The following is a 72,089-nucleotide window of genomic DNA, read 5'->3' as shown; positions in this document are numbered from 1 at the left end:
TGTTACTTTTATCTGCTTTCTAACTACCCAGAATGGTTACAAGGTTTACACATGCATATTTCCTGTAGATAAGCATTTTTTGTTCTTGCCAGACAGACTCCACAATTACAGACTTCCTGATCTACTTTCAAGTGCTCCATGGCACAGGACCGGGTTACTTACGGGACCGCCTACTGCCGCCTACAGCCTCCCATCGGCCTGTGCGCTCCCATAGGGAGGGCCTCCTCAGGGTGCCGTCAGTCAAACAATGCCAACTGGCGGCCCCCAGGGAGAGGGCCTTCTCTGTGGGGGCTCCAGCCCTATGGAATGAGTTGCCTCCGGAGTTGCGTCAACTCCCCGACCTCCAGTCCTTTAAATGCGAGCTCAAGACTTTCTTATTCCACCATGTGGGGCTAGCTTGATGGAGTTTTAAGGGTTTTTTAGAATTGTTTTATTTTAGTTTTAAATCTTAATTGGCCATTTTATAATTACATTTTTAATATGTTTTTAATTTGTCTACGTGTTTGTTGTTTTTACTTGGCTGTGCACCGCCCTGAGTCCTTCGGGAGAAGGGCGGTATAAAAATCTAATAAATAAAATAAATAAAGTATGTATCATGACCTGGCTTCATTTTAGCATATAGCTCATCAGATCTCTGGGGGGAAAATATGTTCCCAGAAAAAATGAATGGGATTGCTGTGAGAGACTTAGCAGGTACTGAGAGTAGAGGAACATTGGTGTGGCCTCATTTAGTAAAAAAGGCATCCTCAGACCTCTTGCAAGTTTGTTTGGGTGGACTGAGATGGTTGCATTGGTCAAAGCCAAAGTATAGGCTCAGGGAAAGGGATAGGTAGGAATTATCCTTAACTTGCTGTGTAACCCAGTAGTTGGAATAAATTTTCCACTTACAGAAAGTTGGACTCAGAGAAAAGGATTCAAGGAGGATAAGATTGTGTGAATAGCTAAAAGGGCCCTATGTAATGCGAAGATGAGGATGGGACAGAAGCAGGAAGAAACCTGGAATTTTTTTCTAGCCTTCCTAATTTAATAGGAACGGTGAGATGTCCTAGGAAGGAGAAAGCCTTTTTTTTTTAAGTATCAAGAGGTGGTAAATGATAGCACGATATGGCCTTAAAAATATAAAATGATAAAGTAGATAAATGAGTTGAATCCTTTAGATTAGAATAACAGAGTTGGAAGGGACTGTTGGAGATGAATTCAGCCAACAAGCATAGGTCGATGGAAACAAAGAGCGCTCCATGGCTTAGGGCCCGGGTACTTACGGGACCGCCTGCTGTTACCTTATGCCTCCCACCGACCTGTACGCTCACACAGAGAGGGTCTTCTCAGGGTGCCGTCCGCCAAACAATGTCGGCTGGCGGCCCCCAGGAGTAGGGCCTTCTCTGTTGGAGCTCCTACGCTTTGGAACGAACTTCCCCCTGGTTTACGCCAAGTGCCTGATCTTTGGACTTTTCGCCGTGAGCTGAAAACGCACTTATTTATTCAAGCGGGACTGGCTTAAAAGTTTTTATTAAATTTTTAATTGGGGTTATTTATGAATTTTAGGGTTTTAAATTGTTTTAAATTTCGGCCATCTTTGTAATATGCTCGGTTTTAGTTTTGTTTTACTGTGTATATTGTGGGTTTTTATTATCTGGCTGTACACCGCCCTGAGTCCTTTGGGAGAAGGGCGGTATAAAAATCTAATAAAATAAATAAATAATAATAATAAAATTAAAAGAAAAGAATAAAATCAATTTTGCAAAATAGGGTGATATCCCAGCAGAGACCTCAACAAGGAGTTTGAACCAGGAAGCCACACCTGAAATTTCAAAAGCATCACATTTTATAGTTCCCTATCACGACGCCCCTCCCATGCCCCTCCTACATCGGACCCACTAGTGACCGATCCCCACTAATCCGGTGATGCCTTCAGAGACAATATTGTCTCTTTTTTTAATTACATGTTTTTCAACACCTCCCTATTACTACTGTTAAATTCGGGCAATAACGAGGCAGGAGACCAGGATAGTGACAACAGCTCTTTACTAAATGGTGACCCAGCAACCAGTGCCTGGGAAAACCTCTCTTTATATACAGTTTAGCCGGTGGCTTCAACCAATCAGCAACGTGCTTTTTCCCGCTCAGTTTTCCCTCCAAAACTGTTAAAGATACATTACACTCCTTCCCTCCCAGAAAACACTTAACCCCTATTTACATGAAATTAACATCTTATTTTTCTACGTAATCACGCAAGTAGACTGGGCGTCTCCTGACTCTTTCGGACCTGCGCAATTCACTTTCTGGGAGTGAGTCGAGCTGGCCGGAGGGACTGTTTATTCCTCTCAGCTCCTCCTCTAGGCCATCCGGCCCTGGATTATTTGCAGACTCGTCCCTGTTGTCCTCCGGAGGAGCCTGTGGGTGTCGCTGGACCTCCTGGAAACCAGATAAGTCCTGCGTTTGTCCCAGGTTTGAGTCAGCTGTGGATTCATACGTTGGGTAGTCAGGGCCTGTCTTACCTGTTTCTGATGTGTCGGCTATGCGTTTTCTAATCTGGTCTATGTGGCGCTTCCATACCCGGCCGTCCTCTATCTCTACGAGGTATGATTTTGGCCCTGTGATTTCTAGGATTTTTCCTGTTACCCAGGTCGGACCCTCGCTGTAGTTGTGTGCCCACACTAGGTCGCCTACTGCCATCCCTCTTGTCTTCCCGTGTACCCCTTTATAACCGTCTGGTGTATAGTTTGGGTTCAAACGGTCTAGTGGGCACCTGAGCTTCCGACCCATTAATAGCTCTGCCGGGCTTCTGCCTGTTGTGACACAGGGAGTTCTGTGTTGGACGGCTAGGAAGGTATCGATTTTTGTTTGCCAGTCGCCTGGCTTGATTCTGGACAACGCTTCCTTTACGCTCCGGACCGAACGTTCTGCAAGGCCGTTCGTCGTAGGGTGGAAAGGCGCCGAGAGGACATGCCGGATGCCCTCCTCTGCCAAGTACCCCTCAAACTGGGTTGCCGTGAATTGCGGGCCATTGTCCGAGACTAACGTGTCGGGCAACCCGTGGGTTACGAATAGGTGCCGTAGGACTGAAATTACGGCCTCGGCTGTCATGGATCTCATGAGAATGATTTCCAGCCATTTGGAGTAGGCATCGACTACTACCAAGAAGGTTTGGCCGTGGAAGGGGCCGGCAAAGTCAATATGGATCCTCGACCAGGGACCCTGGGGTTTCTCCCATTCCCGGATTGGGGCCGTTGGGGGTAATGGTCTGGACTCCTGGCAGGCCTGGCATTTGCCAACTTTTTCAGCAATTTCCGTGTCCATTAATGGCCACCACACATAGCTCCTTGCTAAGCCCTTCATTCTCACGATCCCTGGATGACCCTCATGCAGGAGCTCCAATACCTTTTCCCTTAACTTTACCGGGATTACCACTCTATCCCCCCATAGCAGGCACCCCCCTTGAGCTGAGAGTTCCCCCCGTTTCTTTACAAATTCTTTAAAACGCTCGCCCGGCGCAGCGGGCCAACCTCTTTGTACCCAACCCATTACAGTCCTTATCGTAATGTCCTTGTATGAAGCCCGAGCCACTTCCTTGGATGTGACTGGGCCAGAGTCCAAAGAGTCAATTAGTAGGACGGGTGTCCCCGGAGTGGGGTCTTCGATAGTCTCTGGTAACGGGCATCTGCTCAGGGCGTTTGCATGCCCTAATTCCTTTCCTGGCCGGTGTAGTAATTTGTAGGAATACGCCGCTAGGAAGATAGTCCATCGGGTCAGTCTAGGCGAGAGTGCCACGGGGGTTGGGCGGTCGCCTGCCAACAGGCCTAGCAGGGGTCTGTGGTCCGTGATGATTTCGAAATCACGACCAAATACGTATTCATGGAATTTCTTTACCCCGGAGACTATAGCCAAGGCTTCCTTATCAAGCTGGCTATAATTCCTTTCAGCTGCTGACATGGTTCGGGAGTAATATGCAATAGGGGCTTCTGTGCCATTTGGCAACCGGTGGCTGAGCACAGCCCCCACCCCGTAGGGAGATGCATCGCAGCTTAGCACTAGTGGCAACGTGCCATTGTGCTGAATAAGGAGGCTATCGCTAGATAGGAGATTCTTTACCCCTTCGAATGCCCTAGCTTCTGCCTTTCCCCAAGACCATGCAGCTGTCTTTGCTAGTAGTTTGTGAAGCGGTTCGGCTATCGTCGCCTTATTTTTTAAAAATACCGCGTAGAAGTTGACCAGACCTAAGAATGCCTGTAACTCCGTTTTGTTTTTTGGGACTGGGGCCTTCCTGATGGCCCGTACCTTGCTTTCAGTGGGGTGAATCCCTTCCCTGTCTATACGGTAGCCTAGGAATTCGACCGATTCAACCCCGATCTGGCATTTGTTCAGTTTAACTCTTAGACCGGCAGACCGGAAAATGCCCAGAACTTTCCGCAGCCTTACCCCCAATTCCTCCAGGTTCTCAGCGGATACCAATACATCGTCGAAGTATGGTACCACCCCTGGTAGTCCTTGCAACAGCCGCTCCATTAGGTTCTGAAATAACCCAGGAGCCACACTAACCCCAAACTGTAACTGGGTGCACTTAAAAGCCCCTCTGTGAGTCACAATTGTCTGCGCTTCGGCTGTGCTGCTATCTACGGGTAGCTGTTGATAGGCTTGGGCCAAGTCTAGCTTGGCAAAAACTTGCCCTTGCCCCAATGAGTGCAGTAAGTGCTGTACCACCGGGACGGGGTAAGCACTCTTTTGCAATGCTTTGTTAAGCGTTGCCTTGTAGTCAGCACAAATCCGGACTGATCCGTCCGGTTTGACTGGGGTGACTATAGGGGTCTCCCACTTAGCATGGTCAACTGGCACTAGAATTCCCTGGTTAACTAGTTTGTCCAGTTCCCTGTCAATTTTGGGCTTTAGGGCGAACGGGACCCTCCTAGCCTTTAGACGAATTGGGGCAACTTGGGGGTCTAAGTTAAACGAGATAGGGGTCCCCGTGTACTTGCCCAGGCAGTCTTTGAAAACGTCCTCAAACTCCTTCATGAGTGTGTCCTTGAGGTCGACTTCGTTTCTGAAGATTCCAGTCACTCCCATGCCCAATGCTCTGAACCAGTCCAGTCCCAGTAAGCTTGGCAGGGTCCCATCGACGATGGTGATGGGCAGAGTTTTCTTGTGTTGTCCATACTCGACGTGGACGGACGTTACCCCTCGAACAGGGATGCGATTTCCTTGGTAGTCTTGTACCCTTAATTTCTGTGGTTGCAGCTTGCGCTTTGCGATGGCGGGTACGGCTCTCACGAGAGTGTCCCAGGACATGATCGTGATCGATGAGCCGGTGTCCACCTCCAATCGGCATGGCACCCCCTCAATCTTTGCTTTGGTAAAGATTTTCTTCTCTAGGCGTGTTGATGCGTGACCCACTCTCACGACAGTCTGATTCAACTTCGCACCTTTTTTGAACTGACCAATCACGGGCCGCTTCGCCGTTCCCGCGCTCTGATTGGTCGGTTTGAATTTTTGGCGGGAAGGTTGGGGTGCTTGACAGGCTTGTGCTAGGTGCCCCTCGACACCGCCGACAAATGGCATCTTTGAATTTGCATTGTTGTCGTTGGTGTTGCCCTCCACAACTCGTGCAGTCGCTCCGGTCTTCTTTCTCCGGCCTCCCGGTGTGGAAAACCCCTTCATCTTCCTCACCGTCCGACTCGGCCTGGACCTCTTCGTTGTGGACCGGGGCCGACTTCGCACCAGCCGTTGGCGCGATTGACTTCTGTAGGGTTTCCGCCGCTTGGGTAGACATCTCGTGCGCCCTGGCTTCGTCCAAGGCGTTTGCCAACGTTAGGTTGCTTTTAGACAGCAGCCGCCGTCGCAAACGGATGTCCCTGACCCCTCGAATGAGTTGCTCCAGCAGTGCCTCATCTAAGTCTCGGTACTCGCAGTGCTTTGAGGCTTTTCTCAGGGCTGCCATGTATACGCTGATGGGCTCGCCCTCTTGCTGCCTGCGCTCCCCGAACTCGTACCTTTGCACATACTTAGACGGCATGGGTGCATAATGGCCTTTCAATAAGTTCTGCAGCGTCTGCCACGGCACCGATTGTACCGGCGTTGGCTCCGCCAACGATTCGGCGGTGTCGAAGACCTCTGGACCGCAGTGGCTCAGGAAATACGCTCGCTTCCTGTTGTCTGAGACTCCTTGAAGTTCGTTCGCTTCGAGGAAACACTCGAAACGAGCCATGTATGACCCCCATTTCTCCTTAGCTGGGTCAAATGGCGCTGGCGGTGTGTAGCCGGACATCGCTGCTTTCCGCCTCTTGTTTGCTGGGTTCGCGTCTTCCTGGTGAGTTCAGCTCTTTTCCTGGCGCCTCTTAGCCTCGAGATCCCACCCTCGTCGCCAGATTCGGGCAATAACGAGGCAGGAGACCAGGATAGTGACAACAGCTCTTTACTATATGGTGACCCAGCAGCAAGTGCTGGGAAAACCCTCTCTTTATATACAGTTTAGCCGGTGGCTTCAACCAATCAGCAACGTGCTTTTTTCCCGCTCAGTTTTCCCTCCAAAACTGTTAAAGATACATTACAACTTTAATCTAGATTGCAGAAAATATGACTTCTGTAACAGAATCATCAGTGCTTGGAACACTTTACCTGACTCTGTGGTCTCTTCCCATAATCCCAAAAGCTTTAACCAAAAACTTTCTAATATTGACCTCACCCCATTCCTAAGAGGACCATAAGGGGCGTGCATAAGCGCACAAACGTGCCTACCATTCCTGTCCTATTGTTTTTCTTTTTCTTCTTCTTATATATATATGCTTATACCTCCTAATATTTACTCATATATATGTTTATATACTATATAATCTTTTTGTATGATACTTATATATATTGTTGTGACAAAATAAAATAAATAAAAATAAATAAAAGGATTCTGGCCATAGAAGGCCATGATTTACAACTAGGTTGGCATGCCTTCATAGGGGGGAGGAACAAAACACATATCTTATTTTCAAAGACATCAAATTGGAGACACTTTCTTACTAGTATGGGGAAAAATAAAGAAGAACCACTACAATAAAATACCAGTCTGGCTATCAACTATGGAAACTCTAATATACCAGAATGTGTTCGACTCAGACAAAATAGCAAGATAGCAAAATAGATGAGCAAGGAAAATTAAAAACGAATCAAGAATTTAAAAAAACCGGGAAATTGAAATAGATAGGTGGCCGTATCTGCAAATCCAAGGGAGATATAAAAATGACATAGAAAATTATGGTTTCTATAGGAAACAACAAGAGCTGGATAAAATACTACAGGGGTCAAAGGAAAAAAAGATTTTAAAAAAATTATAATTATTTATTGAGATTTAAAATGGAGGAAGATATTATAAATTGACAATGTCGGCGGCATACAAAGAAAATTTATATAAAATGATTTATCGCTGGCATTTGCCCCAAGCGAGATTAGCAAAAATGTTCCCAAATAGACCAGACAATTGACAGAAGCAAGGAACATACTATCACATGTGGTGGACATGCCCAGAAGCTAAGAAATATTGGATAAAGATAAGAAACTGGCTACAGGAAATTACCAAACAACAAATACATCTAAAACAGGAGTTATTTATATTAGGTATATTAATTGGCAATTGGCAATTGGCAATTTTTTTTTTTTTAATTGGCCAAGTGTGATTGGACACACAAGGAATTTGTCTTGGTGCATATGCTCTCAGTGTACATAAAAGAAAAGATACGTTCATCAAGGTATAGGAAATTAATAATATTATATTATATATATATTTAGAAAACAAAAATTTATATATAATTATATATATTTATATTATAATATATATAATATATATTTATATATATAATATATATATATATATAATATATATATATATATGTTATATATTTTGTTTTCTGAGGTTTTCACGGGTGTTTGTATGTAGGTCTTTGGTTGTTCGGGTTTTCTCCCGTGTAAAATTGGAAGTGTCTTGGCGACGTTTCGACGAAGTCTCATTCGTCATCTTCAGGCTTCAGCTTCGTGCTTCTGGGAGCAATGTGTGATCGCAGCTGTTTCTTCCTTTTAACTGCTAGTGGGGGTTTGAACTGATTGGGTGGGAGCTTGGCTGTGCTCTGATTGGATGGGGGGTTTTTTGTGCTCTGATTGGCTGGGGGTGTGTCCTGTGTTGGTGGGGGCTTGTTTGTGCTCAGTTTAATCTGTGTTGCAGGTGGATTTGAGCTGGTGAGCTGCATAGCTGTTGTTTGGCTTTGTGGTCGTGCTACATCTTCATAGTGGGTGTCAGTCTGCTGCATGTATGGATTGGAGGGGTTTGAAATGGCTAATGTTGCAGCTGTGGTCTGGCTTCTGGTCCTTGGCCGTGCTTCATGATCAGTGTGGGTTTGGGTCTGCTTTCTGGGTGGATGTGCGGTGGTGACATCCTGTGTGGACCTCGTGAGTGTGGGTCTGGTGTCATTCCTCGTGTTAGGGACTCATTTGTCAATAAGGGCGGGTTTCCAAATGGCTGGTAGGCGGGAGGTGTCATCTCGTTTGTTCATGCTGTGTGGGCGTTTTTCTATCTCAATGGCTTCTCTGATTATTCTGTTGTTAAAGTGTTCAGTTTTGGCGATAGTGCTGGTCTTTTTAAAGTCAATATCATGTCCTGTGACTTTAAAGTGTTGGACCAGGGAAGAAGTTGGTTCCTCTTTTTTGAATGAGTTCTTGTGTTCTTCAATGCGTGCACTTATTCTTCTGTTGGTTTGTCCAATGTATGTGGTGGGGCAGGCGGTGCATGGGATTTCATATACTCCTTGATTTTCTAACTCAATTTTGTCTTTGGGGTTTCTTAGGATGGTGGATATTTTGTTTGTGCAGAATGCTGTCTTGATGTTGTGTTTGTGGAGGATCTTGCTGATTCTGTCTGTGGTGCCTTTTATATATGGGAGGAGGGCTGTGCCGTTTTCTTGTTCTCTGTCTTGGATTTTAGTGGGGGTTCTTTTGGATAAGCTTGTTAATCTTATTTGTTTGGAATCCATTGGATGTTAGTACGTTAGTGAGAGTGTCTAGTTCGGGTTTTAGGTGTTGTTCATCAGCTAAGCATTTTGTTCTAGAGATGAGTGTCTTGGCTACGGAGTTGATCTGTGCTGGGTGGTGGTGTGAGAGTGCGTGCAGATAGCGGTTTGTGTGTGTTTTCTTCTGGTAGATGGTGTGTCCTAGGGAGCCATTGGGTTTTCTGTAGACTAAGACATCCAGGAAGGGAAGTTGGTTATTAACTTCTGTTTCCATGGTGAACTGTATTTTGGGGTGTAGGCTATTGAGGTGTGTGAGGAAGTTGTCAAGTTTTTCTTTCCCGTGTGGCCAGATTATGAAGGTGTCGTCTACATATCTGAGCCAGAGTTTGGGTTTGTGATCAGATTTTTCTAGAGCTTGGGTTTCAAAGTGTTCCATGTAGAGATTGGCAATGACAGGTGAGAGGGGTGATCCCATGGGTGCTCCTTCTACTTGTTTGTATTTTTGTCCATTATAGATGAAGTATGTGTTGGATAGGCAGTGGTTGGTCAGATCTAGGATGTGCTTGGGGGGGTTATAGCTGTCAAGGCTTCTTTGATTGGCACTTGGGTGAAGAGGGATATGACATCAAAGCTCACGAGTAGGTCGCTGGGCTGTAAGTTTTGTTTCTTTATGATCTCTATGAACTGGAATGAGTTTTTTACGTGTGAGGTGATGGATTCTGCATAGGGCTGTAGTTGTTTGGCGAGAAATTTGGCTAGGTTTTGTAGAGGTGAGCCTATGGAGCTGACTATGGGTCTGAGTGGGGTTCCTTCTTTGTGTATCTTGGGGAGGCCATAGAGCTTAGGGCATCTGGATGATTTCTCTCTGGGAATGATTCTTTGTTGGATTTCTTCGCTGATGGGGGAGGCTTTTATTTTGGTTCTAGTGGTTTTTTCTAGGTAGGTGGTGGGGTCTGTCTTTAGGGGCTTGTATGCAGGGTCTTGGAGTAGGTTGGTTAATTTGGTTTGGTAGTCAGATGTGTTCATAACCACCGTGGCGTTGCCCTTGTCTGCTGGTAGGATTATTATGCTGGTATCTTTTTTCAGGTTAAGTAGTGCTGTCTGTTCCTCTTTGGGTAAGTTGCTTTTGGATGGCTTGCTGGTGCAGAGGATGTTGGAGATCTCGAGTCTGATTTTGTTAGCGTCATCGGGGTTGATTTTGGTCAGGCTGGTTTCAACTCCGCATATAATGGTTTCGGTGGGGATGTATTTGGGAGTGACTGCAAAGTTGAATCCTTTGGAAAGGACATCGGTTTCAGCTTTGGTGAGGATCCTATCTGAGATGTTATGCACTGTTTGTTTCATGTGTTGCTGTGAGGGTGGAGGGGTTTGTTTTTGGCGTTCTTGTAGTCTTCGGAGTTTGTTGGTGTGCGTGTCTGTTTTGAGGGTGGTCTGTGTTTCGGCTCTCCAGACGGCAAGTTGTTTGGATTTGTCCCAAAGTGCAGGGTGCATCTTGTTGCTGAGTTTGAGGTGAAGTGTGAGGAGATCTTTGTTGATTTGATCTAGGAGGAATCTTTTTGTGTGAAGTTCATTTCTGATTAAGGCCAATTCTGTTCTTTTTAGGATGCGTTTGGTGGCTGCAGAGTTGGAGTGGAATTTCAATTGGAAGCATTTGGGGATTAAATTTTGATCGCGGCAGTTTCGTAGGAATGCGAGGTCACATAAAATGGAAGCTCTTTGGACTTCTAGTTTTTCATAGGTCCTGGTCAGATGGTGGATTTCCTCCCCGTAGAGGTGCAATATTTGTTTTCTGAGGTTTTCAGGGTGTTTGTATGTAGGTCTTTGGTTGTTCGGGTTTTCTCCCGTGTAAAATTGGAAGTGTCTTGGCGACGTTTCGACGAAGTCTCATTCGTCATCTTCAGGCTTCAGCTTCGTGCTTCTGGGAGCAATGTGTGATCGCAGCTGTTTCTTCCTTTTAACTGCTAGTGGGGGTTTGAACTGATTGGGTGGGAGCTTGGCTGTGCTCTGATTGGATGGGGGGTTTTTTGTGCTCTGATTGGCTGGGGTGTGTCCTGTGTTGGTGGGGGCTTGTTTGTGCTCAGTTTAATCTGTGTTGCAGGGGGATTTGAGCTGGTGAGCTGCATAGCTGTTGTTTGGCTTTGTGGTGGTGCTACATCTTCATAGTGGGTGTCAGTCTGCTGCATGTATGGATTGGAGGGGTTTGAAATGGCTAATGTTGCAGCTGTGGTCTGGCTTCTGGTCCTTGGCCGTGCTTCATGATCAGTGTGGGTTTGGGTCTGCTTTCTGGGTGGATGTGCGGTGGTGACATCCTGTGTGGACCTCGTGAGTGTGGGTCTGGTGTCATTCCTCGTGTTAGGGACTCATTTGTCAATAAGGGCGGGTTTCCAAATGGCTGGTAGGCGGGAGGTGTCATCTCATTTGTTCATGCTGTGTGGGCGTTTTTCTATCTCAATGGCTTCTCTGATTATTCTGTTGTTAAAGTGTTCAGTTTTGGCGATAGTTCTGGTCTTTTTAAAGTCAATATCATGTCCTGTGACTTTAAAGTGTTGGACCAGGGAATATATAATATAATAATATTAATAAAAATTAATAGGAAATTATAATAAAAAAGTCCAATACGTAATGCTACATATAATAACAGCAGCAAGAATTATTTATGCGCAAAATTGGAAAAATGAAAGTATACCTTCTGATGGACACAAACCTGTGGGATTTTGTAGGGGCCTACTAATGTTGACATCTGGATGGAAATAGCTCTGTCAGCTGCATCAAGAAGGGCCAAAATACTGTCCTTCCTTCCACAGCTGTAGTTGGGAACATTGGCTTCTCCAGTAGAGAGCATGTCCAGTAAGACTTCTGAAGTGCCAAGAGCTTTCAAATAGTTGTCATGGACATTGTAGCCAAATGTGAGATTGCACAAAAGCTGGACATTCTTGTTGATCTCTTGAATGGTGAAAATAAAGCGTTGTATTCCTTTGGAAGTATAAGGTGTACTACTGTAAAAAAATGCTTTGGTTAATACAAGCATCATCAACAGCAGTAATAAAATACCTTTTCCCCAATTTCATTATCTTTATCAACACATGATTATTGAGTCTGAAGCCAATACTGATCAAAACAAGAGGCGAATAGAATAGAATAGAATAGAATAGAATAGAATAGAATAGAATAGAATAGAATAGAATAGAATAGAATAGATTTTTTATTGGCCAAGCGTGATTGGACACACAAGGAATTTGTCTTGGTGCATATGCTCTCAGTGTACATAAAAGAAAAGATACGTTCATCAAGGTACAACATTGGTACAAAGTGATACAAGGTACAAAATGATAGTCACCCATCAAATTTAATATTTGTAAATGTTGAGGAAAATGGGAAGCAGACAAAGTCTATTATTTACATCAGAAGTAATTTTCATCAGCACAGAACCCAGTCTGCAAAACAATTCCTTTTTTAAAGTACAACCATCGTAAAAGGAAGAGGATATTTCATAAGTGACCCAGAAAAGCTGTTCTAAAAACAAGTCATCCTCTATTCCTATAAGGATCAGGCACTGAATATCAACGAGCAATTATAAAAATATGGAAATGAGCTGGTCAAGGGTTAACTACAAAAATCGCTACTTTAAACAAAAGTCAATATTCAAGTCATGTATTCTAGTCTGGATGTGGAGAGGAAAATAATTTGGATTTTTTTCTGCTCCATCTTTGTCTTTGTGTCTCTTTTCCTAAATAGGAAACGCGTCGAAATCTGGTCAATCAACAAAATTAATCAGTTCCTGAAATATAGGAGTAAGCAGAATAAGGAGAAAAGAATGAAAGTGTCAGAACTGCAGATAGAAGGAATACAATTTCATCACATTGAATAACTTACAAGTAAGACTGACTATAAGGAAGCAGGTTGAAAAACAACATTTTCTGGTTTAGTGTTACTGCACTGGTGACTATACCGATGAGATGGTCTCCTGGCCTGTAGTAGCTCCAGGGTCTTTCTCTATCCAGGTGCACCATATTCAGTGGGCACTTCATTCTAAGCTTCCCAGAGACTGTCTGGGACACCAACAGCATCGAAAGCAGAAGCAGGAGGTCCATAATTCATGGAGCTGAATCCATCCCCTGTTTCCAAAGAAGAGTTAGATAATTTTAAAGCACTCTCAGAAAAATGGAATATCCAAGGGCTTTCCTTTTTCAAAGAGAAACAAATTGAGCTTTATCTGGAAAAGAGGGAAAGATACATTCAGCAGCACAACCCCTGCCTGTGTCCTAAATCTTGTGCAAACCATTCAGCAGGAGTAGAGGCTTATAGCTTTCTCTGATGCAAGATCAATTCCATGTTGCTTCAATCTGACGTTATATCAAAGGCAGGCACTGTGATAACTGTGATAATTTGTCCTTCAGACCTCTTCCATGTACAGAGGGGCAGCTGGAGAAAAGGATTCTTGTGAAATGTTGCATGTACACCCCTGGAGACACCCTTTTACAATGGTTGTTATCCTTCTTGTCAGGACATGTCCAGAAAGTGATGCTGGAGGAAGATACATCAATACCCTGGGAATTGATTTCTGCTGTCCGTCATTGCGGCAGATGGTCTCCAGAGAACACGAGAGAAGGTTACCCAGAGTCATGCAGTTTGGTGGCAGTCTAAATTCTTGACACTTAACTCTACTGCTTTATGACACCTTCTGCACCTTTGAACCCTGCCTAATGTTAAGAGCAAGTCCTCTTTGTGATTTTCTTTTCTATGAGATCTCCAGATATTAATCCTAATTTGGATCTGATTTTAAAATTCCTTGTGCCTGAAGTGACATTTCATTTCCATCTGTTCTAGAAGTGTACTTTTTTGGATGAGAATTGGCTAAGATGCAGGAAAGTGACAGTCTGTAGACTGTATTCTTGAGTAAATGGGGAGAAATTTATAGAAGGGATAGAAATATTTATTTCCCTTGACTCTCTGTTGTCCTTTAATATTCATGGAAAACGCTGAAATACTTTATATTTTGAAGTTTCATAGTTTATTAAATAAAACATGGGTGTGAAGTCTGCAGCTTCTTGACACTTAACTCTACTGCTTTCTGACACCTTCTGCACCCTTGAACCCTGCCTAATGTTAAGAGCAGGTCTTCTTTGTGATTTTCGTTTCTATGACATCTCCAGATATTAATCCTAATTTGGAGCTGAGTTTAAAATTCCCTGTGCCCAAAGTGGCATTTCATTTCCATCTGTTCTAAAAGTATATATTTTTTTTTGGATGAGAGCTGAATAAGAGTTAGGAAAGTGACAGTCTGTAGACTGTGTTCTTGGGTAAATGGGGAGAAATTTACCGAAGGGGTAGAAATTTTTGTTTTCCTTGACACTCTGTTATCCTTCAATATTTATGGAAGACATTGAAATCCATTATATTTTGAAAGTTCATAGTTTATTAAATAAAACATGGGCGCAAAGTCTGCAACTGAGATGGTGGTGGTGCTCACAGCATAGTGGATGGTGTAGGCTGATTTCTTCCCAGATCTACCCAAAAACTAGTTTAGAGATGCATAGTGACCCTTTCTCTGGTTCTATGAATGCACGCAATGGGATGGGCCCCATTTGACATGCCCATCTCTCAGGCTTTGTGCCTGATATTCGTCCAACACACAAGTGTTATGTATCTGAATTTTGGAGGGAACTTTTGGAGGGAAAAAACACGTTGGTGAGTGGCTGGCGCCTCAGCCTGAATAGTATATAAGGAAGACTGTTCCCCTGTTTCAGCTGCTGGGTTCACACAATAAACTAAAGAGCTGTTGTTACTGATGAACTGTCTCCAGTGGTGGGATTCAAGTAATTTAACAACTGGTTCTCTGCCCTAATAATTTCTTCCAGCAACCAGTGTGCCAAACTGTTCAGAAAGTTAACAACCGGTTCTCCCGAAGTGGTGCGAACTGGCTGAATCCCACCACTGCCTGTCTCCTGCCTCCTCATTTCTTAAACCCAACAAGTGCTTTGAGGAGCAGTTGGGAGACCTATGTCCTGGTTTATCTGAGTGATTTATTGTTGTAATGTTTAAAACAATATATTTAGACTACAGAAAGGCATTTGACAAAGTAGAGCACAACCTGTTTCTTGGTAAATTAGAAAAAAAGTGGGATAGATAACATCAGCACCAAATGAATTTGTAACTGGCTGACAAACGGTACTCAGTGAGTAGTCCTTAATGGGTCTGCAACACTACATCCAGTGGTGGGATTCAGCTGGTTCATCCCAGTTCACCCAAATTGGTAGCTAACTGCTTATGCAATTAGGAGAACTTGCTGAAAATAGAATAGAATAGAATTTTATTGGCCAAGTGTGATTGGACACACAAGGAATTTGTCTTGGTGCATATGCTCTCAGTGTACATAAAAGAAAAGATACGTTCATCAAGGTACAACATTTACAACACAATTGATGATCACAATTGTGATTGCACAAATAAAGTGCAAGAGTATTTTTTCTTTTTCTTTCTCTCTTCAATTAATAGCTTCAGGTAGACAGCCAAGGACCACTTAACAGACTACCTAGTTGCAACTGGAATTCAGCCAAACAAGCCTTGAATAAAGTCAATAAACCAAGAAACTGACAGGATTAGGGCAGGGAAACCCATCAATCACCCATCTAGGGGTGGGATTAACCTCTTCCCTTCAGGAAGAAGGACAAGATTACAAACATTTTCAATATAAAGGGTATTAAGTAACACTTCTGTGATTAGCTGATACTCCCTGGAGTTCACCAAGACCTTTCATAGGTGCTGCAGTGTTGGCTACTTCTTGTTTCTTCCTGCATCCTACAATGATGCAACTTGATCATACAGCTCATGAATTTAATGCATGTGTGGTCCAGCCAGATGTATTGCTTCTGCTGTGAAGCACCCAATTTAGAACATAGAGAACATAGAATAAGAGAGTTGGAAAGGTTAATGGCTTTTGGGAGCACGTCCAGGCTTTCAATTAGCCTGAGCAGCTGCTCTTAGTTTCTGTCTCAGCTGCTGCTTTTTTTTTTAATTTGCATTTATATCCCACCCTTCTCCGAAGACTCAGGGCAGCTTACACTATGTCAAGCAATAGTCTTCATCCATTTGCATATTATATACAAAGTCAACTTATTGCCCCCAACAATCTGGGTCCTCATTTTACCTACCTTATAAAGGATGGAAGGCTGAGTCAACCTTGGGCCTGGTGGGACTTGAACCTGCAGTAATTGCAAGCAGCTGCTGTTAATAACAGACTGCATTAGTCTGTTGAGCCACCAGAGGCCCTTGCTTTTGCTTTGGGGTTGACTTTTTTAAAAAGGGGGAATGGTTGTTTTAAGTTTTCTGCATTGTTTTAGTGATTCCTGGCACTGTCCTTTTGGGGTGTACTTCCCTCAATCTTTTTGAAAGCCTCTAGTGATGGAGCACCCACAAGTTGTGAAGGCAAGCTATTCCATTGGTTGACTGGTCTCACCCTTAGGCGCTATCTAACAAAATGAAATTCCACAGTGAAAAAAGTAAGGTTCTACATTTAGGCAAGAAAAACAAAATGCACAGGTACCGGATATGTGGTACCTTGCTCAATAGTAGCACCTGTGAGAGGGATCTTGGAGTCCTAGTGGACAACCATTTAAATATGAGCCAGCAGTGTGCAGCAGCTGCCAAAAAAGCCAACACAGTTCTGGGCTGCATAAACAGTGGGATAGAATCAAGATCACGTGAAGTGTTAGTGCCACTTTATAATGCCTTGGTAAGGCCACACTTGGAATATTGCATCCAGTTTTGGTCACCATGATGTAACAAAGATGTTGAGACTCTGGAAAGAGTGCAGAGAAGAGCAACAAAGATGATTAGGGGACTGGAGGCTAAAACATATGAAGAACGATTGCAGGAACTGGGTATGTCTTAATGAAAAGAAGGACTAGGGGAGACATAATAGCAGTGTTCTAATATTTCAGGGGCTGCCACAAAAAAGAGGGAGATCAAGCTATTCTCCAAAGCAGCAGAAGAAACAATGGATGGAAACTAATCAAGGAAAGAAGCAACTTAGAACTAAGGAGAAATTTCCTGACAGTTAGAACAATTAATAAGTGGAACGATTTGCCTCCAGAAATTGTGAATGTCCCAACACTGAAAGTTTTTAAGAAGAGATTAGATAACCATTTGTCCAAAATGGAATGTTTTGTCTGACTGAGCAGGAGGTTGGTCTCTGTAGGATATGAGAAAATTCAAAAATAAAATAATATGTAGGTATATAGGTTAGAAATGCATATACCGTATTTTTCAGAGTATAAGACGCACCTTAGTTTTTGGGGAGGAAAATAGGAGAAAAGCTGATTGGCAGGTGGGTCGACCTCCAGGAATATCCCCAATCAGCTGTTCCCAGATGTAAATTTTAGCAACAGGTTCCTTGGTTGTGAGCTCTGTGTTTTGCTTTTCTTTTCTTTTCTTTTTTTTCTGCCTCTGAAACTTCTGAAACTCTGTTTCAGAAAAAAAAAATCTGCCTCTGAAAGCCTCCGAAACAGCTTCAAAAAAAAAAGCCTCTGAAGCTCTGTTTGGGGGCTTCTTTTCTGAAGCTTCATTTTTGATGTTTTTTTTCAGCCTCTGAAACCTTGGTTTGAGAAGCTGGGCGGGGCCACATTCGGAGTATAAGACACACCCAGATTTTCACCCTCTTTTTTGGGGGAAAAAAGGTGCGTTTTATACTCCAAAACATATGGTAAGTAAAGATTCAATTTTGCTTAGGCAGGGGGTTGGACTGGATGACCTGCAGGGTCCCTTCCAGCTCTGATACTCTGTTAAATTTCTTAGACATTATTCTGCTTTAAGATAGTAGAGAAGAGACATGCTGAAAATGTAACTATGTTGTGTTAGAATAAATCTTCTTTGTTTGAGGCCCGTTAGAAAGAGGCCCAGCTATGGGGACATTCCTTAATGCCAGGGCAGTAGAGATAAGGAAGAGATAGGCTTGCAAAATAACTTATGGGTAGAAATAGGGAGGTATTGGTAGTTGTAATGTATCTTTAACAGTTTTGGAGGGAAAACTGAGCGGGCTACACTGGCTACCTGTGGTCTTCCGGGTGCACTTCAAGGTACTGGTTACCACCTTTAAAGCGCTCCATGGCATAGGACCGGGATATCTTCGGGACCGCCTTCTGTTACCACATGCCTCCCACCGACCAGTACGCTCCCATAGAGTGGGTCTCCTCAGGGTGCCGTCAGCTAAACAGTGTCGGCTGGCGACGCCCAGGGGGAGAGCCTTCTCGGTGGGGGGCCCTACCCTCTGGAACGAGCTTCCCCCAGGACTTCGACAGCTTCCTGACCTCCGGACTTTTCGCCGCGAGCTGAAGACATATTTATTCTTCCGAGCGGGACTGGCTTAATAGGGGTTTTTAGACTTGATTTTAAATGGGGTTTATTTTATATTATATATTTTATATGTAAATTTAGGCCATGTAGAATAAGTTTTTTAAATATTTTTATTGTAATATATTGTGTTGTTTTATCTGGCTGTTCACCTCCCTGAGTCCTTTGGGAGAAGGCGGTATAAAAATTAAAATATTATTATTATTATTATTATTATTATTATTATTATTATTATTATTATTATTATTATTATTATTATTATTATTATTATCATCATCATCATCATTATTATTATTATTATCCCTATTTTTTCTACTTGCATTTTTACATGCTTTCGAAACTGCTAGGTTGGCAGAAGCTGGGACAAGTAATGGGAGCTCACCCCATTACACGGCAGCACTAGGGATTCGAACCGCTGAGCTGCCGACCTGTCGATCAACAAGCTCAACGTCCTAGCCCCTGAGCCACTGCGTCCCTCCTGCAACATAATTTGGTCTTAAATTTGCAAAAGGGATTTATATGAGCATGCCAATCACCAACTTCAGCTCCTGACTTTTTTGTGCCCAAGAATCAAAGCACACTGATGTGGATAAATGAATCATATATTTATTTATTAATTCACATATTTTATATTTGATTATTAGATTGGATGTTAATGTCACTATTCTTGAACTTCATAGTTTTAATTCTTTCATTATTAAATCACCTTAACTATCAAACAGATGCAAAGGAAGCCTACAAACCCTGGAATAACTTCAGTGAGTAATTAAACATCATAAGCCTACGAAACCAATTCACAGTTTCCCACTTTTATCATTAGATGTTCCTTAGTGTTTAAATCTGGCCTCAGGATGATAATGTAGCACTTGGGGAAGAAGATGCAGCCCAGTAGACCAGCACTGGAAGCCAAGATGGAGAAGATCTGCACGACCACCAAGAACTTTCCTTTAGTGCTCAGGTAGGTGGGCAGGAAAGAGACCCAGACGCTGCAGAAGACCAGCATGCTGAAGGTGATCAGCTTGGCCTCATTGAAGGCCCCAGGCAGGTTCCTGGCCAGGAAAGCCACTGTGAAGCAAATGATAGCTAGAAAACACATGTAGCCAAGGACAAGATAAAACATGATGACAGAGCCTTCGTTGCACTGAAGGATGATCTCTTCTGGCTGGGTGTGTAAGTCAGAGTCAGGGAATGGGGGAGAAATTCCAAGCCACATGGCACAGATGAAAACTTGGCCAGCAGAACAAAGAAGGATGATGGAGTTGGCCAAGCCCTTCCCCAACCATCTTCTCACTTTGTTCCCTGGTTTTGTGGCCAGGAAGGCCAGCACCACTGTGATTGTTTTGGCCAACACAGAAGACACGGCTACTGAGAAGACAATGCTGAACACCGTCTGTTGGAGAAGACAGGTAGCTTTCCTTGGTTGACCAATGAAGAGAAATGAGGACAAAAAGCAAAGGAGGAGGGAGACCAGAAGGATGAAGGAGAGGTCCCGGTTGTTGGCTTTGACAATGGGAGTTTCTAGGTATTTAATGAATATGATTAAAATAAATCCTGTGGTTAGGAACAAGAGTAAGGCAAAAGAGACCAGGATGATGCCCAGATGTTCTTCATAGGACAGGAAGGTTATTCTTTTGGGGATACATTGGACTCGGTTCTTGTTTGGATATTGATCATCTGGGCACTTGGTGCATTTTTCAGTATCTGAGAAAACAAAAAAGTAATATTTCTTTTATAGCTCTTTTCACATTTCAAGAAAGATCTTCTTTGGATGTCAGATGATACTGAGCAAACATGGCAGGTGCCAATATTCAAAATACAAATAGGGGCTGGTTGATAATGCTTACTGTGACTGCAGGAACATCCCACTAACTTTATATCATATGGCGATGGAATGTCCCCTCAGAAGGTTCCCTGGATCCCTGCATTAAATACACCATCTTGAGGGCATTGCCGCCCAATGGCTAAATAGAATAGAATAGAATTCTTTATTGGCCAAGTGGGATTGGACACACAAGGAATTTCTCTTGGTGCATTTGCTCTCGGTGTATATAAAAGAAAAGATACGTTCATCAAGAATCATAAGGTACAACACTTAATGATAGTCATAGGGTACAAATAAGCAATCAGGAAACAATCAATATCAATATAACATAATAACAGAGTTGGAAGGGACCTTGGAGGTCTTCTAGTCCAACCCCCGGCTTAGGCAGGAAACCCTACACCATTTCAGACAAATGGCTATCCAACATTTTCTTAAAAATTTCCAGTGTTGGTGCATTCACAACTTCTGCAGGCAAGTTGTTCCACTTATTGATTGTTCTAACTGTCAGGAAATTTCTCCTTCATTCTAAGTTGCTTCTCTCCTTGATTAGTTTCCACCCATTGCTTTTTGTTCTACCCTCAGGTGCTTTGGAGAATAGTTTGACTCCCACTTCTTTGTGGCAACCCCTGAGATATTGGAACACTGCTATCATGTCTCCCCTAGTCCTTCTTTTCATTAAACTAGACATACCGAGTTCCTGCAACCGTTCTTCATATGTTTTAACCTCCAGTCCCCTAATCATCTTTGTTGCTCTCTCTGCACTCTTTCTAGAGTCTCAGCATCTTTTTTACATCGTGGCGACCAAAACTGAATGCAATATTCCAAGTGTGGCCTTACCAAGGCATTATAAAGTGGCACTAACACTTCACATGATCTTGATTCTATCCCTCTGTTTATGCAGCCCAGAACTGTGTTGGCTTTTTTAGAAGCTGGTGCACACTGCTGGCTCATATCTAAATGGTTCTCCACTAGGACTCCAAGATCCCCCTCACAGTCACTACTATTGAGCAAGGTACCACATATACGGTACCTGTGCATTTTGGTTTTTTTTTGCCTAAATGTAGAACCTTACTTTTTTCACTGTTGAATTTCATTTTGTTAGTTACCGCCCAATGTTCAAGTCTGTCAAGATTCTTCTATATCTTGAGCCTATCTTCTGGAGTGTTGGCTATTCCTGCCAGCTTGGTGTCATCTGCAAATTTAATGAGTTCCCCATCTATCCCCTCGTCCAAGTCATTGATGAAAATGTTGAAGAGTACAGGGCCTAAAACAGAACCTTGGGGTCCTCCACTGCATACTTCCCTCCATGTGGATGTAGTTCCATTGAGGACTACTCGTTGAGTGTGGTTGGCCAGCCAGTTCCGAATCCATCTGGTGGTGATGCTGTCTAACCCACATTTTTCTACTTTATCTAGTAGTAGGTTATGGTCTACTTTATCAAATGCTTTACTGAAGTCCAAGTAAATTATATCGACAGCATTCCTCTGGTCCACTAATTTTGTCATTTTGTCAAAGAATGCAATGAGATTAGTCTGGCATGATCTGTTTTTGACAAACCCATGTCGGCTTTTGGTTATTACTTTGTTTGCTTCTAGGTGTTCGGTGATTCGTTGCTTGATTATCTTTTCCAGAATCTTCCCTGGTATTGAGGTTAGGCTGATAGGTTTGTAGTTTCCTGGATCTGTTTTTTTTCCCTTTTTTGAAGATGGGAACTACATCAGCTCTTTTCCAGTCCTCTGGCAGTTCCCCTGTGCTCCAGGATCTTTGAAAGATATAGCTCAGTGGTTCTGAGATCTCGTCTGCCAGTTCCTTCAGAACCTTGGGGTGTAATCCATCCAGTCCTGGTGATTTGAACTCGTCTAGGGTAGACAGGTGTTCACTTACCATTTTTTCCCCCTATTTTAAATTGTGTTCCTAATCTGTTTTTTGTGGCGCTGTTTTTGATAGGTTTTGTTTTTGTTTTTGTTTTGGGTTTTTTTTTTTTTTTGGTATTTTTAAATTTGAATTTATATCCCGCCCTTCTCCGAAGACTCAGGGTGGCTTACACAGTGTTAAGCAATAGTCTTCATCCATTTGTATATTATATACAAAGTCAACTTTTATCGCCCCCAACAATCTGGGTCCTCATTTTACCTACCTTTTAAAGGATGGATGGCTGAGTCAACCTTGGGCCTGGTGGGACTTGAACTTGCAGTAATTTTATTTTTTCCTTTTGTGTAAAGACAGATGCAAAAAATGAGTTAAGTAAATCTGCTTTCTCTCTGTTGCTTGTCAACTTCTTGCCACTTTCTCCCAGCAATGGGCCAATGTTTCCTTGACTTTTTTCTTGTTTTTAACATGTTGGAAGAAGCTTTTTTGTTATTTTTTTACTTTTGTCTCTAGCCTTTGTTCGTTGTGAGCCTTAGCTTTCCTCACTTCATCTTTACAGGCTTGGGCTATTTGCTGATATTCTGCCTTAGTTATTTGCCCCTCTTTCCACTTTTTATACTTGTCCTTTTTGTCTTTCAATTTGTCAGATAGTTCTTTATGCATCCATGCTGGTTTCTTTTGAGATTTATTATTTTTCTTCTTCATTTGTATTGGGCTTTTATAATCTCACTTTTCAAAATTTCCCAAGCTTCTTGAGTTGTTTTCCCCTTGAGGATTCTCGTCCATGGAATCCTTCTCATCCTACAATATAAATTGTAAGGATACAAGCAACAAAGTTGCAGTCATAAGTGGGAGGAGAAGGGTGATAGGAACGATGAGAAGATTAATAGTAATGCAGACGTAGTAACTACCGTATATACTCGAGTATAAGCCGAGTTTTTCAGCACGTTTTTTGTGCTGAAAAACGTCCCCTCGGCTTATACTCGGGTCTATACGGCTTATACTCGAGTATATACGGCTTATACTCGAGTTTGTTTTTTTTTCTTTTTTTCACATTTTACCGGACGGCGCAAACTTGGCGGGCTTTTGCATTAGCGCGGGGAAGCCCTGCCGGTGCAGTGAGAGGGCGGGGCGGGGGAGCCGCCAGCCTTCTCAGCTGAGGGAGGGAGGGTTTCCCCAACCGGTAGCTGCCTCATTTCCCACCTAAAACATAGTCCCAGTTTACCCCAGTTTTTGGGGTAAAATTGGGGACCTCGGCTTATACTCGGATCGGCTTATATTCGAGTATATACGGTAGTTTGACGGTGGTGAGGGGATTATTTGTTTAACAGAGTGATGGCGTTCGAGGAAAAAACTGTCCTTTTGTCTAGTTCTGGTGTGCAGCGCTCTGTAGCATCGTTTTGAGGGTAGGAGTTGAAACAGTTTATGTCCTGGATGCGAGGAGTCTGTAAATATTTTCAGGGCCTTCTTTTGGACTCGTGCAGTATACACAAGGCAGGTTGGTAGCCACTGTTTTTTCTAAACAGTCTAGATATCCAGCCATAGTTTAGCCACTGTAGTAACTGCTCATACATAATTTAATTTTATTTATAATTGTACCCATCATTTCTATTATGCATTTTTAAAATAATTCACCATTCTGGTGCTTTATATTTTGATACACATTGTTATATCCTGTTTCTGCTAATATTATCTCTTAATGCTGTATTCTTTAACACCGTACAAAATAAATACAATGGATTGGTTGGTTTTCTTTTTGCCCTGCTTTCTGTTAAATCTGATTCCTCTTAATCCCAATTGTAAAACTATGGTGCTTTTTTTCCCCTTTTAGAACAACAACTGTATTCCTTTTTTGTTGCTGTTGTAACTGTTTGTATTTCATTACTTAATATCCAAAAAAATTGGAAAGATAAAAAGAAAAGAGAAGGCCGAGTTGCAATCCAACCAAGGAAACCATGATGGTAGCGATGCTCAACCTGGGAATGTTAAACTAGGCTATAAACAATATTTGTGTTTTACCTCTTAATCCGTAAAATGGAAAATTAAAGCACTAAAAATAATAAATCCCACTTCTTTATGGCAAGTCTTGTGTATGCATTTCTCTCATCCCTTGAACCCAAACATCCTCCCTCCGTGGTACCCTGAATTAGACCTTTCTGTTTAGGGGGTTCTGTGATCTTAATAAAGATTGACTGATTAATGAATTGATTGATTTATATATAGAATAGAATAACAGAGTTGGAAGGGACCTTGGAGGTCTCCTAGTCCAACCCCCTGCTTAGGCAGGAAACCCTACACCACTTCAGACATGTGGTTATCCAACCTCTTCGTAAAAACTTCCAGTGTTGGAGCATTCACAACTTCTGCAGGCAAGTTGTTCCACTGATTAATTGTTCTAACTGCCAGGAAATTTCTCCTTAGTTCTAAGTTGCTTCTCTCCTTGATTAATTTCCACCCATTGCTTCTTGTTCTACTCTCCGGTGCTTTGGAGAACAGCCCAACTCCCTCTTCTTTGTGGCAACCCCTGAGATATTGGAACACTGCTATCATATCTCTTCTAATCCTTCTTTTCATTAAACTAGACGTACCAAATTCCAGCAATCGTTTTTCATATGCTTTAGCCTCCAGTCCCTAATCATTTTTGTTGCTCTTCTCTGCATTCTTTCTAGAGTCTCAACATCTTTTTTACATTGTGGCGATATCTTTTGGGCTGTAATATAAACTTGGTTTGGGTGAGCAAAGGCCATTGATCTGAAACCATTTCTCAATTTCAAAGAATGCAGATCTTCCTAATAAGGGTCAACATGGGAGAACAGTTCCAAACTGACAAGAAAAGAGAAATCTCCTCTGATGCAGATACCGTATTTTTTGGAGTAAAAGACGCACCTTTTTCCCCCAAAAATGAGGGTGAAAATCTCGGTGCGTCTTATACACTGAATGGAGCCCCACCCAGCTTCTCAAAGGGAGGTTTCAGAGGCTGAAAGAAGCTTCAGAAAAGAAGCCCCCAAACAGAGCTTCAGAAAAGAAGCCTCCAAATAGAGCTTCATAAAAGAAGCTCCCAAACAGAGCTTCAGAAAAGAAGCCTCCAAATAGAGCTTCAGAAAAGAAGCTCCCAAACAAGAGCTTCAGAAAAGAAAGCTCCCAAATAGAGCTTCAGAAAAGAAACCCCCAAACAGAGCTTCAGAAAAGAAGCCTCCACATAGAGCTTCAGAAAAGAAGTTCCTAAACAGAGCTTCAGAGGCTTTTTTTCTGAAGTTCTATTTTGGAGGCTTTCAGAGGCAGTAAAAAGTATTTTCTGAAATGGAGTTTTAGAGGCAGGGAAAAAAAAAAAAGCAAGGCACAGAGCTCACAACCAAGGAACCTGTTGCTAAAGTTCACCTCTGGGAAGAGCTGATTGGGGGCATTCCAGGAGGCCGAACCACCTGCCAATCAGCTTTTTTCTTATTTTCCTCCCCAAAAACTAAGGTGCGTCTTATATTCCAGTGTGTTTTATACTCTGAAAAATACGGTAATCTTGCACAATCCACCGTGTTCTTCTATCTCTTCCTACCTCATCCCTCAATATCTTTTTCGTATCCTTCCCATTATGTGGAAGAAATTGAGCACCTTGAAAATTAGGAACCACAAAACTATCAACCTTCGATATGTCTCTTTTAAAATGCACATTGATCAACATGTTCTGGATGAATCTAGTACCCTTTCCTCTGGTGTGACCCACCTTCCTGAGTAGAGATGGTCACTTCTGGACAAGGAACACAGTCATAGCAGCAAACTGGTTCTCCTTCTCGCTTCTGCTTGACAAATCCAGGATGACAATTTTCCACACATCTGGACTGAGGCAGGGACTAAGGAAAAAACAAGGAATGCCAAACAAAGTATGTTAGAAATAACCATCATTGAAAAATGGAGGTAGACATGAGCATTAGTCAAGTAGTTGCTTGGGTAAGTAGTTCACTTAGGTAAATAAGAAATTTTTAACTAACTCTCAATCTTGCAGGGGATATAACTACAGGCAGATTCTTCACTTAGTTCCCCCCTTTTGCTTCTAGAATATCTCATTGGAATACAGGACATTTCAATTTAATAAATTCTGGAGAGAAGCAATTGAGAAAAGATTTAAGCGTGAAGTAGCAGTTAGTGGTTCCTCCACATTCCTCCTTTCTTCATGTATCCATGAGTTTAAAGTATGATGCTTTAGTCATATTAAAGTTTGGAATGAAATTTATTCTGAAAGGTTTGTGAAATTTGTATTTTACTAGATTTATTAAAACAGAATAAAAATGCAATGAAGAAAGAAACTTCCGGCCAATGGGATCGGGGAAGGTTTCTTCTAGGCCACATGTATCATTGAAAAACCATCATAACCCCAATTTGAAAGTGGACCAGGACAACCTCCCAGTTAAGATATAAAGGAAAACTTTGTTACAGATTAGGGCTGGATTTGGTGCAGTGGTTAGAATGCAGAGTTGCAGGCTGACTCCTCTGTCCACTGCCAGGAGTTTGATCCTGACTGTCTCAAGGTTAACTCAGCTTTCCATCTTTCCAAGGTTGGTAAAATAAAGACCAGATTGTTGGGGGCAATATACTGACTCTGTAAACTACTTAGAAAGTGCTAGATAGCACTATGGAGCTGTACATGGACAGCTAACATCAAAAACATCATCAAAAAAGGACAACAAAGAATGTTCTTTCTGCGCCAACTCACTAAGCTCAAATTGCCCAAGGAGCTGCTGATTCAGTTCTACAGAGGAATTATTGAGTCTGTCATTTGCACCTCTATAACTGTCTGGTTCGATTCTGCAACCCAAAAAGAAAGACACAGACTTCAGAGGATAATTAGAACTGCAGAAAAAATAATTGCTACCAACCTGCCTTCCATTGAGGACCTGTATACTGAATCAAGAAGAGGGCCGTGAAAATATTTACAGACCCCTCACATCCTGGATATAAACTGTTTCAACTACTACCCTCAAAACGATGCTATATCCAGTCTTGATTAGAGTTAATCCTTCCTCATTCACTCCACCAGGAACCTGGGTAGTAGTCAAAAAACTTTCATTCTATGTTGCTAATTTTAAGCAAGGAAACAAGACACATTGGTTCTATGAGAACCAAAATCCCCAGCATTTGATGTCCATTTTCAGCAGTTTTGTCCAGATACTTGTTTGCACAGGGGACACAAAATAGCCACCATCACCCAGCATCTCACGTTGGACCTGGCTGAATCAATTTAAAACCGTGTTCCATATCACAGTATCTTAGGGACACCTTGTCAATTATATTGAAGACTCCTAAGGCACTTTAAAAAAAACTACAAGGGCTTTACTCCCCAAATTCAATTTTCACTGAAGCCTATTTGACAGGGGTGAAATCTACTTACCTTCCTTACCGGTTAGGAAGTGTGTGCATGTCACATGCGCACGTGGACCCTCTGCGCATGCGCAAAACCGTCTGTGCATCCACATAGAGAAAAAAACATGTTACTTCCTGGTTAAAACCAGGAAGTAATGACAACCGGGTGGGTGGGTGGAGCCTTGCACCACCGTTGCTACCGGTTCTCCGAACCACCCGCCGCAATCAGTACCAATTCGGCGGAACCGGGAGCATTTCACCCCTGCTATTTGGTGAATAGGCTTAGCTACTTGAAATGTGTCCTAAGGCTTTGGAAAATAGAAAACGCACCAATATTTAATTCACCTTGTTGAGCAACTTTAGCTGTGAAATAGCATGTTGATCGATAGTAAGTCTCTCTCTTTCAAAAACCCCTAGTTTCATTTTAATGGGATCCTCCCTGGAGAGAACGATCGAGCTTATGACATTCAGATCTGCTGCAACATCACCATTTCGGTCCAAGTACATTATCATGTGGGAAATATTCCAAAACTCATTCTTCTTCATAAATGGATGGAACTGGAATAAAAATATCCAGGAATGTTAAAAGCAGAACCCTTGGGTGGTGGTTGTTTTGATCCCATGTGGCCTTTCCACATTTGAATCTTTCTTCTACAGTTGTCTAACTTGCAAATATCCTGAGTTGGAAGAACAGGTGTTATCACTATCCTCAAAAGAGAAAAAGAAAGGTTCAGCAAATGTTTTACACACACACACACACACAAACACACAAACACACACACACACACAAACACACACACACACTTATACATATATTCCATTGGGAATATATATATGGATCGGCAGTGAAATCCTCTGAAGTCTGCTACCAATTCTGTGAGTCCGCTACCGAGCACACGCTTCGCACGCATGCGCACCTCAGCCGCACCCACACAGTGCGAAAAAAGGAACATTTTGAAGCCTTCCGAGTCTGCAAAGGTAAGTAGAACAGCGAGGGGGGAAATCCACAGTGCCACATGATTTAGATTAGCAGGAAATCTGACGATTCTAGCTAATATAAATCACGCATCACAGTTGATTGTCACCCAGCTGATTGTTTGAAATACCAATTCGCCCAAACCGGTAGCATTTTTACTACTGGTTCACCTGAACCAATCCGAACCGGTAGCATGTCACCTCTGATATACATATTCTGGAGTAGCCTTCAGAAGTTGGAGGTGCTCACTGGTGGCTTTCAAAAAGAGACTGGAAAACCATGTGTCTGAAATGGTATAGGGCAGTGAGGGCTAACATTTTTGGTGTCATGTGCTGGGGGAGCACAGGGCAGGGTCATGCACGTGCCCACACCCATAATTCAATGCACCCCACACCCCGTGCATGTGCACATGATCCCCTGCACTCCCCCTGCTTTTGGCATGTGGTGGTACGGTGGGCCCAGTAGACCCGTTTTTCACCCTCCCCAAGCTCCAGAGGCTTACTTGGAGTCTGGGGAGGGCAAAAACAGCCTTCCCCACCCCCCTGGAGGCCCTCTAGAGGCCATAAACAACCCATTTGCCGACATCCAGTGGGACCGGAAGGCCTGTTTTTTGTTCTCCCCAGGCTCCTGAGTCTTTCTAGGAGCTTAGGGAGGGTGGAAACTGCCTTCCCCACCCCACTCACCCGAAGGCCCTCCGAAGGCCAGAAATGGTCCAGTTCTCAAAAATGGAACCCAGGAGGGCTACGTGCGGCCCTCCTGAGCTCCATTTTCACTGGTAGAGGTACCACGAGCCTATCCTTCACTATTTCCAGGGCAGCCCCAGGGGCCAGTTCTAAACACCCCACAGGTCAGATCTGGCCCGCAGGACTTGAGTTTGACCCCCCTGTCTCAGAGTGTTAGATATGGAAAAAATGAGTTCAGTCACAAGAGAAGAGATTCTGGCTGAATGAGATGAAAAACATCCTAAAAGGAGGAACAATTTTAGAGCTGATCTAGTGAATCGGAGAAGCTCAGGTTTCCTCTTCACTGATTGCTTTAACACAAAGATCCAGCAGTCATTACTTAAAGAAGCTTTAACTGGAATTTCTGCAGACAGGAGGAGTTGTACTAGATGGCCTCAGGGACTCCTTCAAATTTATGAACATAAAATTCTAAAATGCTAATTGCAAATTCATAAAGACGGGAATTTATTTTAAAATGCATACATACTTTGTAAAATTAACACAGTTTAATATCAAAATGTATGTGCCACAGCACTCTTTGGAAAATTATCCGCAAGTGATTAGGTTGGTCAAACGTGTTGGCTTTTTGAAGCATAAAATGGTTGATATGGAGAGGAGGCATGGCCAGCATTAGGAGCTGCCAAAGTCGGGACGGCCACACAAAAGGACTGAGCAGGAGCGGAGATTTGAACAGAGTATTGTTACCGGGTGAGTGATTGGCCAACTCACAGGTAAGAAGAAAAAACTTTTAAAGCTAAAAAGATTTCCAATTTGAAGTTAGCGGCTAATTGGCACATGGAAACTTAAAGCGGGAGGAAACAAACAGCAAAGAGGATTTATAAGACAAAAGCCCTAAAAGAAAACGTTCCATCTGGATTTAAAATTGGATTTGGAAGAGATTATAAATATTAAAAGGAGAAGAAAATTGAGGGAAAGCATCTTTTACTAACAAAAGGATATAATTGAGGAAGATGAAGCAAATGTTTTTGTGGATTAACAAGTGACATTTTTTTGCTGGGATTTGTGTATTGGAGAGAAACGTCACTGGAGAGGGAAAAAACTAACATTGCATTACTTAGGCTACTATCGGAAAGACCGAAGGAGTGTTTGTTTAAACAGCTATGGCACAATTTCAAAAGACTGGAAAGATCAAGGACTTGAATTAAAATGATTTAAAAAAAAAAAAAAAAACACTGAATTGGCCTGCATTTGGAAACAGAAAAAAAGGGAAAGAAAAGAAAAAAAAGAGATAATATTTTGGACTTGAATTCGAACTATATATAAGTCAAAATAAATTTAAAAATCCTTTCTCCTAATATTGAGAATATGGAGAGTTGGGAGGATGAGTATGAGGAATTATGGGAAATGCTTCAAATGGTACGAGAATCCTTTAAAGGGAATAAGGAAGCAGAGAAGTGGCTTGAGAATAAAAAAAAATTATGAAGAAATTATGAGGAAGAAACAAGAGGAAAAAAATACAATGCTGAAAAACAAATAAGTGAGGATAAAAATACAGATGATTATATTGGGATTGATAATGAGAGAATAGAAATGGAGAGGGGGAAGGATACTTTAAAAAAGAAAGGGAAAAAAGGAAAGAAGAAAAGATTGAGGGGAAAAATTAAAAGAGTAAAAAAAATAGATGATTACATTGGGATTGGCAGTGACAGAATAAAGAGAAGAGGAGGAAATGGAGAAAAATTGAGGGGGAAAATCAAAAGGGTATAAATTAGAGAAAGGAGGTGGAAAAGAAGATACAAGAAAGAGAGAAAGAAGAAGAGAAGAGAATGGGAGAAAGGGAGAAAAATATTAAGAGATGGAATTTTGGAGAGATTGAAAGAAAATGGTTAAAAGGAGGAGAAAAATGAATAATAGAAAAGAAATTAAAATAGTTGCAGAAATTTTAGGAATGATGGAAATTAGAAGAAATATATAGATTATTGCAAAAGGATAGTAAGAAATGTTGAAATGAAGTGAATGAAAGGAGCAGAAAAGAAGGAATATACCGTTTAATGTAAAATGGAGAAGTAGATGAAATGTGGAAGATACAATGGGATATATGTTTGCTTTTGCCTTTTGTGTCTGAGAATTCACGGAATTAGAAAGAATTATACTGGATGGTAAAGAAATAAATTTTAAATATAGAAAAGAATGGAAAAATTAAATGAAGTCCAGATTTAAAAAGAAGTCAAGAAGTTTAAAAAGAAGTAGATTGTTTAAAATAAATAAATAAATATTCCAGCAGATGAAATGTGAAAAACAGTATGGATTATAAGAGAAAATGATTGAAATTAAGATGTAAATCGGAATAAAATTGAAACGTTAGGAAATGATGTATACTATTGGAAGAGAAAAATAATTACTGAATAGTGAACAAAAACTTTAAGAAAATAAAAGGTGGAAGGTTGTATTAATTGATTGTAAGATATAAATGGAATAAGATGAAGACAATGCTAATAACTAAAATATATGAGGGGAAGTTTGAGAAATATACTCAATAAATGAGAAAATCGGGGTTGTCTGGACTCCAGAAATATTGAAATGAAAATAAATACAGCAATGGAGAGAGATAAGAAGAAGGAGAGAGATGGAAAAGGAGAAGGAGGGAGAGAGAAAGAAGAAAGGGAAAAGGAGAGGAGAAAAGGTAGGGGAAATAAGAGTAGGGAGAAGGTTAGACAGGGAGGAAGTGGGGAGGAGGTGGAAGAAGGAAGGGGAAATAGAGAAGGAGTAGGAGAGAAGAGAAGAAAGTAGGTAGGATAAAATACCTACTTCCAGAAGCGGCTGTGCGGGTAATAGAGGGAGCAACTCGAGGCTCCCATGTAACACCCCTCCTGCGCAAGCTGCACTGGCTTCCGGTGGTCTTCCGGGTGCAATTCAAGGTGTTGGCTACCACCTTTAAAGCGCTCCATGGCATAGGACCGGGTTATTAACGGGACCGCCTGCTGCTACCGATTGCCTCCCATCGACCTGTGCGCTCCCACAAGGAGGGTCTCCTCAGGGTGCCGTTGGTCAGACAATGTCGACTGGCGACCCCCAAGGGGGAGGGCCTTCTTTGTGGGGGCTGCCTCCACTTCCTGACCTCCAGACCTTCTGACGCAAGTTGAAGACATTTTTATTTCATCGCGCAGGGTTGGCTTAATATAGTTTTAATGGGTTTTTTTATTAAAAGTTTTAGTTTTTTAGCCAAATTGAATTAGTTTTTTAAAAAGGTTTTTAATTTTTGTATTCTTTGTTTTACCTGGCTGTAAACCGCCTTGAGTCCTTCGGGAGAAGGGCGGTATATAAATTAAAATAATAATAAAATAAAATAAAAAGGAAGGAGGAAGAGGAGTGAGAAGGATTGCTATAAAAAAAAAGATAAAATGGAAGAAAGGCAACCCTGAATATATTTGAATATATTAGGATAAAAATTGAAACAGTTAAAAAAAAAGAATGAAAGAGAATGACTATTAATAAAAATGGAGAAATTAGAACTTGAGGGCGAAAGAAGATGTGACTTAGAGAAATGAGCAAAAAGAATATTAGGATATGGATAAAAATTATGAAAAAAATATTCTGGCAAAAATTGTAACTAAGTAAAATATATTTGAATATGTTAAATTGGGTAAGATATGAGATGGCCAATACTCTGTTCATAAATGCCCTGCCCAGGCAGGAAACCCTACACCATCTCAGTCAGGGTTTCCTGCCTGGGCAGGGGGTTGGACTAGAAGGCCTCCAAGGTCCCTTCCAACTCTGATGTTATGTTATGTTAAATTATGTATGTGTGTAGGAGGTGGAATTAAAAAATCAATAAAAACTTAAGTTTTTTTTAAAAAAATGGTTGAGATGGTTCCCTTACTCCTTTGTATTACCTTCTCCAAAAAAAGTAAGTTTCATGGATCTTTGTCAGGACTCCATACCTGCCATGGCTTCAGCCTTTCAGTCCCCAGCCTCTCTTCTCGCCCTTTCCTTCTCCTCTTCAATATGGAGGAATAGGCAGCATTCAAGACATGGGCGAGGGTATTCATCGTGGAATAAACTACGCGGTTATATATGTTCCACCACCTGCTTCTTTTTTTGGTGTTCAGTGGTGATGTCTGAACGCATCTTGTCCGGCCTTTGACAGAAATGTCGTCTTTTGAAAAAGAACAGCGAAAAGTCTGATTTGTGACCTGTGGTGTCAGAAAGAAATCTGATTCAAAGAAATCATCGTTTGCCCATTTTTTCCACTGAAAAACGTAGTTCCAAACACTATGGACATATTTGAGAAATGAGTGTCTTCCTATCTGCATTTGCCCATAGTTTGTATATAGCCATACTTTTCCTTCAATGGGTTCTGGCAAACCTTGAAGGGCTGAATGGAAAAGAAGAATTCTGTCCAAAAGCGAAAAAAATTCTGTGAACTGAACAAAGACATTGACTTGTTTCCACTTAGAGAGGGCATCCCTGAGGGGTGCTGTAGGTGCAGAGATTGAAAAGAGTTGTGATATAACAATACAAATCCCATTCCTCTCAAGCAGAGGTGTCAAAGTCCTCATGAAGTTCACTCCAGTCTCCGTGTCTGAAGCAAAGAGACCAATCAAAGACCATCCAAAATGGAGGAGCACTTTGACAATTCCTGCGTAGACAACCCCTAATTTGGGGAGCATATGGTAGAAAAAAGGGAATTGACTTTTATCACGCAGAGCTTCTGGAGCAGCTGAACGGATCTGGGGGGAAAATGAAGAATGCTGTATTTATTTTTTTATTTTTTTATTTTTTATAAAAAAGTTTTATTTTTACATTCATATCCAACAACTCATCCAATGTACAGTCATATACAATTAATCGGGCTTGCCCAGTCACCACCCCCTCCTTTTAACTCTCTTCCCTCTTCTACCTTCTTCTACTTTTTAGACCTTCCTCCACTTCTCTTATCTACATCCTCTCCTCCCTCCACCCTATACCTTCCTTCTCCCTCTTCTACCCCTCTTCCTTCCTCTTCTCCCTCTTCTACCCCTCTTCTCCTCTTTCCTACCTCCTACTCTCTCCTCTTTTCTCCCTCCCCACCATTCTAAAATGGTAGCTGAGCAGACCCGACCCTACATTAATTATATTTATACATCTTCAATAATCCCTGTACATTAACCATCACGCCATCCTATACCCTCAACCCCCCACCCCAATTCCCCTTCCCCTTACACCCTGCCTGACTTCCCAGAACAAAATGCAGGGTATCAAAACTAACAATCATAATGCTGTATTTAGTGGTCAGTTATTAGCTTTCAATAAATCCAACTCAACCAACTTGACGTCAATTTCTAAAAGCCATAACTTTTCAGCTTGCTTTATTAATAAGTATTCATAAGGCTTGTGGAGACAATAACCTGTATTTCTCCTGACTGATGTATTGTGTGATATTCACTTACTTTCCCTACTTCAGCGCATGCGCAGGGCCTCAAAAGCGTGCCTAAATGGGACTCCATAGAGCCAGGGTGGGGTGAGCCCTCCCACCTGTGATTTCCGCTAGCAGTTCACCCAAACTGGCTGCATATCACCTTTAATTACACAGTTCATGACAAAGCAATTGTCAACAATGGATTATCTGTGTCTAAATCCTTCCTTATTCTTTGTTCTTCTTCATCTTTCCACTCTGAACTTTATTCAAGAGGAACAAGATATGGTTTCCGAGTTGGAAGGGACATTGGAGGCCTTCTAGTCCAACCCCCTGCCCAGGCCATTTCAGACAAATGGTTATCCAACGTTTTCTTAAAGATTTCCAGTGTTGGAACATTCACAACTTCTGCAGGCAAGTTGTTCCACTGGTTAATTATTCTAACTGTCAGGAAATTTCTCCTTAGTTCTAAGTTGCTTCTCTCCTTGATCAGTTTCCACCCATTGCTTCTTGTTCTACCCTCAGGTTCTTTGGAGAATATTTTGACTCCCTCTTCTTTGTGGCAGCCCCTGAGATATTGGAACACTGCTATCATGTCTCCCCTAGTCCTTCTTTTCATTAAACTAGACATACCGAGTTCCTGCAACCGTTCTTCATATGTTTTAGCCTCCAGTCCCCTAATCATCTTTGTTGCTCTTCTCTGCACTCTTTCTAGAGTCTCCACATCTTTTTTACATTGTGGCAACCAAAACTGAAATTATTAGACTAATCTATTATTTATTTGTAGAGAAGAACCTGCGAATAGTGGGTCCCACAGATTGGGATATTTCTTGAATAGTTCAGCCAATAAAAAAATCCTTCCCAGGAGCTTTGTTGTTCTTCAAGTCCTTTGTGTTGAATTTGATCATGGACTGATTAGGGTGAAAAATAGTTGACATATTGATTAATATGCTTGTACTTTTTAAATGAATTGGAGTAATTAATGGTAGCGGTCAGTGTAAGTCCACAAACATATATTTCTTATAAACTTTAGGTAATATAAGCCATTGGGATTCTTTGCACAAACCTGGAATTTGTACATCATTGAAAATATTATTTTGGCTAAGCTGATATAGAAAACAAAAGCTTTCCATCAGTGCTTCCTTTTCTACAGAAGACCCTTTGATTGGACACAAATCCCATCCTCACCTTCACAAGTGGGCAGGAGAAGCCCCCAAAGCAATACTAGAAAACACAGTATCAACAGTAGAAACCTTTAAATTTCTAGGTTCTATCATATAGAATAGAATAGAATAGAATAGAATAGAATAGAATAGAATTTTTTATTGGCCAAGTGTGATTGGACACACAAGGAATTTGTCTTGGTGCATATGCTCTCAGTGTACATAAAAGAAAAGATACGTTCATCAAGGTACAACATTTACAACACAAATGATGGTCAATATATCAATATAAATCATAAGGATTGCAAGATCTACAGATCCCTCACATCCAGGACATTAACTGTTTCAACTCCTACCCTCAAAACGACGCTATAGAGCACTGCACACCAGAACAACTAGACACAAGAACAGTTTTTTCTCGAAGGCCATCACTCTGCTAAACAAATAATTCCATCAACACTGTCAAACTGTTTACTGAATCTGCACTACTATTAATCTTCTCATCGTTCCCATCACCAATCTCTTTCCACTTATGACTGTATGACTGTAACTTTGTTGCTGGTAATCCTTATGATTTATATTGATATATTGACCATCAATTGTGTTGTAAATGTTGTACCTTGATGAACGTATCTTTTCTTTTACGTACACTGAGAGCGTATGCACCAAGACAAATTCCTTGTGTGTCCAATCACACTTGGCCAATAAAAATTCTATTCTATTCTATGGGAATGTTGTCATGAAATTATATGGCTGCTTGGATGCTACACACACACACACACACACACACACACACACACACACACACACACAGAATCAATCCCATCCCTACACAACATACCTAGAGTGGCCATGGAGAAAAACAGCTCTTGACTTCGCGTGAGGTATTACTAAGGTTTTACAAATCCTTAGTAAAACCGCACCTAGAATACTGCATCCAGTTTTGGTCACCATGTTACAAAAAGGATGTTGAGACTTTGGAAAAAGTGCAGAGAAGAGCACATGCAAGAAGATGGCGGCCAGCAAGGTAGCCTCGGAGGAACGCTCTCTGTAAAAGAGCGAAAGCTCCTTAGGAGGGCAATCCGCGAAGCTCCAATTTAGCCCAAAATCAAATTTAAACAAAATTAAACTTAACCGCTGGAGCTGTTGCAGCCACCGCCGCCGGGATTCAAAAGACAGCCACCGCTACGATCTGGGCGGCCGCGGCTTGAAAAGACCACCGCGGCTTGAAAAGACCACCGCCGCCGCCGCGATCTTACCTGAATTTATCCTCTTGTTAAACAGTGGTACATTAGATATTATTTTTGTTTGTGAAACATGGCTGAACTCATCCCTTCCTGACTCCATTATCTCAAACAAAGAATATCAAGTTTATCGATCAGATCGTGAAAACCGAAGAGGTGGTGGAGTGGCTATCTTTTACAAAAAGTCACTGAATCTAAAAAATATCCAGGTTGCACAAAAACTTTCTCTTCCTGAAACTATTGTATGCGACCTATCCCTCAACACTACTCTTCGATTCTTACTATGTTACAGAGCCCCTGACTATGACATTACCCATGCAAACATGCTAACCTCACTGTTAACATGGGCTACCTCTTGCCCATATCCTCTCATCTTCCTGGTGACCTAAATCTACCTCTCATAAACTGGATAACTAATGAATGTACAACCGATCCAATCCATACTACACTATACAACGCTGTTACAAACCTAGGTCTTGAACAACTTGTAACTAACAACACTAGACTCAACAACTGCCTTGATCTTATTGTTGTGACCCAGGTTCCTGGACCCGGACTCCTGGACTCGGATGATTCAGAAAGTGAGGGAGAAGACCTGGCCAGCCCTGCTTCTCTTGAGCCCTTTCCCTCCCTGGCACCCACTCAAAGGGATGGGGAGGGGCCGGCACAGCCTGATTCCATGGAGCCTCCTTCTGATTTGGCAACGCCCCAAGAACAGTTTTGGAGCGATGCAAGGTCACGTAGACGTAATCGCCGTGCGCAGCAGCGGAAGAGTTGGGACAAAGCCAAGTCATAATTGTCATGCAGTGACATCTGCAGAGACTATAAATAGGAGGCGGGACTTCCTGGTTTTTTGTCTTGGACAAAGTAATGAGTTGGCGCGAGCTAATGAATTGGCGCGAGCTAACTATTTCAATGGAGGGAAGAATATATTCGTGAGTAATTCTGGCCTTATCTATAATTTCCTCGTTATCTCCAGAAACTTGGCAGGCCCGTGGGTAGACGTGGCCAGGACATGTATCTATGTAAATAAAAGGAAAAAAGGAAGGCCTCTGACGGACTCTTTGCTGGGAGTATTGGGGAAGGAAACAGAACATTTTGTCCAAGACCTGACTAAAACATCTTCCACCAAAGATGGACCAGCAGCAGGTACAGCAGCAGTTAGAGCAGCTACAAGCGGCTAATCAACAGCTCCAGCAGCAAGTGGCTCACTTGGCAGGCCAACTTGCTGCCAGGAATGTGCCTGCAGCCCCCCATCCTCCCACCTCCTCCTCGCCGCAGTGCCCGATAACCGTGCGGATAAGTTTTCTGGGCAGCCTGAGATGTTCCCGACCTTCTTGGGACAGTGCCAGCTCTACATGGCTATGAGGCCAGAGGATTTCCCAGACGACCGGGCTAAGGTGGCCTTCGTGATTAACCTTCTTCCGGCTCGGCTGCTCGATGGGCCACGCCCTCTTGCTCCAGGACAGCCCCTGCTGGCGGACCAACAGCGTTTTGGCAGCACCTCGCACCATGTATGAGGACCCGTTCGAATGCTGACGGCAACCAGGCGCCTTAAGGAACTCCGTCAAGGGAAACGCCCTGCAGGAGTACATCGCTGCGTCTTTGTGCCAGGACTCTGACTGGAATGATGCAGCGCTGGTGGACGCGTTCCAGGAGGGACTCTCAGAGGAATTGCAAGACGAGCTGGCCCGCGTGGAGGCGCCGCGGACCCTCGACAACTTGGTGCCCCTTTGTCTCCGCCTCGATGCCCGTCTGCAATGGCGACCGTCCCGTCACACCCCTCGGGACCCTCCCTCGACATCTGCACCCCCACTTCCTGCACCACCAGCACCCAGGGTCGCCCCACGTTTTGTAATCGCTGCGGAAGAGCCCATGGAGTTGGGAGCGGCCAGACCTCGCCTAACAGCCCAGGAGCGGAACCGGAGGCGCCAAGGGGGATTGTGCCTGTACTGTGGGGAGCCCGGCCACTTCGCCGCCTCTTGCCCCAGAAAGCGAAGTGGGGCACACACGCCGGTCCCTGAATCACAGCGTGACCAATCGGGAAACGGAGCAGGCCTGACCTCGGGGAAACCCTAGGTCGGGCACGTACTAAGCCCCCACTGGACGTTGCGGAAGTAGACTCTGGGCCCCCTCGGCATCTGATTCTGGACACACGGATATGGTTGGGGAACCAGTCGGACGGGCTCCAGGCGCATGCGCTGGTGGACTCAGGGGCCACAACAAACTTTATGGACCAGGCCTTTGTGACCCAGTTTGCGGTCCCCGTGGTTCCAGTGGACCCTCCGATGCGGGTAGAGACAATTGATGGACGAGAACTGGTGTCCGGCCCCATTAAATTCGCCACCCAGCCTTTGCGCCTGGCTATTGGGGACCATGAGGAGGCGATCCAGTTTTATGTCACGGCGGACCTTCATTTTCCCTTGGTCCTTGGGTTGGCCTGGCTTCGACCCACGATCCTCAGGTGGCCTGGTCGCGAACGCCATCTCTTTCCCGAGTCTGCAGTGCGTCGATCACATCCGCCACACCTGTGCCGGCCAGAACGCCCCACCGCTGCCATCACCTTGCCTCCTGAGCTGACGGACTTCGCCGACGTGTTCAGCGAGAAGGAGGCGGACCGACTACCCCGCATCGGCCCCTCGATTGCCCGTGGACCTTCTGCCCAACGCACCACTGCCTGTGGGACGCCTGTATTCCATGTCGGAGCCCGAGTTGGCCGCCTCAGGGACTTCCTGGACAAAACCTGGCCCGAGGGTTCATCCGCCTTCAAAGTCCCCTCTCGGCCCCGGTCCTCTTTGTGAAGAAGAAGACAGGGACTTGCGCTATGCTGTGATTACCGCCGGCTAAACGCCATTACGGTGCGGAATCGCTACCCCCGCCGCTCATCCCGGAGCTACTGGAAAGGTTGCGGAGGCCACGATCTTCACCAAGCTCGATCTCCGGGGCCTACAACCTGGTGCGGATACGAGAAGGAGACGAATGGAAGACGGCATTCGGCACCCGATACGGACACTACGAATACACTGTCATGCCATTTGGGTTGACCAATGCTCCCGCCGTTTTTCAGCACTTCATGAACGACGTGTTCCGAGACATGTTGGATCGGTTCGTGGTTATCTACCTCGACGACATCCTGATTTACTCCCGGTCCAGGGAAAGCCACCTTCGACACGTCAGTCTGGTTCTGCAACGCTATGGAGCAACAACTCAATGCGAAGCTGGAGAAATGCGTCTTCTTCCGGACTTCCATAGAATTCCTCGAGCATATCATCTCGCCCGAGGGCATAGCCATGGACCCATGTAAAGTAGAAGCTTTGTGTAGCTGGGAAGCCCCTCGTCGGGTGAAGGATGTTCAGCGCTTGCTGGGCTTCGCCAACTACTACCGGACCTTCATCCCGGGCTTTGCCACACTGACGGCTCCACTTACCCAGCTCCTCAGGAAGAAGGTTGCGTTCCGGTGGGGTCCCCCGCAGCAAGAAGCATTCACAGCCCTCAAGAAAGCCTTCATCACAGAACCCGTCCTGAGGCATCCCGACCCGCTCCAGCCTTTTGTGGTGGAAACAGACGCGTCCAATGTGGCTCTGGGAGCGGTGCTGCTACAGGCTCCGACGAATGGTGGCACACTTTTTCCCTGCGCTTACTACTCCCGGAAACTCAATCCTTCCGAGCGCAACTACACTATCTGGGAAAAAGAGTTGCTGGCTATCAAGGCTGCATTCGAGGCTTGGCGACATCATCTGGAGGGCCCGACATCAGGTGGAGGTCGAACGGACCATCGGAATCTCGAGCACCTCACCACAGCTCGGAAGTTGAACCAGCGGCAGATCCGGTGGTCGTTGTTTTGCCCGGTTCAACTTCCGTGACGTACATTCCCAGCGGTCACAACCGGAGGCGGATGCCCTGTCCCGAAGCCAGAGTACCTCTGCGCCAAGGACCCCTTCCTCCACGGACAGTGCTGCGGCAGAAGCCTTGGCCGCAGCACGAGCCAGTGGACTGCGGGCCCAGGTGCGAGGCGCAGCGCCAGGACGCCTGGTCGCAGCAAAGGAGAGCGGAGGTGGGCCCGCGTCTCCTTGGACCTTGGAGGAGGACTTACTCAAGTTTCGGGGGCGATTATATGTGCCCACAGGACCACTCCGAGCCCTCGTCATGACCCAGTGCCACGACAACCCTGCAGCAGGACATTTTGGGTTCTTCAAGACCCTCCACCTGGTGACACGGACCTTTTGTGGCCCCGAGTGCGGCATGATATACATGCCTATGTGACATCCTGCGTACCGTGCCGGCAAGCCAAGGCCGCCACGGGGGCCCCGCCCGGGCTCCTCCAGCCCTTGCCGACACCCGACAGACCCTGGGGGGCGATCTCTATGGACTTCCTGACAGACCTGCCGCCGTCCTCTGGGTTCACCACGGTGCTGGTGGTGGTGGACATGCTCACCAAGATGGCACACTTCATCCCATGCCGCGGACTGCCCACAGCCGCAAAACGCCCGCCTCTTTCTGCAGCACATCTGCCGCCCCCATGGTCTACCGGACAGGGTGGTTTCAGACCGCGGAGTTCAGTTCACAGCCCGCTTCTGGAAGAGCCTGATGGCCGCGTTGGAGGTGCAGGTGTGTCTGTCGTCATCGCACCATCCGGAGACCGACGGGGGTACAGAGAAGGTCATCGGTATACTGGAACAGTATCTCCGTTGCTTCATCAACCAGCAACAGGACAACTGGGCCGACTACCTGTCCCTGGCGGAGTTTGCTTTTAACAACTCTCAGCACACCTCTACTCAGATGACCCCGTTCTTTGCCAATGTGGGGTACCATCTGCGGCTCTTCCCTCTGGCACCACCGGACTCTCCTGTTCCCGAAACGCAGACCTTCCTGACGGAATTGCATGCGGTCCAACAGTTGGTACGTCAGCAGCTGAATCGGACAAAGGAGGATTACAACGGTCCGCCGACCGCTCCCGACGGGCAACGCCCCGCTGGCAGTTGGAGACCGGTGTGGCTCTCCACCAAACACCTCCCGTCCGACCGCCCGGTAAAGAAGTTGGACCACCGATTCATCGGCCCGTTCCCTGTCGAGGCAGTCATCAACCCGGTAGCCTACCGACTGACCCTGCCACGATCCATGCGGATCCACCCCGTTTTTCACCGGTCCCTTCTGGTTCCTGAGGCCACACCGAGTCCCCTTCGGTGCCCAACAGCACCCGGCACTGGCGCCGAGGACGGATCGGAGGAATATGAAGTCCACAGCGTACGAGACTCCCGCTGGCTGAAGGGTCGTTTCCAATATTTGATCGCGTGGAAGGGATACGGGACTGATTTCTCCTGGGTAGATGCCTCCGACGTTCATGCCCCTGACCTGGTGCAGGCCTTCCATGAGCAGAACCCAGCTCGACCGCATCCCGATCGTCAGCCCCGGGGGAAGGGCCCTGCGGTGAGGGATAGTGTTGTGACCCAGGTTCCTGGACCCGGACTCCTGGACTCGGATGATTCAGAAAGTGAGGGAGAAGACCTGGCCAGCCCTGCTTCTCTTGAGCCCTTTCCCTCCCTGGCACCCACTCAAAGGGATGGGAGGCCGCACAGCCTGATTCCATGGAGCCTCCTTCTGATTTGGCAACGCCCAAGAACAGTTTTGGAGCGATGCAAGGTCACGTAGACGTAATCGCTGTGCGCAGCAGCGGAAGAGTTGGGACAAAGCCAAGTCATAATTGTCATGCAGTGACATCTGCAGAGACTATAAATAGGAGGCGGGACTTCCTGGTTTTTTGTCTTGGACAAAGTAATGAGTTGGCGCGAGCTAATGAGTTGGCGCGAGCTAATGAATTGGCGCGAGCTAACTGTTTCAATGGAGGGAAGAATATATTCGTGAGTAATTCTGGCCTTATCTATAATTTCCTCGTTATCTCCAGAAACTTGGCAGGCCCGTGGGTAGACGTGGCCAGGACATGTATCTATGTAAATAAAAGGAAAAAAAAAGGAAGGCCTCTGACGGACTCTTTGCTGGGAGTATTGGGGGAAGGGAAACAGAACACTTATCTTCTGCAACAACTCCAACTCAATTTATGGACTACAAATTAAAGAACCTTTTTCCAACAGTGACCACTGCATGATTGATTTTCATCTCAATATACGTCCATACTTAAATCGTAATAACAATAGTATCCCCAGCTACAACTTCAAAAAAGCCAACTACGATCTTATAAACAATGATCTTTCATTACTGGACTGGCAAAATCTATTTGCAACCTGCACAACCGCTGAAGACCACTATAGAGTTTTCCTACTTGAAATCAATAAAGTCATTAAACTATATGTACCACAAATGACCACCATGACCAGGAAAAGCAAACTACCCATATCAATAAAAAAGCTTCAATAAAAAAAAATCCCTCTGGAAAAGAAACAAAAAAGGCTGTGTAGCAAATTTCAAAATCCGCTACAAAAATATATGCAACCAAATAAAAACTGAATGCACAAATTATCACACCAAGCAAGAAGAGAATCTTTTGCGCACAAATTCCAATCGTGCCTTTTATAATTTTGTGAACAATAAACTTAAAGACTCAAGATCCATCCCACCATTAAAAGATTCTAACAACAAAGAATGCAATGACGAAACAGTTAAAGCTAACCTCTTCAATAGTTTCTTTGGCTCAGTTTTTGTTAACAGCAATAACACATATCCAACATTCCATAAACGCACTTGCATTGAATATGATGACTTAACCCATATAGATTTCACAGAAGAAAACGTTGAAAAAGCTCTTCATAACTTGAAACCATCGCTATCAATTGGACCTGATGGACTATGGGCATACTTCTTAAAAAAACTTTCCACTAATATAGCAGAACCCCTAAGCATAATCTTTGACAAAGCTTTCACAACCAGTTCTCTTCCCCAACTTTGGCCACTAGCCACAGTCATCCCTATCTTCAAAAAAGGAGACCACAGCTTAGTAGAAAATTACAGACCGGTCTCTCTGTGCTGCGTCAACTGCAAAGTCATGGAATCAATCATCAACCAATCCATTACCTCACACTTAGAAACTAACAACCTACTCTCCAATAAACAATTTGGTTTCAGGAAAAGATTATCATGCAACTTACAACTTCTTCACTGTAAAAACATATGGACTACTAATCTTGACCAAGGCAAAACAGTAGATGCAATCTACATAGACTTCTGCAAAGCTTTTGACTCAGTAGTACACGATAAACTTCTCCTAAAACTAAAATCCTATGGCATTTCAGGACCCCTTCACAAATGGATATCTGCATTTCTGTCCAACAGATAACAAGTGGTCAAAATTGGCAATGCTGTTTCAAATCCTGTTCCTGTCAAGAGTGGCGTTCCTCAAGGCAGCGTCCTTGGACCAACACTCTTCATACTATACATTAATGATCTTTGTGACCATATCGCAAGTAATTGTGTTCTCTTTGCTGACGATGTCAAACTATTTAACACCACAGACAATGCATCTATCATCCAAAAAGACCTTGATCATCTAACCACTTGGTCTAAAACTTGGCAACTCCAGATCTCAACCAGCAAATGCTCAGTCTTACATATTGGAAAAAAGAATCCTAACACTAAGTACATACTAGATGGACATTACCTTACAGATGACCCCCTCCCCGTTAAAGACCTTGGCGTTTTCATGTCAAATGATCTAAGTGTCAAAGCCCACTGTAACTACATAGCAAAAAAGGCCCTAAGAGTTGTAAACCTAATCCTGCGTAGCTTCTTTTCCAAAAACACTACACTACTAACCAGAGCATATAAAACATTTGCTAGACCAATTCTAGAATACAGCTCACATGTTTGGAACCCTCACCACATCTCTGACATCAATACAATTGAGCGAGTCCAGAAATATTTTACAAGAAGAGTTCTCCATTCCTCTGAAAACAACAAAATACCTTATCCCACCAGACTTGAAATCCTAGGCCTAGAAAACTTGGAACTCCGTCGCTTTCGACAAGACCTAAGTTTAACTCATAGAATCATCTATTGTAATGTCCTTCCTGTTAAAGACTACTTCAGCTTTAATTGCAACAATACAAGAGCAACCAACAGATTTAAACTTAATGTTAACCGCTTTAATCTAGATTGCAGAAAATATGACTTCTGTAACAGAATCATCAGTGCTTAGAATACTTTACCTGACTCTGTGGTCTCTTCCCATAATCCTAAAAGCTTCAACCAAAAACTTTCTACTATTGACCTCACCCCATTCCTAAGAGGACCATAAGGGGCGTGCATAAGAGCACAAACGTGCCTACCGTTCCTGTCCCATTGTTGTTGTTGTTTTTTCTTTTTCTTTCTTTTCTTTTCTTCTTCCTATATATATATTGATGCTTATACCTCCTAATATTTACTCATATATATGCTTATATACTGTATAATCCTTTTTATATGATGTTGTGACAAAATAAATAAATAAAAATAAATAATAAATAACTAAGATGATTAAAGACCTGGAGACTAAAACATACAAAGAACGGTTGCAGGACTTGGCTATGGGTAGTCTAGAGAAAAGAAGGACTAGGGGTGACATGATAGCAGTGTTCCAGGATTTGAGAGGTTACTACAAAGAAGAGGGGTTCAACTTATTTTCCAAAGCAACAGAAGGAAAGGCAAGAAACAATAGACAGAAACTAATCAAAGAAAGAAGCAACCTGGAATTTAGGAGGAACTTCCTAACAGTGAGAACAATTAACCAGCGGAACAGCTTGACTCCAGAACTTGCAGATGCTTCATCACTGGAGTTTTTTAAGAGGAGACTGGACAGCCAGTTGTCTGAAATGGTGTAGGGTCTCCTGCTCGAGCAGGGGGTTGGACTAGCAGACCTCCAAGATCCTTTCTAGCTCTATTCTGATGGATTGATTGACTTCCATCGAGGAGATACAGTTCGCTTACCCATCCTACCATTCTACCCAATTTACTAGATAGAGAGGCACACATACAAACCTGTGGGATTTTGTAGGGGGCTATTAATGTTGACATCTGGATGGAGATGTCCCTGTCGGTTTGATCAAAAATAACGAAATGGTTGTCCTTCTTTCCACAGCTGTAGTTGGGAACATTGGCTTCTCCTGCAGAGAGGATGTCCAGCAAGGCATCTGATGTGCCAAGAGTGCTGAAATAGTCATCGTGGATATTGTACCCAAGTGTGAGATTGTGCAGGAGCGGGGAATTCTTCCCGACCATTTGAATAGCGAAAATATGGGATAGGATTCTAGACTGATCAGAGGATATTCTAGTGTAAAAAAATGTTCATTTTATCATCATCGCCACCACCATCATCAGTCGTAAAATATATTTTATATTTTTTATAGATATTTTTGTTTGACTAGTGAAAATGAAGCATAGCACTTTTGAATGAGCAATAGATAAACTCCTGTAAAAAATGACCATGTTATTATCATCGCTTTTGCTGATCACCGGCTGCCAGCAATTTGGCAGTTCAGGTCTCAGCAGCTCAAGGTTGACTCAGCCTTCCATCCTTCCGAGGTTGGTAAAATGAGGACTCAGATTGTTGGGGGCAATATGCCGACACTGCAAACTGCTTAGAGAGGGCTGTAAAGCACTGTGAAGCGGTATATAAGTGTAAATGCTATTGCTACCATCATTAACCGAACCAACAACATATTTGTTTTTCAATCTAATCCACTTTGTCTCTTGAAGCCTATAGAATTTTAAGCAGACACTGACTCCAAACCTAGAGGCACATGATACTCACCCATCTCCATTTAAATTTAATGAATGTTGGGGAGATGGAATTGATACAGTCCCCCTCCTGGTTTAAGAATCGCAAATGCACCATTATTTGTAACAATACTAATTTTCAACTGGCCAGTAACCAAGGGTCAAAATAAATGATTGTGGAATCACCGTAGAAGGAAGAGGAAGTTTCAAAAGTGACTCAGAAACCAATTCTAAAAAATAAGTCACCCTTATTTCTACAAGGATTGGGAAATAAATATCAATGAGTAGTTGTATTTGCAATGAGCTGGGCAGGGGAAAACTACAAGAATCAGTAATTTAAAGAAGAGTCAGTACAGCATTCAAATCATGAATTCAAGACTGAACGGGGAGAGGAAAATAATGTGGATTTTTTTTTCCGTCCCATCTTTGGATTTGAGTCTTTGCTTCAAAATAAGACAAAGGAAGCATGGAAATTAAAATGATTCAGGAAAGTAGGCAGGACGGGTGCTGCAATATAGGAGCCGGTGGAATCAGGAGAACAAAATGAGAGAATTATAAAAGGAAGCAATTCAACTGCATTATCCTGAATGACTTACGAGTGAAACTGATTAGAAGGCACTGCATTGAAAGGGAAGGTTATATGCAGCAGTTTCGATGTAGCGATGATTATGTTAATGAAATGATCTCCTGGTCTGTAATAACTCCATGGTTTTTTCACCTCCTGGTGCTCTAAACTGAGTGGGCATTTCATTCTCAGCTTCCCTGAGACAGGATGGGACAACAGCAGCATCACAAGCAGAAGCAGGAGGTCCATAATTCATAGGGCTGAATCAATTACCTTCCCGTTTCTCAACAAGAACAGGAAGAATTAAGAGCCCTCTCATAAAAGTCCGTGACTTTCCTGATTCAGACAGAGACAAAGCAAGCTTTACCTGGAAAGGAGAGAAAAGTACGTTTAACGGCACAGCCCCTTCCTGTGTCCTAAAATTCATATAATACAGAGCGTGAGCTAAAGCCTTTATCCTTTCCCGGTGGCTTCAGTCTGATGTTTACATCAGATACTGGAGAAGTAGGAGACATCTCAAAGAGGAGGATGGTGATAATTACAGGGTGAAGCAACTTTTCCTCTGGGGTTGATGAACTTCTTCCTTGGCTCTGTTTGCAAAAAAAGAAGCGAGAGTACAGCGTGTTAGTGAAAAATTACAGATACACCCCTGAGGGCAGGTTTCTGTATTGGTTGTTGTCTTTCCTGTCAGGATGCGTCCAGAAAATTGTGCTGGAGGAAGACACAGTATTGTTGTTGACTTCTGCTGGTCTTCAACATGGTTTCTTTTCTCCAGGGGCTACTGGGTAACGTCACCCAGAGCTTTGGAGTTTGGTGCCACTCTAGGTTGAAACCATGGAATGTCTTTAAATTTTAATATGGAGAAAGCAGTGGTGAAATGTACTTCTTTTTTTGCTACCGGTTCTGTGGGCATGGCTTGGTGGGGGTGGGTTATGTGACTGGGTGGGTGTGGCCTTTTTTTTTTTTTACTTTTTAAGCATTTTTTTACTACCAGTTCGGGCAAATAGGTAGTAAAAAAAATACTTTAAAAAAGTAAAAAAAAAAAGGTTCTGAAAATTGCACATACAGTTGTGATTGTCGGAACTTTTTATTACTTTTTAAAACACTTCTTTACTACTGGTTTGCCCGAAGCGGTAGTTTTTATCACTACCAATTCTCCCGAACTGGAGTGAACCGGTAGCATTTCACCCCTGGGAGAAACATAGAGGTCCAATAGATTTTTTTTTCTTGACAGCAATTCATTGCCACACCAACCAAACAACTGGTTTGAAGCTGGGGTGGATGCTGGAAGTCCACAGGGGTTCGGGAGAACCTCTGCTAAGATTCTGTTCAGTTCAGAGAATCCCCAAATCCCACACCTGGCTGGCCCCGCCCGCCCTACCCCACCCCTCCCAGCCCATTTTAGATGCAGGTAAGTGCAAGGTGGACATGGAGGCTTTGGGAGGGTGAAAAATGGACCTACTGGAAGTTCAGGAAGGCCAGAAATGGGAAGGCCTACCAGAAGTTCGGGAAGGCCTTCCCGGAGGCTTGAGAAAAGCCTCCAGAGCCTAGGGAGGGCAAAAATGCCCCACCAACATGGTGCAGGAGGCCCACCATGGCCATGCCCACACAGCACAAACTGGAGCATATCATGTCGTGTAGCCTATTTTCCATGCTTAGAGTTCAGTAAGAACAGATGCAATGATTGAGCTGAATGAGCAAACGAGCATTCCTAATGCCCGAGTTTCTATCTGTAACAGGAGAAATCATTGGCTTCTTCATGACAAACACAATCTTTACAATAGTTTCATTTTTATTTTTCTATGAAAAAAGCAGTTCACACTATTGTATTGTATTGTATTGTGCTCCAATCTTGATTGCAGAAAATATGACTTCAGTAACAGAGCTGTTAATGCCTGGAATCAGGGGTGAAATCCAGCAGGTTCTGACAGATTCTGGAGAACCGGTAGTGGAAATTTTGAGTAGTTCAGAGAACCGGCAAATACCACCTCTGGCTGGTCCCAGAGTGGGGTGGGAATGGAGATTTTGCAATATCCTTCCCCCAGGAGTAGGGAGGGAATGGGGATTTTGCAGTATCCTTCCCCTGCCACGCCCACCAAGCCATACCCACAGAACCGGTAGGGAAAAAATTTGGATTTCACCCCTGCCTGGAATGCACTATCAGACTCTGTGGTCTCTTCCCAAAATCCCCAAAGCTTTAACCAAAGACTATCTACTCTTGAGCTCATCCCATTCCTAAGAGGTCTGTAAGGGGCGTGCATAAGAGCGCCAGCATGCCTACTGTTCCTGTCCTAATGTTCCCTTTGATTGTATCCAATTTCATATAGTTATTACATACTTATGATTATATTTATGCTTATGTATCGTATAGTCATTTCATGCTTATGCTTATATATACTGTTGTGACAAATAAATAAATAAAATAAAATAAAAATATTGCATACTGTTCATTTCATCTTTTCATTATGTTTCAGGTCAGCTCTGTTTTGAAAGAACAAAATTCAGTGGCACTCGGGCCCTTTCTACTTCTATTATACAATTTTGTAGATAAAGCTTTTTTTTTTTTTACTTATTGCAAACATAAATTTTCAGAGGAAAGCTGGATAAGATGGCCATACAATTATGACCGGGACTCTTCCCCAGAAGGAGATTGAAAGGTTCTTGTCCCTAAAAACCTAAACTAAACTAATGGAATTTTTTAGAGCACTCCTCGGCTGTATATTTCTGGCACATCAACAAGATTGCCATTGTATAAGGGTCATGTTTCCAAAAACCTGGATATGGCACCTCAGGCCTCAGGTAGATTAAGGGCCCTAGACAGAAATGCTGCCTTGAGGATTCAAAAAAAGCTCAATGAACCATGGAATTGTCAAGCACAAGAAATCAGGAACCAGAATATTATTTGATGTATGTAAATTTATTTATTTATTTATTTATTTTATTTAATTTTTATACCGCCCTTCTCCCAAAGGACTCAGGGCGGTGTACAGGCAAAAATAAAACAACACAATATACAGATTAAAATACCATTTAAAACTTAGCCAGTGCAGCCTGCGCAGGATCGGTGTTACATGGGAGCTACGTGTAGCTCCCTCTATAACCCGTGCAGCTGCATTCTGGACTAACTGAAGCCTCCGAGCGCACTTCAAGGGGAGCCCCATGTAGAGAGCATTACAGTAATCCAAGCGAGAGGTAACGAGCGCATGAGTGACCGTGCATAAGGCATCCCGATCAAGGAAGGGGCGCAACTGCCGAACCAGGCGAACCTGGTGGAAGGCCCCCCTGGAGACGGCTGTCAAATGATCTTCAAACGACAGCCGATCGTCCAGGAGGACACCTAAGTTGCGCACCCTATCCTTTGGGGCCAATAACTCGCCTCCAACAGCCAGCCGCGGCTGCAGCTGACTGAATCGGGGTGCCGGCATCCACAGCCACTCCGTCTTGGAGGGATTAAGCTTGAGCCTGTTTCTCCCCATCCAGACCCGTACGGCTTCCAAACACCGGGACAGCACTTCAACAACTTCATTGGGGTGGTCCGGGGTGGAAAAGTACAGCTGGGTGTCATCAGCGTACTGCTGGTATCTCACCCCGAAACCACTGATGATCTCACCCAACGGCTTCATGTAGATGTTGAACAGAAGGGGCGAGAGAATCGACCCCTGAGGGACCCCACAAGTGAGGCCCCTCGCGGTCGACCTCTGCCCCCCTGTCAACACCGTCTGCGACCGGTCAGAGAGATAGGAGGAGAACCACCGATATACGGTGCCTCCCACTCCCAATCCCCCCAACCGGTGCAGCAAGATACCATGGTCGGGTGTATCAAAAGCCGCTGAGAGGTCTAATAGGACCAGGGCAGAGGAATAACCCCTATCCCTGGCCCTCCAGAGGTCATCCACCAACGCGACCAAAGCTGTCTCCGTGCTGTATCCGGGTCGGAAGCCGGACTGGAACGGGTCTAGACTGTGATGCGTGATTTATATTAGCTAGAATCGTCAGATTTGCAAAAGGGATTTATAGGACCATGCCAATTCACATATTTTATATTTGATTATTAGATTGGATGTTAATTTCACTATTCTTGAACTTCATAGTTTTAATTCTTTCATTATTAAATCACCTTAATTATCAAACAGATGCAAAGGAAGCCTACAAACCCTGGAATAACTTCAGTGAATCATTAAACTTCATAAGCCTACGAAACTAATTCACAATCAGTTTCCCACTTTTATCATTAGATGTTCCTTAGTGTTTAGATTAGGTCTCAGGAGGATAATATAGCACTTGGGGAAGAAGATGCAGCCCAGTAGACCAGCACTGGAAGCCAAGATGGAGAAGATCTGCACGACCACCAAGAACTTTCCTTTAGTGCTCAGGTAGGTGGGCAGGAAGGAGACCCAGACGCTGCAGAAGACCAGCATGCTGAAGGTGATCAGCTTGGCCTCATTGAAGGCCCCAGGCAGGTTCCTGGCCAGGAAAGCCACTGTGAAGCAAATGATAGCTAGGAAACACATATAGCCAAGGACAAGAGAAAACATGACGACAGAGCCTTCGTTGCACTGAAGGATGATCTCTTCTGGCTGGGTGTGTAAGTCAGAGTCAGGGAATGGGGGAGAAATTCCAAGCCACATGGCACAGATGAAAACTTGGCCAGCAGAACAAAGAAGGATGATGGAGTTGGCCAAGCCCTTCCCCAACCATCTTCTCACTTTGTCTCCTGGTTTTGTGGCCAGGAAGGCCAGCACCACTGTGATTGTTTTGGCCAACACAGAAGACACAGCTACTGAGAAGACAATGCTGAACACCGTCTGTTGGAGAAGACAGGTAGCTTTCCTTGGTTGACCAATGAAGAGAAATGAGGACAAAAAGCAAAGGAGGAGGGAGACCAGAAGGATGAAGGAGAGGTCCCGGTTGTTGGCTTTGACAATGGGAGTTTCTAGGTATTTAATGAATATGATTAAAATAAATCCTGTGGTTAGGAACAAGAGTAAGGCAAAAGAGACCAGGATGATGCCCAGATGTTCTTCATAGGACAGGAAGGTTATTCTTTTGGGGATACATTGGACTCGGTTCTTGGTTGGATATTGATCATCTGGGCACTTGGTGCATTTTTCAGTATCTGAGGAAACAAAAAAGTAATATTTCTTTTATAGCTCTTTTCGCATTTCAAGAAAGACCTTCTTTGGATGTCAGATGATACTGAGCAAGCATGGCAGGTGCCAATATTCAAAATACAAATGGGGGCTGGTTGATAATGCTAACTGTGACTGCAGGAACATCCCACTAACTTTATATCATATCGTGATGGAATGTCCCCTCAGAAGGTTCCCTGGATCCCTGCATTAAAAACACCATCTTGAGGGCATTGCTACTCAATGGCTAAATAGAATAGAATAGAATAGAATTCTTTATTGGCCAAGTGGGATTGGACACACAAGGAATTTCTCTTGGTGCATATGCTCTCAGTGTACATAAAAGAAAAGATACGTTCATCAAGAATCATAAGGTACAACACTTAATCATAGTCACAGGGTACAAATAAGCAATCAGGAAATAATCAATATCAATATAGATTGTAAGGATACAAGCAACAAAGTTACAGTCATACAGTCATAAGTGGAAGGAGATGGATGGTGGGAATGATGAGAAGATTAATAGTAGTGCAGATTTAGTAAATAGTTTGACACCGTTGAGGGAATTATTTGTTTAGCAGAGTGATGGCATTCGGGGGGAAAACTGTCCTTGTGTCTTCGCAAGCTGGACACCGGAACACCGGGAAGGCAACTCGCCACCTGCTCGCCCTTAGGTCAGGGGCCGGGGCCCATTCCCCGAGGCCCCGGAGCTGCCGCCTTCCCCAACCGGGTCAGGGAATGGTGCATTCCCCGACTCTGGCGTTTCCCCGGAGCTGCCGCCCGCTCTTCCTTCACCCACTTGCTGCCCGCTCGCCACCTGTTCGCCTTTCGCCTTTGGTCAGGGCCCAGGGATACCTCATTCCCCTGAGACCCTGGAGCCACCCCCTGCTCACCGCCTGCCTCAGCCAGGTCGGGGAATGCACCATTCCCCGACACTAGCCATGTCCCGGAGCTGCCGCCCACTCTTCTTTCGCCACACAGAGTATACTTACTTTCTTCCAGCAGCTGGCTGCCAGGAAAAGCAAGTGTCCAAAAGTTACTGGAGTCCCTCACCTTGAATATGCCGCCGCCATTGCTGCTTGTTCCATGCACCGGCTGCGCAAGTGCACACCATTAATTTCATTTATTTATCAGCAGCAGGTTGGGTGTGCGCTTGCGCAGCCAGCACATAGAACAAGGCAGAATATTCAAGGAGAGGAACTCCAGTAACTTTTGGACGCTTGCCTTTCCTGGCAGCCAGCCGCTGGAAGAAAGTAAGTATACTCTGCGTGGCGAAGGAAGAGCGGGCGGCGGCTCCGTGACAAGGCCGGTGTTGGGGAATGGTGCATTCCCTGACCCGGTTGAGGAAGCGGCAAGCAGGGGGCGACTCCAGGGTCTCAGGGAATGGGGCGTCCCTGGGCCCCGGCCCTTGACCAAAGGCGAAGGGCAAGCAGGTGGAGAGCAGGTAGTGAGTGGGTGGCAGCTCTGGAGAAAGGCCAGAGTTGGGGAATGGTACATTCCCTGACCCGGTTGAGGCAGGTGGCGGCTCCAGGGCCTAGGCGAAGGGAGAACAGGTGGCGAGGGAAAGGGAAAAGCCAGAATAGAAATTATTTTTTTCCCTACTGGGTTCTATGGGCATGGCTTGGTGGGGGGGGTGACTGAGTGGGCATGGCTGTGAGTGACATTGAGTTGGCCATGCCCACTCAGTCACAGGACACACCCACCCACCAAGCCACACCCACAGAATAGGTAGCAAAAAAATTTAGATTTCACCCCTGCCTTGGAGGTCTCCTAGTCCAACCCCCTGCCCAGGCAGGAAACCCTACACCACTTCAGACAAGTGGTTATCCAACATCTTCTTAAAAATTTCCAGTGTTGGAGAATTCACAATTTCTGGAGGCAAGCTGTTCCACTGATTAATTGTTCTAACTGCCAGGAAATTTCTCCTTAGTTCTAAGTTGCTTCTCTCCTTGATGAATTTCCACCCATTGCTTCTTGTTCTACCCTCAGGTGCTTTGGAGAATAGCTTGATTCCCTCTTCTTTGTGGCAGCCTCTGAGATATTGGAAGACTGCTATCATGGCTCCCTAGTCCTTCTTTTCATTAAACTAGGCATACCGATTTCCAGCAATCGTTTTTCATATGTTTTAGCCTCCAGTCCCCTAATCATTTTTGTTGCTCTTCTCTGCGTTCTTTCTAGAGTCCAACATCTTTTTTACATCGTGGCGATATCTTTTGGCCTGTAATATAAACTTGGTTTGGGTGAGCAAAGGCCATTGATCTGAAACCATTTCTCAATTTTAAAGAATGCAGATGTTCCTAATAAGGGTCAACATGGGACAACAGTTCCAAACTGACAAGAAAAGAGAAATCTCCTCTGATGCAAGTACCTTATTTTTTGGAGTATAAGACGCATCTTTTTCCCCCAAAAATGAGGGTGAAAATCTGGGTGCGTCTTATACTCTGAATGGAGCCCCACCCAGCTTCTCAAAGGGAGGTTTCAGAGGCTGAAAGAAGCTTCAGAAAAGAAGCTCCCAAACAGAGCTTCAGAAAAGAAGCTCCCAAACAGAGCTTCAGAAATAGTAAATGGTGGATTAACAGAATCTTTCAAGTTTGAGAAAGGGACTAGACAGGGATGTCCCTTGTCACCATTATTATTCATTCTAACTTTGGAAATATTATTGAGTAAGATACGTGGTTTAGATCGAATAAAAGGAATTAGAATTAAAAATCAAGATTATAAATTAAGAGCGTTTGCAGATGATTTGGTTGTTTCTTTATCTCAACCAATACATTCAGCTGTATATTTGATGGAGACAATTGATCAGTATAGTAAGGTATCTGGGTTTAAAGTGAATCAACAGAAGACAAAAATGATAATTAAAAATATGAATACACATCAGAGGGAAGAATTAGAAAGAATAACTGGTATGAAGTAGTTAAAAAGGTTAAATACTTAGGAGTATACATTACAGCATCGAATGTAAAATTATATAAAAATAATTATGAGGTATTGTGGGGAAAAGTAATTAAAGAAATGGAGAAATGGAAGAAGTTACAATTATCATTGTTGGGAAGAGTGGCAGCTATAAAAATGAATGTTTTGCCTAGATTTTTATTTTTGTTTCAAATGATTCCAATATTGAAGAAAGATGCAAATTTACAAGAATGGCAAAAAGGGATTAATAAATTTGTATGGAAGGGTAAAAAACCGAGGATAAAGTTAAAAATAATGCAAGACGTTAGGGAAAGAGGGGGTTTAAAAATGCCTAACTTGAAATTGTACTATGATGCAGTTGTTTTAACTTTAATTTCTGATTGGATTAATTTAACAGAGGAAAGGATTTTGAATATAGAAGGTTATGGTTTGTTATATGGATGGCATGCATATGTAATATATGACAAGAAAATTGATAAGACATTTAAGAATAATATGGTCAGAAGTGCGTTGTTGAGGATTTGGAAAAAATATCAATATAAGTTAGATGGAAAGATACCAATATGGACCATCCCCAGACATATGATAGAGAATATAAATATATTACAAAAAATGGAAGTTATCACTTACAAAGAGCTTTTGATTATGGAAAAAGGGGAATTACAGTTAAAATCTAGGGAGAAATTGAGGGATGAAGGAAGAAATTATACATGGTTCCAGTATGGACAATTGCAAACTAGATGGAAAATAGATCAGAAAATTGGTATAAGGCAAAGTGATGATAATTTGGTAAAACAAATAAAAGATCAAGGTCAACAGCATATAAAGAGATTATATAATGTATTGGTTGAAATTGATTCAGAAATGGAGTTGGTTAAAGATTGTATGGTAAAATGGGCACAAAATTTTCAACAACCTATAATGTTAGAAACATGGGAAAAAATTTGGGTGAGGAATGTTAAATTCACGCAAGCACAAAATTTAAGAGAAAATTTTTATAAAATGTTTTATAGATGGCATTTAGATCCTAAAAAACTGTCATGTATGTATCCAAATGTGAAAGCAAAATGTTGGAGATGTGATTGTGAGGATGCTACCTATTATCATATATGGTGGACTTGTAAAAAAGTTAAAGCCTTTTGGATTAAAATATGGTGGATTATGCAGAACATTTTGAAAAAGAAGATCAAGTTTGTTCCACAGTTCTTTTTATTAGGAATAATTTCAGATTGCACTGTTATAGAGACAAAACTGATTCTGAATGTAATAACTGCTGCAAGATTATTGATTGCACAATATTGGAGAAAGAAGACTTACCTACAATTGGAGAATGGATTAGTAAAGTATCAAATTTAGCAGAAATGGCAAAAATTTCTGCCTACTTGAAAGACTGTACACAAGAAAAATATATTTTGGAATGGAGGAAGTGGATTGATTATATTCAAAATAAGTATCAGATTAAAAAATATCAATTAGTTTTTGAGTGAAGTTAGGAATTGCTATGTATTAGTTTAAGAAAGAAGGGAATTGATAGTGTGATGGTGTGAAATGGAATATGTTTTATGTTATATTTTAGATTATGTTTGTTAGTTACAATACCCTGTATTCTGTTCTGGGAAGTCTCGGGGGGGGGGGAAATGAGGGGGGGGGAAGGGGAAGACTATAAATTGATTGGTTGCCATTGTACAGGAATAATGGTAGAATTAAACAAGTTGGAATGGTGTAATGTTGGGACTGCTCAGCAAACACTCCTGAAGGGAAAGGGTAAGGAAAGAGGAGTAAAGAAGGAAGAAAGTAGGTAGGCAGGTGGGTAGGGAGGAAAGAAGGGAGGGAGAAGAAAGGATAGGAGGAGGAGAAGAAGGAGAAGATAGAGGGTTAGAAAGGATGGTAGTGAGAAGTGGGAAAGAGGAGGGGAAGTAGGAAAGTGAGGAGAAGGTGGTGGGGAAAGTTTAAGAAGGATGAGAAGGGAAGAAAGGATTAAAGGGGGGAGTGGCAGTCGAGCAGCCCTGATTGAGTATAATTTGAGTATAGGACTGATTGTTGGATAAGTGATTGTATTGTACACTGGTCAAATTGTGGGAATTATTATGGAAAATAAAAAAAATTTGCTCTATAAAAAAGAAAAGAAGCCTCCAAATAGAGCTTCAGAAAAGAAAGCCCCCAAACAGAGCTTCAGAAAAGAAAGCTCCCAAATAGAGCTTCAGAAAAGAAAGCCCCCAAACAGAGCTTCAGAAAAGAAGCCTCCAAATAGAGCTTCAGAAAAGAAGCTCCCAAACAGAGCTTCAGAGGCTTTTTTTCTGAAGTTCTGTTTTGGAGGCTTTCAGAGGCAGAAAAAAGTATTTTCTGAAATGGAGTTTTAGAGGCAGGGGAAAAAAAAAAAGCAAGGCACAGAGCTCACAACCAAGGAACCTGTTGCTAAAGTTCACCTCTGGGAACAGCTGATTGGGGGCATTCCAGGAGGCCGATCCACCTGCCAATCAGCTTTTTTCTTATTTTCCTCCCCAAAAACTAAGGTGCATCTTATATTCCAGTGTGTTTTATAATCTGAAAAATACGGTAATCTTGCACAATCCACTGTGTCCTTCTATCTCTTCCTACCTCATCCCTCAAGATCTTTTTCGTATCCCTCCCATTATATGGAAAAAATTGAGCACCTTGAAAATTAGGAACCACAAAACTATCAACCTTTGATGTGTCTCTTTTAAAATGCACATTGATCAACATGTTCTGGATGAATCTAGTACCCTTTCCTCTGGTGTGACCCACCTTCCTGAGTGGAGATGGTCCCTTCTGGACAAGGAACACAGTCATAGCAGCAAACTGGTTCTCCTTCTCGCTTCTGCTTGACAAATCCAGGATGACAATTTTCCACACATCTGGACTGAGGCAGGGACTAAGGAAAAAACAAGGAATGCCAAACAAAGTATGTTAGAAATAACCATCATTGAAAAATGGAGGTAGACATGAACATTAGTCAAGTAGTTGCTTGGGTAAGTAGTTCACTTAGATAAATAAGAAATTTTTAACTAACTCTCAATCTTGCAGGGGATATAACTACAAGCAGATTCTTCACTTAGTTCCTCCCTTTTGCTTCTAGAATATCTCATTGGAATACAGGACATTTCAATTTAATAAATTCTGGAGAGAAGCAATTGAGAAAAGATTTAAGCGTGAAGTAGCAATTAGTGGTTCCTCCACATTCCTCCTTTCTTCGTGTATCCATGAGTTTAAAGCATGATGCTTTAGTTATATTAAAATTTGGAATGACATTTATTCTGAAAGGTTTGTGAAATTTGTATTTTACTAGATTTATTAAAACAGAATAAAAATGCAATGAAGAAAGAAACTTCCGGCCAATGGGATTGGGGAAGGTTTCTTCTAGACCACATGTGTCATTGAAAAGCCATCATCACCCCAATTTGAAAGTGGACCAGTACAACCTCCCAGTTAAGATATAAACGAAAACTTGTTTACAGATTAGGGCTGGATTTGGTGCAGTGGTTAGAATGCAGAGTTGCAGGCTGACTCCTCTGTCCACTGCCAGGAGTTTGATCCTGACTGTCTCAAGGTTAACTCAGCTTTCCATCTTTCCAAGGTTGGTAAAATAAGGACCAGATTGTTGGGGGCAATATACGGACTCTGTAAACTGCTTAGAAAGTGCTAGATAGCACTATGGAGCTGTATATGGACAGCTAACATCAAAAACATCATCAAAAAAGGACAACAAAGAATGTTCTTTCTGCCCCAACTCAGAAAGCTCAAACTGCCCAAGGAGCTGCTGATTCAGTTCTACAGAGGAATTATTGAGTCTGTCATTTGCACCTCTATAACTGTCTGGTTCGGTTCTGCAACCCAACAAGAAAGACACAGACTTTAGAGGATAATTAGAACTGTGGAAAAAATAATTGCTACCAACCATTGAGGACCTGTATACTGCACGAATCAAGAAGAGGGCCGTGAAAATTTTTACAGATCCCTCACATCCTGGACATAAACTGTTTCAACTCCTACCCTGAAAACGACGCTATAGAGCACTGCACACCAGAATAACTAGACACAAGAACAGTTTTTTCCCGAAGGCCATCATCCTGCTAAACAAATAATTCCTTCAACACTGTCAAACTATTTACTAAATCTGCACTACTATTAAACTTCTCATCGTTCCCATCACCCATCTCTTTCCACTTATGACTGTATGACTGTAACTTTGTTGCTGGTAATCCTTATGTTGTATATTGACCATCATTTGTGTTGTAAATGTTGTACCTTGATGAAGGTGTCTTTTCTTTTATGTACACTGAGAGCATATGCACCAAGACAAATTCCTTGTGTGTCTAATCACACTTGGCCAATAAAGAATTCTATTCTATTCTACATAAATCTAAACGCTATTGCTATTTATTTGTATATTGATTTGTTAATTTTACATGGCTGCCATGCTGGTGAACTAAGACTGCCTAGTTTTTAGAACTGTAGAAAGATGAGATGGAGATGAGGTGCCCTAAAAAAGGGTAAGTCATGCACTTTTTGCTGCATCACAAGGGATATGAGTAGGCGCCATGTGTCAGAAAGAGATGTTTCTAAGGCAGGGGTGTCAAACTCTCTTTCATTGATGGCTGCATCAGGGTTGTGTTTGATCTCAGGGGGGTGGGGAAGAGGTGTGTGGCCTGGGTATATGGCCAGCTTGATGTCATTCATTGAGGCTTCATTTTTGGCCATGATGGCCTCCTTCAGCCCTCTGCCAGTGAAAACAGAGCTCGGGGGGGACCGTACGTGGCCCACCGAGGCTCCGTTTGTGGCCGTGACAGGCTCCTGCAGCCCTTTGCCAGTGAAAATGGAGCTCGGGAAGGCTGTGTACTGGGCTGTTTCCAGGGTGGGTCCGTGAGATAGATCTAAGCACCCCATGGATTGGATCCAGCCTCCGGGCCTTGAGTTTGACACCCCTGTTCTAAAGCCAAGTTAGGTATCCAAAAAAGGTTCCTTTCTATTGAAAAACCACAGTTAGGTGACACCAACTGGCATGAAAATTCAGAGCTACATTTATAATCAGCTACATTTGGAGACTCCTTTCTCCCAGAGAGACTTAAGGTAGCTAATAATCAAAGCAAACAACTGCATTCAAGGTTGTTCTGTAGGAATTTAGCACCTACCCCCTCCTAGAAGAATGAAATATTTTAGAAAATATTTAAAAGGCAGAATATATTTCCCTGGATGAGAAATGGAGAAACATGTTTTAAAGACAAAGCAGCTTCCTGACTCCCCACCACCTTTGTCAATGGGCAATTAAGGCTTCAGCCAAGCTCACTCAATCCCCCCACCTTTGTCAATGACCATCATTTGCAACACAATAGAACTGAAACTCACCACATGGCAAGGCTCAGGCAAGCTTGAGGGACAACCTACAATGTTAACTAAGACCCCTAGACCACCTGGGAGTTTGACAACCAATCAGGATACTCTTCCTGTGCCCCAGAAAGTTCAAAGCTCAGAAAAAGCATAAAGCCAGGGAGCACACAGGATCTCAGCCCTTTTCTGTTCAGGAACTCAAGCCATGTGATCCTGACCACCATTAAACCATCTTTCCAAGCAGCCTCCATGTTTCCAGTGTCTTTGTCCCCACTTGGAACTGAACCCAGATGGATATTTCTTCCAACAGTTCCTTATGAAGTGATAAGCTAAAGATGCAATCTAAGTAACTTCCCCTCACCCGCCCCAGTTTGTCCTTCATTTCTTCCAATATGAAGAAGGGCTTTTCTTTGGATCAAGTCATGTCTCAGTGCTTCAATATTCTGGGTCAGGGCAGATCAGAACAGTCAATATGATTGCATATTGCCTTGGACTTTCTCCTTGGACTTTCTCCTCAGGAGCAGAAGGCCTATTTGTCTGTCCCACTGGTGAAATCCAATTTTTTTCACTACCGGTTCTGTGGGCGTGGCTTGGTGGGCAGGACAGGGGAAGAATACTGCAATATCCTCATTCCCTCCCCACTCCAGGGGAAGGATACTGCAAAATCCCCATTCCCTCCCCAATTTGGGGCCAACCAGAGGTGGTATTTGCTGGTTCTCTGAACTACTCAAAACTTCTACTACTGGTGCTATGAAAACCAAAATCCCCAGCATTTGATGTCCATTTTCAGCAGTTTTGTCCAGATACTTGTTTGCACAGGGGACACAAAATAGCCATCATCACCCAGCATCTCACGTTGGACATGGCTGAATCAATTTAAAACCATGTTCCATATCACAGTATCTTAGGGACACCTTGTCAATTATATTGAAGACTCCTAAGGCACTTTAAAAAAAACTGCAAGGGCTTTACTCCCCAAATTCAATTTTCACTGAAGCCTATTTGGCAGGGGTGAAATCTTCCTTACCGGTTAGAAAGTGTGTGCATGTCACATGCGCACACGGACCCTCTGCGCATGCGCAAAACCGTCTGTGCATCCACATACAGAAAAAAACACGTTACTTCCTGGTTAAAACCAGGAAGTAATGACAACCGGGTGGCTGGGCGGAGCCTTGCTACCGGTTGCTACCGGTTCTCCGAACCACCCACCGCAATCGCTACCAATTAAGCTGAACCAGGAGCATTTCACCCCTGCTATTTGGTGAATAGGCTTAGCTACTTGAAATGTGTCCTAAGGCTTTGGAAAACAGAAAACGCACCAATATTTAATTCACCTTGTTGAGCAACTTTAGCTGTGAAATAGCATGTCGATCGATAGTAAGTCTCTCTCTTTCAAAAACCCCTAGTTTCATTTTAATGGGATCCTCCCTGGAGAGAATGATCGAGCTTATGATCTCCAGATCTGCTGCGACATCACCCTTTTGGTCCAAGTACATTATCGTGTGGGAAAGATTCCAATACTCATTCTTCTTCAAAAATGGATGGAACTGGAATAAAAATATCCAGGAATGTTAAAAGCAGAACCCTTGGGTGGTGGTTGTTTTTATCCCATGTGGCCTTTCCACATTTGAATCTTTCTTCTACAGTTGTCTAACTTGCAAATATCCTGAGTTGGAAGAACAGGTGTTATCACTATCCTCAAAAGAGAAAAAGAAAGGTTCAGCAAATGTTTTACACACACACACACACACACTTATAAATATATTCCATTGGGAATATATATATGGATCGGCAGTGAAATCCTCTGAAGTCTGCTACCAATTCTGTGAGTCCGCTACCGAGCACACGCTTCGCACGCATGCGCACCTCAGCTGCACCCACACAGTGCGAAAAAAGGAACATTTTGAAGCCTTCCGAGTCTGCAAAGGTAAGTAGAACAGCGAGGGGGGGAATCCACAGTGCCATATGATTTAGATTATAAATCACGCATCACAGTCTAGACCCGTTCCAGTCCGGCTTCCGACCCGGATACAGCACGGAGACAGCTTTGGTCGCGTTGGTGGATGACCTCTGGAGGGCCAGGGATAGGGGTTATTCCTCTGCCCTGGTCCTATTAGACCTCTCAGCGGCTTTTGATACACCCGACCATGGTATCTTGCTGCGCCGGTTGGGGGGATTGGGAGTGGGAGGCACCGTGTATCGGTGGTTCTCCTCCTATCTCTCCGACCGGTCGCAGACGGTGTTGACAGGGGGGCAGAGGTCGACCGCGAGGTGCCTCACTTGTGGGGTGCCGCAGGGGTCGATCCTCTCGCCCCTTCTGTTCAACATCTATATGAAGTCGTTGGGTGAGATCATCAGTGGCTTCGGGGTAAGATACCAGCAGTATGCTGATGACACCCAGCTGTACTTTTCCACCCCAGGCCACCCCAATGAAGTTGTTGAAGTGCTGTCCCGGTGTTTGGAAGCCGTACGGGTCTGGATGGAGAGAAACAGGCTCAAGCTTAATCCCTCCAAGACGGAGTGGCTGTGGATGCCGGCATCCCGATTCAGTCAGCTGCAGCCGCAGCTGACTATTGGAGGCGAGTTATTGGCCCCAAAGGATAGGGTGCGCAACTTAGGTGTCCTCCTGGATGAACGGCTGTCGTTTGAAGATCATTTGACGGCCGTCTCCAGGAGGGCCTTCCACCAGGTGCACCTGGTTCGGCAGTTGCGCCCCTTCCTTGATCGGGATGCCTTGTGCACAGTCACTCATGCTCTCGTTACCTCTCACTTGGATTATTGTAATGCTCTCTACATGGGGCTCCCCTTGAGGTGCACTCGGAGGCTTCAGTTAGTCCAGAATGCAGCTGCGCGGGTGACAGAGGGAGCTACGCGTAGCTCCCACGTAACACCGCTCCTGCGCAGACTGCACTGGCTACCTGTGGCCTTTCGAGTGCACTTTAAGGTTTTGGTTACGACCTTTAAAGCGCTCCATGGCTTAGGGCCTGGGTACTTACAGGACCGCCTGCTGTTACCGCATGCCTCCCACCGACCCGTACGCTCTCACAGAGAGTGACTTCTCAGGGTGCCGTCCACCAAGCAATGTCGGCTGGCGGCCCCCAGGGGAAGGTCCTTCTCTGTGGGGGCTCCCACACTCTGGAACGAGCTTCCCCCGGGTTTACGCCAAATACCTGACCTTCGGACCTTTCGCCGCGAACTGAAGACACATCTTTTCCCTCGCGCGGGGCTGGCTTAAGTTTTATCGATTTTAAATTTCTTATTACTAATTTTAAATGGGGTTTTAGTCTTTTATATATTTTAAAGTTTTTAGGCTAATTATAATAAGTTTTTTAACTTGCATTTTAAATTGTATATTGTATTGTCTGTTTTTTTTTTACTTTTGCCTGTACACTGCCCTGAGTCCTTCGGGAGAAGGGCGGTATAAAAATCAAATAAATAAAATAAATAAATAAATAAATAATAATAAAATTGTCACCCAGCTAATTGTTTGAAATACCAATTCGCCCAAACCAGTAGCATTTTTACTACTGGTTCACCTGAACCAATACGAACCGGTAGCATGTCACCTCTGATATACATATTCTGGAGTAGCCTTCAGAAGTTGGAGGTGCTCACTGGTGGCTTTCAAAAAGAGACTGGAAAACCATGTGTCTGAAATGGTATAGGGCAGTGAGGGCTAACATTTTTGGTGTCATGTGCTGGGGGAGCACAGGGCGGGGTCATGCACGTGCCCACACCCATAATTCAATGCACCCCACACCCCGTGCATGTGCACATGATCCCCTGCACTCCCCCTGCTTTTGGCATGTGGTGGTACGGTGGGCCCAGTAGACCCGTTTTTCACCCTCCCCAAACTCCAGAGGCTTACTTGGAGCCTGGGGAGGGCAAAAACAGCCTTCCCCACCCCCCTGGAGGCCTTCTGGAGGCCATAAACAGGCTATTTGCCGACTTCCGGTGGGACAGGAAGGCCTGTTTTTTGTTCTCCCCAGGCTCCTGAGTCTTTCTAGGAGCTTAGGGAGGGTGGAAACTGCCTTCCCCACCCCACTCACCCGGAGGCCCTCCGAAGGCCAGAAATGGCCCAGTTCTCAAAAATGGAACCCAGGAGGGCTACGTACGGCCCTCCTGAGCTCCATTTTCACTGGTAGAGGTACCACAAGCCGATCCTTCACTATTTCCAGGGCAGCCCCAGGGGCCAGTTCTAAACACCCCACAGATCAGATCTGGCCCGCAGGACTTGAGTTTGACACCCCTGTCTCAGAGTGTTAGATATGGAAAAAATGAGTTCAGTCACAAGAGAAGAGATTCTGGCTGACTGAGATGAAAAACATCCTAAAAGGAGGAACAATTTTAGAGCTGATCTAGTGAACCGGAGAAGCTCAAGTTTCCTCTTCACTGATTACTTTAACACAAAGATCCAGCAGTCATTACTTAAAGAAGCTTTAACTGGAATTTCTGCAGACAGGAGGAGTTGTACTAGATGGCCTCAGGGACTCCTTCAAATTTATGAACATAAAATTCTAAAATGCTAATTGCAATTTCATAAAGATGGGAATTTATTTTAAAATGCATACATACTTTGTAAAATTAACACTGTTTAATATCAAAATGTATGTGCCACAGCACTCTTTGGAAAATTATCTGCAAGTGATTAGGTTGGTCAAACGTGTTGGCTTTTTGAAGCATAAAATGGTTGATATGGAGAGGAGGCATGGTCAGCATTGCGATGAGACAATGTGAACCCTGGGGCTTCCAGGAAGAACACTGAAATTTGGGTCATTTCGGGGGTCCTTAATGGACCATAGCTGTCCTGGAGGGACAGCGAAGAAAGAAGGCACCGGCCGGAGCAAACAAGGAAGTTGCGAATTCCCTGCAGCACCGGCATCTAGCCTAGTGCGAGGAAAGGCAGCCATTAGGAGCTGCCAAAGTTGGGACGGCCACACGAAAGGACTGAGCAGGAGCGGAGGTTTGAACAGAGTATTGTTACCGGGTGAGTGATTGGCCAACTCACAGGTAAGAAGAAAAAACTTTTAAAGCTAAAAAGATTTTCCAATTTTAGTGGGGGGTTCTTTTTGGATTAGTTTGGTAATCTTATTTCTCTGGAATCCATTCTCTGGAATCCAAAGAACCCCCCACTAAAATCCAAGACAGAGAACAAGAAAACGGCACAGCCCTCCTCCCATATATAAAAGGCACCACAGACAGAATCAGCAAGATCCTCCCCAAACACATCAAGACAACATTCTGCACAAACCAAAAGATATCCACCATCTTAAGAAACCCCAAAGACAAAATTGAGTTAGAAAATCAAGGAGTATATGAAATCCCATGCACCGCATGCCCCACCACATACATTGGACAAACCAACAGAAGAATAAGTGCACGCATTGAAGAACACAAGAACTCAGTCAAAAAAGAGGAACCAACTTCTTCCCTGGTCCAACAACTTAAAGCCACAGGACACGATATTGACTTTAAAAAGACCAGAACTATCGCCAAAACTGAACACTTTAACAACAGAATAATCAGAGAAGCCATCGAGATAGAAAAACGCCCACACAGCATGAACAAACGAGATGATACCTCCCGCCTACCAGCCATTTGGAAACCCGCCCTTATTGACAAACGTGTCCCTAACACGAGGAATGACACCAGACCCACACTCACGAGGGCCACACAGGATGTCACCACCACTCATCCACCCAGAAAGCAGACCCAAACCCACACTGATCATGAAGCACGACCAAGGACCAGAAGCCAGACCGCAGCTGCAACATTAGCCATTTCAAACCCCTCCAATCCATACATGCAGCAGACTGACACCCACTATGAAGATGTAGCACGACCACGGACACGAAGCCAAACAACAGCTATGCAGCTCACCAGCTCAAATCCCCCTGCAGCTCAGACTAATCTGAGCACAACCAAGCCCCCACCCAAACAGGACACACCCCCAGCCAATCAGAGCACCAAAAAACCCCCAGCCAATCAGAGCACAGCCAAGCTCCCACCCAATCAGTTCAAACCCCCACTAGCAGTTAAAAAGGAAGACACAGCTGCAGTCACACATTGCTCCCAGAAGCACAGCTGAAGCCTGAAGATGACGAATGAGACTTGAGAACGTCGAAGACACTTCAATTTTACGGAGAAAACCGAATAACCAAAGACCTACATACAAACACCCGCGAAAACCTCAGAATACATATATATATATATATATATATATTTGTTTTCTGAGGTTTTCACGGGTGTTTGTATATAGGTCTTTGGTTGTTCGGGTTTTCTCCCGCGTAAAATTGGAAGTGTCTTGGCGACGTTTCGACGAAGTCTCATTCGTCATCTTCAGGCTTCAGCTTCGTGCTTCTGGGAGCACGTTTAAATTATATATATATAATTTATTTATAATTTAATTTCTATACCGCCCTTCTCCCTAAGGACTCAGGGCGGCTTACAGCCATATTAAAATACAAAGAATAAATAGCAAATTTAAAAGAATTTAAAAACAAATATTTAGTAGGCCAATCAACTAAAACGGTCATACACCGACATAAAACCCCTTAAAATTTAGAGTTAAAATACACTTAGGCTAGTCCCGCTCGATGAAATAATCAAGTCTTCAGTTCCCGTTTGAAGGTCCGGAGGTCGGGGAATTGGCGTAACCCCGGAGGCAACTCATTCCAAAGGGCCGGTTCTGCCACAGAGAAGGCTCTCCCCCTGGGAGCTGCCAACCGACATTGTTTGGTCGACGGCACCCTGAGAAGGCCCACTCTGTGGGAGCACACAGGTCGTTGGGAGGCTATCGGTGGCAGAAGGCAGTCTCGTAGGTATCCCGGTCCTAAGTAATGGAGCGCTTTAAAGGTGGTCACCAACACCTTGAAGTGCACCCGGAAGGCTACCGGCAGCCAGTGCAGGCCACGCAGGATAGGTGTTATATGGGAGCAACGCGGTGCTCCCTCTATCACCCGCGCAGCCACATTCAGGAATAGCTGGAGCCTCCTGGTGCTCTTCAAGGGGAGCCCCATGTAGACTTCCAGTGGCTCCGCTCTCTCCGAAGGATGCCCTAAGGGTGCCCGTGCTGGGATTCTGTTTAAAGCTGGCAAAAACAGCGAATATCAGCTGTTCGCCAGCTGAAAGTATTTTCCCTGGTTAAGGGGAAAGGAAAGAGCAGAAGGATAGGTAGAACTCTCTAGAGGCCCCGCTTAGGGAACTCGAAGGGGAAAGTTCCCTGGAAATCCCTCTGCAGCAGCTCCAACCCCAGCGTGTCTCTGCTTCATGGCAGAAAGAGAAGAGAGCGACCACTTCTGCTTCAAGTGATTGTTATGGATATTTATAAGCAGACGGAATAAACACAGGAGTTCAGTCATTTAATTTGCAAGTATTAAATCTGATTTCTATTTTTTAAAAGACTTTTTTTTTCTTCTTTCATCTACAATCAACATAATAAAATAAAATGGCGTTTACTTGCTGAGAAAGTGAAAGTGAATGACCTTATCGTATTGTGCTGGACTGTGGACTGTTGGATTATTTTAGTTTGTTTAAGTATTTTATTTAAAAAAAATATTCATTAAAAAAGGACAGCAAAGAATGTTCTGTCTGCACCAACTCAGTAAGCTCAAACTGCCCAAGGAGCTGCTGATTCAGTTCTACAGAGGAATTATTGAGTCTGTCATTTGCACCTCTGTAACTGTCTGGTTCGGTTCTGCAACTCAACAAGAAAAACACAGACTTCAGAGGATAATTAGAACTGCAGAAAAAATAATTGCTACCAACCTGCCTTCCATTGAGGACCTGTATACTGCATGAATCAAGAAGAGGGCTGTGAAAATATTTACAGACTCCTCGCATCCAGGACATAAACTGTTTCAACTCCTACCCTCAAAACGACGCTATAGAGCATTGCACACCAGAACAACTAGACACAAGAAAAGTTTTTTCCCGAAGGCCATCACTCTGCTAAACAAATAATTCCATCAACACTGTCAGACTATTTACTGAATCTGCACTACTATTAATCTTCTCATAGTTCCCATCACCAATCTCTTTCCATTTATGACTCTATGACTATAACTTGTTGCTGGCAATCCTTATGATTTATATTGATATATTGACCATCGTTTGTGTTGTAAATGTTGTACCTTGATGAACGTATCTTTTCTTTTACGTACACTGAGAGCATATGCACCAAGACAAATTCCTTTTGTGTCCAATCACATTTGGCCAACAAAAATTCTATTCTATTCTATTCTATTCTATTTATAAGGGGATTCTCAGCAAGAACTTTGCCATGAAGGTTCTTTCAGAAGAATGGATTCCTGACTTTATACAGGATTATACAGAAAGAATGTATTTAATTATTCAAAAATACGAATTGATAAAAAATGGAGACGTTTTGGATGAGAGCTTGGAGGAAATTAACCAGTGTAATCAGGACTTGGAAAATGGAATGGAGGAGATACAAACAAAAGTGGATAAATATGAAGATATGATCGTGAATAAATAAGTTGATGTAAAGAAGCTTTTTTAAAAAAGTTTGGATGAAATGCCTGAATTTGTGCTACAGGAGGCTGCCTCCCGAACCAGAAAAATTCACAGGGTTAATGCTTTCCAAGAGTTCTCTTTTCGGACTGATGGAATATACGGCAGTAACTTGTGGATTTTTGGACATAAGGAACTTCTAGGAAATATTGTGACTGACTTTTCAAAAGGAGTAATGAAGGAAAGACAGAGACTAATGCATCAAAAAAAAATGGCAAGAGACAAAATTATTATCCTTGAAAGAAGTTTTTTTTGAAATATTAACAGATAAAAATATTAGCGTCCCTGAAAGACAATACGTGAGGAAGATCTGGAAGAAATGGGTTGATTATATGTTTCACATCTATCATAAAAGACTAGGTATTTGGATTTATACTAGATTTTGACGAGGAAGGACTAAAGTTGAATATATATTGTAATTTCCTGTATTGAAATTATATAATGTGCTGTACTGAATTTTAAATAGAATATTCTCGAAAGATCTTATGTAAGAAAGACTTGGGGGAAAAATTATATGATTATAGAAGCTATAAGGGAGATATTCTCTGAATTGGATTGGATTTTTATGCTTTAGCTGGTTTTAAATACTTTAGGATTAATTTGTTCTATTGATTTATATATTTTATTACTGTTAATTGTTAATTTTTTTGAAGGATTTTGGTTATGTAAGGAGGAAATCAGAGTTAGAGAGGGAAAATTGTTTTAGGGGAAATTTTTTTTAGCATATGTTTGTTTTATTTTTAACTATACCTTGTGCTTGTTCCGGGAAGTCGGGGGGGGGGGAGTGGGTTTGTGAAGGGAGGGGGGTTGGGGGGGAAATTTTTTTGTAAAACTTTTTGAATTAAAAAAAATATGGGGAGCCCCATGTAGAGAGCATTGCAATAGTCCAGGCGGGAAGTAACGAGGGTGTGAGTGACCGTGCGTAAGGAGTCCCGGTCAAGGAAAGGGCGCAACTGGCGAATCAGGCGAACCTGATAAAATGCTCCCCTGGCGACTGCCGTCAAATGTTCTTCAAAAGACATCCAATCGTCCAGGAAAACACCCAAGTTGTGCACCCTCCCCCTGGGGGCCAATACTTCTCCCCCAACAATCAGCGAAGGCGTAAGCTGACTGTACCGGGGCGCCGGAACCCACAGCCACTCTGTCTTGGAGGGGTTGAGCTGGAGCCTGTTCCTCCCCATCCAGACTCGCACAGCTTCAGAACACCGGACCATCACCTCGATGGCTTCGTTGGGGTGGTTCGGGGTGGAAATGTACAGCTGAGTATCATCAGCGTACAGATGGTATTCCACACCAAAACCACGGATAACCTCATCCAGCGGCTTCATGTAGATGTTGAACAGGAGAGGCGAGAGAACCGACCCCTGAGGCACCCCACAAGTGAGGGACCTTGAGGTCGATCTCTGCCCCCCTGCCAACACCGTCTGCAAACGGTCAGAGAGATAGGAGGAGAACTACCGATAAACGGTGCCCCCCACCCCCAATCCCTCCAACCGTTGCAGCAGGATACCATGGTCGATGGTATCAAAAGCCGCCAAGAGATCTAAAAGAACCAGGACAGAGGAACATCCCCTCTCCCGAGCCCTCCAGAGGTCATCCACCAACGCGACCAAAGTCATCTCAGTGCTGTATCCAGGTCTGAAGCTGGACTGGAATGGATAGACAGTTTCCTCCCGGTATTGGGGAAGCTGATATGACACCACACTCTCAACAACCTTCGCCAAAAAGCGAAGGTTAGAGACTGGATGATAGTTCGCCAATTAAGCTGGGTCCAGGGAATGCTTCTTGAGGAGGGCCTTCACCACCGCCTCTTTCAAGGCAGCGGGGAAGGTACTCCCCAACAAGGAAGCGTTGGTAACTGCCAGGATCCAGCCTCGTGTAACCTCCCGTGTGGCCAGTACCAACCAGGAGGGACACGGGTCCAATAAACATGTGGTGGGATTCAGCCTACCCAACAACCTGTCCATGTCATCGGGAGTCACAGGATCAAACTCAGCCCAGGTAATATCCACAAGACCCGTCCCCGCCATCCCACCCAAATCTATCCAATCAGCGTCCAGTCCATCCCGGATCCGAGCGATTTTATCAGACAGATACTGTACAAAATCCTCAGCACGCCCCTGCAAGGGGTCCTCCCGAGCCTCCTGCGTAAGCAGGGAGCGGGTCACCCTAAACAGGGTGGCTGGGCAATTATCTGCCGATGCGATTAGAGTGGAGAAATAGTTATGTTTCGCTGATCTCATTGCCACTAGGTAGGTCTGAATATATGACCTCACTAGTGTTCGGTCGGATTCGGTGCGGCTGGACCTCCAAACACCCTCTAGGCGTCTTTTCCGGCGCTTCATCTCTCTCAGCTCCTCGTTGTACCAAAGAGCTGGTTGAGTTCGGTGCTGGGTCAGAGGCCGCAAAGGCATGACGTGGTCCAAAGCCCTGGCCGCCGCCTCCTCCCAGGCGGCCACCAGTTCTTCGGCCGAGCCGTGGGCTAATTCCCTAGGAAACAGCCCAAGCTCCATCAGAAACCTCTCTGGGTCCAACAGGTGCCTGGGACGGAACCATCAAATTGGCTCCGTCTCCCTGCGGCGCAGTGCAGCGGTTTGAAAGTCTAGCTGAAGGAGTAAATGATCTGACCATGACAGGGGTTTAAAAAGTAACTCCCCTAACTCCAGATCATTAAGCCACTGTCCCAAGACAAAAATCAGGTCCAGAGTGTTACCCCCAGTGTGGGTGGGACCATTAACTACCTGGGTCAGGTCCAAGGCCGCCATGGAAGCCATGAACTCCCGAACTGCCATTGACGATTCGCCCATCAACGGCAAGTTGAAATCCCCCATAACCATAAGTCTGGGGGTTTCAACCGCCGTCCCGGCTATCATCTCCAACAGCTCAGGCAGGGCTGCTGCCACGTAGCAAGGAGCCAGGTACATAACCAGCACGCCCACCTGCACCCCATGGCCCCACTTCACAAGGAGGGTTTCACAACCAGCTATCTGCAGGACAGTGACCTCCCTCGGTTCTAGACTCTCGTTTATCACAACTGCTACCCCCCCACCCCTACCCTGGGCCCTCGGT

At 43.8% G+C, this 72,089-nt stretch overlaps 2 protein-coding genes across 2 annotated transcripts in view; both read right to left on the bottom strand.

The window, feature by feature from the left end:
- Positions 1-19,107: 19,107 nt before the first annotated feature.
- Positions 19,108-46,034, bottom strand: LOC131190432 (vomeronasal type-2 receptor 26-like). Its single transcript, XM_058167754.1, has 2 exons — positions 45,795-46,034; positions 19,108-19,818 (listed from the first exon to the last, which is right to left on the bottom strand). The coding sequence occupies exons 1-2, from the start codon at positions 46,032-46,034 to the stop codon at positions 19,108-19,110; spliced, it is 951 nt and encodes a 316-aa protein (XP_058023737.1).
- A 5,274-nt stretch (positions 46,035-51,308) lies between these two features.
- LOC131190431 (vomeronasal type-2 receptor 26-like) overlaps positions 51,309-72,089 on the bottom strand; it is a 26,379-nt gene continuing 5,598 nt past the window's right edge. The window contains exons 2-3 of the mRNA XM_058167753.1: positions 57,909-58,035; positions 51,309-52,213 (exon numbers count right to left, since the gene is read on the bottom strand). Of these exons, the coding sequence (XP_058023736.1) occupies positions 51,309-52,213; positions 57,909-58,035 (1,032 nt within the window). The remainder of the gene's footprint in view (positions 52,214-57,908; positions 58,036-72,089) is intronic.

This window comes from Ahaetulla prasina, chromosome 2, assembly GCF_028640845.1.
Source record: "Ahaetulla prasina isolate Xishuangbanna chromosome 2, ASM2864084v1, whole genome shotgun sequence".
Taxonomy (NCBI): Eukaryota; Metazoa; Chordata; class Lepidosauria; order Squamata; family Colubridae; genus Ahaetulla; species Ahaetulla prasina.
This window is presented reverse-complemented; position numbering and strand designations above follow the sequence as displayed.

Coding starts and splice junctions, on each gene's coding strand:
- LOC131190432 (XM_058167754.1), bottom strand. CDS start 46,034: ATGGTCGGGAAGAATTCCCCGCTCCTGCACAATCTCACACTTGGGTAC. Junction 19,819..45,794: donor CCCCCTACAAAATCCCACAG/GTTTGTATGTGT, acceptor AAAGCCAACAAC/CGGGACCTCTCCTTCATCCT.